A 71,580-nucleotide genomic window follows, 5' to 3' on the forward strand; every position below is an offset into this window, starting at 1 on the left:
CCATTTATCAAGCAAAACATCTAGTTCCCCATTCTGGTTTAGTTTTATTCTTAAAAGAGTTACTTTACTAACTTTTTGAGAAGTTTATTTCTTCAAATCAAACAAAAAACCAAAGAATGTTTATAAGAGTACACAACTTCACCCAATTAGAAAAATATTTTTTCTCGATAATTGGCAATATTTGAAATGACTTTTGTAAAAAAAGGAATAAAAAATATATTGATACAAAGAGTCATATCTGCTTTTATTCTTATAATTGCAGCAATGATTTGAAATTGTTTCTTTTAAATTTACAAATATTTGTCTCAAAAGAAACGGACCTCCGGGCTACAAATTAAAGCGCACGCATTATAACGCCACGAGACAAGACTCGGTTTAGAAACCAAACATAAATAGGCAATTCGAGGAATAAAATTTCAATTTTCTCATTAAATAAAGTTATTTCTGAATTTTATTGCCCCGTTTTCTTCTTTTATTATTATGGAGTCCTACTTGAAAAGCCTTGCCGTCCTAATACTGTAGTATTGAAACAACGACAAGCCAATATGTCTTCATTGTCATTTCAATTCGAGTTTTGCTGTACGATTTGCTCGATTCAGAAACATTGTAACTTCAGTATCAGGTGTTGTTTCTGGTAAAATATGTAGCTTTTACTTCTAGAAAATTCAATCCAGGAGCAGGACAAAATTCCTTTTATCTAAATTCGATATAAACCGAGATAAATAACCGTCTTTTAGTAATAAAACTCACGCAAAGATTAAGCAAGCAGTAAATTCTCAGAGTAATATTTTCCCCGCCTTCAAACTCCCATTCCAAAAATAACAAACTAAAGTAAATTGTTTGTTTGTTGCGCACGATGTTGTTGCGCGAGATTTTATTAGCAGCTTAACACACCTTTTCAAATAACCTTTTGAAAGGAATGATTTGAATTAAGGTTTCGGGAATTGCATGACCCAAAATTCTACGTATTAAGGGAACAAGTTGATACGTAACCGTTTTCTTCCCAACGTAGTGTATTGCCAGTGAGCAAAGGAATTTCTCGTGATATTTCGCTCGTAAACTTCTATTCCAAAAATAACAATAAACAGTATTCATTTAAGGATTGCGACCTTTCTGACTACTCTGCTTCTCCCTCGAAATATAACTTTTTTAGTTCTTGTTTTCGAAGTGGTCAGAAAAATTGACAAACGAAACAGTCCAGTTTTGGGACAACTGCTTTTTGCCTCTGACTTGTTAAAGTCGAGTCAAGATTTTGCGTCTAGGAATTTTTTCTATATCCTCGTCTGCTCTAAAAATAAAGTTTTAACAATAGCAATATGTTTGAACTGATCGGGCAATATAACTGAACAAAAGAGAGTTATTTTCAAAGGATATTTTGTCTACCCAGAAAGTTTCGCAAGATTTTTACTCGGCCCCACTAAAAGGACTAAGATAAAAAAGACGAGGCTATATTTATGGGAAATCGTAATTACAGGCTAAAGGTGTTCCTGTGGGTGAATATGTAGAATATCATATATTTGAACTTCCATTGAAAGATTTTTGAAAGACGTAGGAGACCTTCTGAGCTATGTACACAAATAGACCGGCCAAAAGAAAGCCAGAAAAAAGCTTTCTTTTCGCAACTGATGAAGTTACAACTGCGATAGCCTTCTACGTCTTCAAGAAAGTGTTTTTGCTGTCCAGATCATATCACTTCTAACCACTGATGAGGCTCAGTCGCACGGATATCTAGATGGCTTTGAAATTTGATTAATTAATTCACAACTTGAAAGGAAATTATTTTTCTGTTACACACAAAAAAGTACATTGGGGTTAGCTCTTCGCTTTCTTCTGGTTTGTCTATTTACCTAATATATACTTTATATAACCACCGCGGCCTGTGGTTTTATCTATTAAATATCAAGAAAAATTGTTATTTGCTATAACCATATCATTTTGCCGGCAAGTAAACCTATTTCTCTTGTTTTGTTGTCCAATACATTGCTCCCATTACAGAAGTAACAGCGTCCGAATTCTCCAAAGCATTCAAATTTCGGTTGCCGTCCGAAGACTTCAGCCCACAAACTCTGTGCATACTTTCTTAAACGCGTCACTTGACACATATCCTTTAACTAAAACTGATTGATATAACTCTAAGCATTTTCCAACAGGTTGAGTTTTAAGTTTTACTGACATTTCTTGCTCAAATGAAGCTGAGTGAGCTTTAACGTACGTATACGTACTTTTTATTTTATGTTATACAGGGCCCTCGTTGATACCAGTCCTGCGACTGAAGGGATCACCCCGTTTAAATATGAATTATTATTATTATCATCATTATTATTATTATTATTATTATTATTAACAGTACTTTAAAAAGCTGAACAAAATTACTTAAACTAAAGTTGGACAGTTTGGCAGACACTTTGTTTGGCGCAATGTTAGCCTTTTGTTGTTTTCATCTCACCTTCAGAGTGTTATGGGGTGATGGAGCGTTGACAGTTCAGACTAGGCTCTGAAACAGACTACCAGTGAAGGGTATCTACGATTGCTCCATTTGGCTTCAAAACCATGCCGAGATAGTTGTCCTTGGACATTAAGCTTATATTTACTAACCAGAACCAAACTAATACCTGCTTATAAAATAACAAATGATTGGCAGGAGTCCCAAGTAGCAAGCTTTTGTGAGCTTCCCTAGTTGAAACTTTCCAAGGTCACAGCTTTCATTGAGCTTCCATTTTACGCCAAGTGAAGATTTAATTATTTGCATGAGTGGTAATTTGAACTTCAAAAGTGTTGGGACTGAGCATTACGCTACTAATGGGGCAGCTAGGTTTTGTATTGCGGCCAAGAATAGTTAACATTTGCAGATGGTGTAGGGTGCAACCATATACATGAGGGCCAGCAGGTACTTGTTCAGAACTAATTAATTTATACATGTATTAGCTATGACAGCAAGGTCCAGAGCTAAAAAAGAAATCATGATTTTCCTAACATTCTACTTATGACAGTCAGATATTTCTGTACGGCAAAATTGATTATATTTCACTATCTTACAATCCAGGGCACGGTTGTTTGAGAGCCGGTTGATGTTGAAAAGCATTTTCTCAGAAAAAAAAAAGGTCACAGTTCGTTGTCGGCGAAATCAAAACGAATGACTTAAGAATATTCAGGAAACCATATATTACTGGCCCCGGTTGTTCAAAGAGCGGGTAAGTCTCTCCAGTGGATTTATAAATCGCCGGAACCAGTGGATAACATGTACTCCAACAAATACATTTTATCCGCTGGATAAAGTTATCCGCCCTTTGAACAGCCGGGCCGTGAGATATAAACCGGAAATTGAAAAAAAAAAACTGATAATAATTCTAGGTATGCATAAAGTTGCTTTGCATCAGAAAAACTACAGACAGCAAGAAGTACTGACTATACTAAGTGCGTAGTATGGCCAGTGCATTACGCATGTGCACAGCCATACTACAAGAGGGTGGCAGTTCGTTTGACCAGCCGATCCCAGGAGGAGCTTTACCAAATACTTTTTGCTGAGATGTAGATCCAGAGGTAGTTACGATTTTATGCAAAGTGGCGGATTTGAGGAAGGGGCCAGAAGGGAAGCCAGGCGAGTGTTCGAGAAGACCCACCTTCCCCCGCCCCACTTCTAGAGCCACCACTGGTACAGGGTGGCCCATCGGAGGCAATGGTCAACCGTCATGCATCTACCTACCTAGAAATTGATGTTTCTATTTATTAATTACTGTGACTTGAATTCATTTGGGCGAGTTGAAGGGGGAAGTTAGCTCAATATAAAGAAAATTAACGTAAAAGAGAAAGTAAATTTTCCTAATGAAGGAAATTAACGCAAGTGTGGAAGTCTTGTACTCCTTCAAAAAGGTGTTGATGATTCCAAAGCAGTTTTTTCATTCAGTCAACAATTTAGCAAATTTACTGATAAATACATCATTCTCAATTTAGCGAATGTAGGGAAAGCGATTTGTAATAGCAAGAATTATTGACTTCGTAATTTTGTATCAAACTGTAAAAATATTCTAGACGAGGAGAGCCGCTTAGCTTTTTTGAAGTGACCCCGCCTTATAAGGATAGGTGTCAAAATCTGGGGTGGCAGCGATAAAAATGAGCGTTTTCCACGTCCCAGTTTATTAGAATCGTGGAAATTAACATCTCACGAACAAAACACGAATAAAAATTAACGCGAGTTTTGGAAATTTGTTCTCGTTTTGTTTTGTGGAGCATAAATTTCCTACAATAAGATGTTACGAAAATAATCGAATATTCTAGAAGCGTAGTGTAGCATTTGTGGTACAGGCTTTCGTGCCCTCCTTAGTCTCTGTTCTCGTCTGCCCGTGAATTATAAGGCTCTTCGGACTGCTACTTTTTCATGCGATTCATTAGATCTGCACCAGGCTTCTCCGCAAGTTCCTTCCGGTGTCATTGTAGTAAGCACATCCAATTTTAATAGCCCATACTCGGACAAACACAGCGAATGGACGTTCAAAACATCGCACCACGAGGTATAAGAACTACTCAAAGTAGATCTATATTTTACTAGCCAAGTCAATAAAATATCCTTGTCTTTACTAGAAGTTTCTTTTAAGATTTTGTATGAGTGTCCTCCATGCACGGAACAAAAGCATGAACGGCCATCAAAGGGGATCAGTGACTATATATGCCACCATATAACATTTTTGCTGATACATTGGACGACCCAACGTTTAGATCCGTAGGGGGTGCTTAAAGCTCCGCATGTCCATAAATTATTTCTTGGCCCAAAAAGTTGATTAGTTTAAGTAAAAACTTCGTGTCCAGCTGTAAATACTGGACCAGTGGCAATGCCTGAAGAGGGCCGTGTGAAAGAATTAAAACTCTTTATCCCATGAGAGGGCAAAGTACAAGTTTGTTAAAATATCCACTTCGAAAAATTAAAAATCGAATATCGCAGCTGAAAAGAACTCCCCCTTGAATTTATTTTCTAAATGGGCACAATGTATAATTTTAACTTCAAGCTTAGAAATAGGAACCTGCGAACGAGCACATTGCTGGTTTAGAATTTTGGCTGTAGGAGGGGCTGGGTGCCACGTCGAATCGAGCTGTTTCACACTTATGGTGCATAACAGCAAAGGCTCATTTCGTGACTTCGGAGAAATTTCCTCTGTGAAAACTGCAACCCTGTTTTTTATGCCGCCCCTCGCTTTGAGGTGTTCTCAGCAAGCCCATGCACGGCTACTTCACTCGTGCTCCACTCACGCACTCACGGCCACCTGCAGGGTGTACACCCAACCTAATATAGCCGACCTTTCAAGGGGGGATTATGCAACGGTTTACAATATAGCACGGTAAACACCAATCCGATATATTAAGGTAAGCCAGGGCTGGATCGAAGTTTCCAGCTTTCGTGCACAAACACGCGAGCTCGATTTGGAAACTTCCTGCCTTTTAAATGTCCTTTAAAAATGTCGGATATGCTATATTGTCACCGAAGGGGTTTAATCCCTATTAAGGAAATGCCTGCATTGTAGTCAACTGATTGAAAAACCCTAGGTTCAAAGGTGTTATTGAGGTCGAATATTCCTAGGGAAGATTAAAATCGTCTCCAAACTCGCTATCGCGTTTATTTCTCCAAATGAGTAAGCTACGGTGTGTAAAAAGCCGGGTTTTTGTGCGTAAAACAAAATCTGATTGAGCTACCAGGGTGTTAAATTAATGTTGTTTGATCTTCTGATGTCCTCTAGAATTCGATCAATATTGTTCCGAGCTTTCATTGTTAATCAAACTTACACCAGTAAGTATACGAGTTGGTTTCACTGTGTGACTATCACATGAGAATCGTAACCGAGTAATTAAAATTTCTTCTCATCAAATATATTCTCGAATAGTTCTTCTTGAAACCCTTGGCCAGTGGCGCTCAAGGAAACAAGTTTTAAAATGTTGTTTCTTGTGTTACCATACAGTTCGTTTTTTAAAAGGCCAATTAAAGGAGTAATTGTTCTTGGAGCCTGTTTTTAAGGTGAAAATTTAAGCCCCATAAAATTGTAGGGAACGAACTTGTATTCAACGAATTTGGGAGATATTCATGGTTTTCAAAGACGCAAAGCAGACTTTAATTTCGCGTCTTTTAGAAGCAATAATTTCCTCCCTCAGAAAAGTTTGTCCTCTAATCCAACAAGAACTTTGTTGTCGAATTCTTATGACCAAAGCATACGTAGAGATGCGCACGATTACCAGGCTTTTGAGATGAAATTTGTACACCGCACCTTTTTTGTTTTTGTAGCGTCCATATCTATTCTTACCCTAGAGTGTCTGATCAATCTTGAAGAAAAAAAAGTCAATTATATATGAATAAAACCATTAGCGTGGTTTATAAAACAGCAGTTAAAAATTCAAACTGCAGGACACTTCATTCTCTTCACGTGATTACCAATGTACAGTGTTTGAAATTCGTCCTTTAGATGCATAGAGAGATTGATTATCGAGTTGGTCTGCTCAACTGAAGATTTGACTTGGCAAGTTGAATCTTCAGTTGATCAGACCAACTCGATTATTAACGCTCTAGTCCTTCTATTGAGCACTCTTGCCAACAGGCGTGCATATCAACTAGTATAGATAGATTGATAGATAGATTTGTTAATGTAGCATATAGGATTTTCATTATTTTGATAGTTATTTTGCTTCTGGTTTTGGTTCGTGAATATATTAGTTTTCAGCTACTCGACCTGTAATTCAGAGGTGAATAACGTTTATGCATGCATGTAAAAACCATTTTTGTTGACCACGCGATCAGTAGTATCGAAGGTTGAATTTTAACCGGTGTTCGCATTCGTCCAAGAGGAAGAAATCTCTTTTCGTGCCTTCTATGTGTCTGCAGCTTGCTAACAGGATGATTTGTGGTCCAAGAACAACCTTACCTGAGGACATAAAGGCAGTTCAGCTCAGTTTTCTGATTTTATGGTAGTAGCGTGATAAAAAGACGACACTTCCAGCAAGATTTCAAACGGCCATTTCGCCATTGGTTTTGCTTGTATCCTGTCACCTGCCCACTTCGCGCCACGTGGTACAAGTGACCTTAAGTTTTATTACTCGATGCAAAATTGTCTAACAGGCCAATTTTAACCGACATGTATCCCATCCTGTTGGTAATTTTTAATGTTTTAACACTTTTCCCGCTGTTGTGCCAGAACTGCAGTCTAAGATTTTGCTTAAGCGGTGGCCATTTTGAATTTTAATGTTGAATATTTATGCTCAGCCGGGCTCTGCATGATGCTTTTCTTTCTAATAAACACAGCTGCATTCTCTAGCTATAGTTGCCCATTGCAAAATTATCTCATGCGCAATATGTCAAAACGAAAGTCTCTTTATTCAAGAATGTTTAACAGTTAAAAATCTGCCCTACAAAAGCCAGTGTCTTTATTTAGTGAATTTAACGTTTAACGCTTTTCATCTACTGTATATCTATCTCTCCAATGAGACTTTGCCCGTTGCAGAATCATCTTATGCCAACTGTGAACCCAACAAGATCATAACTTTGCATTTTTAACGTTACAAAATCTCTTCGAGTAATATTTTCACTTACCATACATACGCGTCTTCTATTTTTAGTATCCTTTATAAACTTCCCAAGTAAAAATGTCAGAATGCTACACGATAAGTTTTAGATCGTTGCAAAATCGTATCAAGCGCTAAACTCGGAATTCTGTGAAAATCGTTACTTTGCAACTTTTTGTTTTTGAATATCTCAGACTAATGTTTATTTGACGTATGCGAGCACTATCTAATTGTTATTTATAGTTCTTACTCTTTCTCCGCATGTAATGTGTCAGTTGCAAAGTCAGATAGCCGTTGCAAAATCATACCTTGCCCAACTGATTTAACTATTACTATTATTGTTATCAAGTCTATCGACGGTTTGCATTTTTAAACTTCTTGAAAAAAAAATCTCTCTTACTGATAACGTAGACGTGCGTTATTTGAATAGTTATTTTAAGTGTTCCAATACTTTTCACTCAAAAGTGCCAAAGTTGCGTTGTATGTCAAACAACGCGCGCCATAGATAGAGCGTACTCCACCTTCTAAAAAAAAAAATTAGTATTAGTTTTAACTGAAAAACACAAGTCTGGAAAGTATAAACGATTTCGCACACAGCAGTCTATTTCAGTACATGGTATGGTAAGGGACAAAACCTTATTTTCAGCTGAAGTCGAATTTACTTGTCAATTATTGCTTATATTGAACTCACAAAACACAAACAAGATCTTATAGGAAGTATACTTTTATTTTGGTTTCCCCTAAATTTTCCAATATAGTTCACCCATTTTTGAACCGTGACATAACGTGATGCTTCATCCCTTTTTTCCTTTAATACAAATAATGATTTATAGCCGCAGACCGGAATAAAATACAATATGCACGATCGTTAACTTACATAAACAAATGCAATTTTGTGGTTATGGAGCTGTGTTCATGAATTAATATCATTCGTCCGCACGCAACCGAAAAATTGCGTTGTTTGATTACAACTTGCAAATGATAAAACGAATCTCGGTTTTTGTTAAAGGTCGGCTTTCTCATTCAGTAAGAATTAGGATGAAAGTCATCCGCGAGTATTCAGAGAGGACAATAACCAGATTATAGTTTTGAAAGATCTTGAATACATAAAATTAAATTATCATAATCTAGTTGTTATATAAATTATGTTCTAAGTCTCTAATTCAAGTCTTTGTTCTATCGTCTTTAGTCCATTAATGCTGCGATGAGAGCAAGTTCTGAACATCAAAGCTTCTTCTTCGTCCTGGATCGTGTTCGAGCGAAGACGGTTCGATCTTAACACAGTCAACATCTCTGATTCTAACTTCATCACGTTCGCGTTCTTCATATCTTGGTTGAGTCTTAACAGTTTCGGTTTGGGCAGGTACGGTGGTCTTCGCTTCGTCACTGAAGAAAGCGAAATAACGATGTGAATCGCTTAGAAGGCGCTCTGCTGGTTTCAAGTCCAATTTGATAACCTTTCCAGCTCTTCTTCGGCGATAGTCCCCGTGCAAGAAATCTTCGTAGTACATGGGACAGATCGTCCAGAAATGCCCCTTACCGTTTGGACTGCGACCTGCCTTGACGAAGCAATCATTGAGCGATAGATTGTGACGAATGCTGTTTCTCCATCCACTTCCTTTGGTCCTGAAGTACGGGTAGCGGGTCAGAATGTAGCTGTAAATGTCACTTAACACAAGCTTCTTCTCCGGAGAACTGAGGATCGCCTCCGCGATCAATCCTATGTACGACTGACTCGGTTTTTCGTACGACCTGGCCAAGGAGCTTCCTGACGGAAGGAAGAAGCCACAGCTTCCCAGGGAAGGAACAGTAGGCCAAAAGCTTGCATAGTCCAGTGGAGCGACAGCAGCAGGCGCTGGAGGGCCGTGACAGCTTAGCTTTGCCGAGTGTAGGCCCCATGAATACCATGGTGAAAGCTCGTACGCTGAAGGAACAGCGCTGGGCCAAGATACTGTGCTAACGGACGGAACAGATGGATAATAATCTGGCGCCTTCTCATAGCATGACACAGGACTGAATGCTGACATCTTCTTTGTGTACGTGAAACACTGATCAAGTCACGACTCAATCGTTCGTTATCTAAGACAAGTGTGTTCGTTAGCTGCTCTCAGCAAAACACTATAACGTTTGGCACCGTACACTGCTAGTTATAAACGCTCGGCCAAAAAGCCACGTGACCGAGCCAATACGGTCTTTTGTTCTAGAGTCGAGCTGAGTCGTGGGAAATGTAACATTACGACCACATGCGAAGAATATTTATAGCGTTTATATTTGAAGAGGGGAAAAGAATGCGATCCCTGGAGTTGCACGCATGGCTAACAATCGACGTTCCCCTTTATTACCCTCGGCAGTTTAGAGAAAACAGTTTCTCGACCTGATTTTGTGTCTCAGCTTTCGTTAAGAAGCAGATTAAGTTCAGAGAAGTTTTCTTTGAATTGTTTAGGCTGGCTTGCGTGTTTGTAGTCTTGGGCCGATTTTTCTTTTAATCCCCCTCGTTGGTGATCTATTTATCACCCGTAAGCAACATCAGTAAGCCGCATGCGATAAGTGCTTTAAAAAGTGTGTATATTTTGATCTTTTAGGGTTGGTTTTATCCTTTTAATTAGCCCATTGTCTAGAAAATTACAAGTCAGTCAATTAAATCCCTGAAAACAAAGCATGCATTTTCGCACGTTTTCACGGCTTTTCCACGGATCGTGAAATATATAATAAAGATAACCTTTTTATTCACTTCAAAATGTACGCAGTTGAACAATCGCTGAAAATTGCATAATCACTTTTCCGCATTTCGTGCCCAGCCTTACGGAGATAAGCTCTGTTTAATATCCAACATTAAAAATATATTTTTGGCGGGAGAAATTTCCTCATAAATAAGTTGTATATTATGAGATCATACTCAAAATAAAGAAATCCCATTCTATCTTTGCGAGATACGGCTAAAAGTTAATTTTCAGTTTTTATCATACATAACTTGCACACATTTTGTTCCCCCATGGCGGTCGTCAAAAAAAGATAAATAAATAAAAATGAGGAAAATTAACCTTTTAGTTATCGACTTCAAAATTTAGGCAGTTTTCTGATCATTGAAAATTGCTTAATCATGTTCCCTTGTGCAAGCCTCACAGGAATGAGTTCTGTTTAAAATTCAACGTCAAGAATATTTTGCTAGAAAAAAAGATTATCCACTGAACGAGAGGTTCATGATGAGACTGCAGTGAAATGAAAATATCCCATTCTAGCTAAGCGAGAACGTTAGAAGTACCTTCGCTTTACTGCGATATCGCCTCACGCTAAATGAACTGTTTCTAATGACAAAAAGTTGATTTAACGCAAAGAAAAAAAGCAAGCCAAGAAAGAAAAGGGAATGAATGTCTTCTGTTCTCTTCGAAGAAGTGAACAAAGGAGAAAAACGCGACTTAGGAGAAAAGAAAAGCAATGTTCGTGTGTGGAAAAAAAAAAACTCACGTATTTCGATAAAGCTTGATATTGGTTTATAATTTAAGCTAATACATAGTTGGTATCACAACACCATAAATTCAAAATATGTCACGGAAGTTTACACAAACTAAACAAATCGATAGCATTATCGCAAGTGTAATAGCAGACTTGACACTAAATAAACAGGTGGTGTAAGCGTGAAATTTTGAGCTAAAAAAGTGGAAACGAACGTTGGATGGAAGCAAACTGCGTTTGAAAGTTGGGTGCTTAGCTTAGTGCTGCGAACTTGTCCTGCTTTGAATATATTGGACGCGAGCGGACTATGGTTGAAAAGACGAGTATTTTAAATTCCGGAAACCTCTGGCAAATATTGCTCTCTTTCAAGTGCAAATGGAAGCATTTCTTGAAAGCTACCGGATATCATCAGAACTAATCCTGACTTATCGGAGTTAATTTGGCAGGAACTGAAATTCCATTGCAACAATACTTCGTACGTTGCTCGTCGTGTCTTTGAAGAAGGTAGATTATAGGCTTCCTTTCAAATCTTTCAAATCATTTGTTGTTTTTTAATCCCTAAGTGACCCATAGGCGATCATCATCTAATTTGCTCTCATAAGACCAATACATTACTAAAAAGCCAAGTCACGAGAAGTAAGCATATGATAAAAAACCCCAAGATGCATTGATACTAAACAAATTATTACAACCATTTCTGAATGAAATGCATCGCAACTACAAAGCGAAACCTTTGTTCATTGTTTAAGGGATAATCATAAAGTTGCAGTTCATAGATTATGGTGAATGTTCCTATACAAAGCCATGTTTTTTTGTCTGACACTACCCAAAACATGCGTGCACACATAGCCTCTAACTTACAAACGTGATTTTCTCAAGGACTTACCAAGGGGGCCATTGCTGGCAGTTATTCCTGCAATATCTTTAAAAAAATAACATGGAACTGAGTTCATACTTCAGATCTTCAATATCGATTTGTATTGAAGTTAAAGCGCGCTGATTTCTCTTACGAACGAGATGATATCACTTAAGCTGAGTTAAAAACAATGTTATAATACAACTAAACCTCGTTGATTCGATCCGTGTAGGGACTTTTGGGTTAGTTGCCTCTAGCTTGTGATCGGACTATAGCCCGGAAAACTGACACCTGTATCGCGAGAAAGACAAAGTTTTTATTTTAGCTAGTGTTGTTTTTAGTTACACGACGTAAAGCCTTAAATTCTCTCCTCTCAGAGAAAAAAAAACTGTTAATTGATCTGTATTATACAAGGGCACAATGGCCTGTACTGTAACTGAAGCAGGACATTATTGAAACATTTCAGATTAAAATGGAAGTGAAGCGTTTTAAATTGCGAAACTTTGACAGAGTCAAGCTGGATTCTTGAAACGTTTTGTGGGCGGAGTGAAGGTGAAAACGAGCTGACATACCGGTCATTTAGACGACCACCAAGGGTGCACTATTACTGAAAAATCTGTCTTCTGTGAGAGCTTGCAGTAACGTGCCGTTTTCTTATTTAAGGTTGACGGATAGCGCTCTAGCTTCGACTAGAAACTGTTTGACAGTGAAGGTATAGATAACGACCATTGCGTGTTTTTGCAGCAATGGATGATTGATCGTCAGTTTTTCATTAGAGATGGGAGCTTCACTGGAAGAGGCACACTTCGCCAAACATCAACGTTCAATAACCTTCGACAAGTTGAAGTTAACGAGTTCACAACAAAGCAAATAAAGTGGTTGCATTTCCTGTTCGTCAACCCATCATAACAATCTCTTTAGAAACTCACTTCCGATTTAAATTTGCAGCAAAATAGCATGATAAGTTCAAAGAAATGACTGTGTTTTTTGTGTAAAAGCAAAGTTTGAGTATAATTGTCGCCGAGAGAAGAAAACGGGCGTCAGAGCTGCAGAGGAAAATGATTCTTACTGACGACTTTCCAGCTCGTTTGCGTGAATCTAAAAATGTTACCGGAAGATACTGTTGACAACTGCAAGGTTAAGTATCCAGCCAGTTTCAGTTATAAGTCTATTCCCACAGAGGTCGAAGGTTTTCTCTTGGCCTTGTGTTGTCTCCCATTTCCTTACGGTATCGGCTAACGCTCAGTGGGAAATTCACGGGTTCACTTTAGCACCTTAACATACATTGCAGAGTCAATTCTGTGATCTATCATTTGTGTCATCAGTGCTGCGGTATACAATATTCATTGCATCTATCACATAGCTTAGGACATAATGTATCGAAATGCAGGGATCCACGTCTCATAAAGATTATCGCAATGCTTTAAGAAGCAACGAAAATTTCGTCGTTAACAGACTACGCGGAAAAAAGATATAGCGTCTTTGCACTTTTGCCGAATTTGGATATGCTATTTAAAAATGAAAGAAGAATTGTTTTGGAAACTGTTGCTATGTCACTTTTACAAAGTGAGTGTCACACTAAGCTAAAAGAGTGGATGACCTTTAATATCAAATAATTATCCTATGTTTGAGTGTTTAAGCCAGTTTAAGCACGTTAGCTTTTTAGAAGTTTGAAACACGCTACTTAATGACGTTGCTTTGAAATAAGCAAGCCGAAAAGCACGATAAGTACTAAGATATGGCCTTCAGTTTCGCAGAAAAGCGTGTAAACTAAAAGGGCTACTTAAAGAGTCACAATCGTACTTGTAATGCTTGAAAATTAAAAAAGAAATCAGTTGTTGACAAAGGAATAAATATGCGGCATACTTTGGTTGAAACATGGGTACAAATATCTCTTGCCGGCATATTGTGAAAGTGAAATGTGTTTGTACGAATATCGTTGAAACTCATGTTGATCGAGATGTAAAGTGCCACTCAAATGAGAAGTTTTAGGATTCGAAAAGGCGGAAATTCTTTGTTTAGAGTTGATTGTTTTGTAAAACGGTTCTTGGTGAACTAAAAGCATGAAATTCACGCGAAGGAAGGCGTTTGCTAAAATGGTTTTCTCAAGAAGGAAGTTGCATGCTAGGGGTTATGAAATCACTGTGAGCCAAAATATCTTCCACGGAGTATGTCATTGATATTTTATCTCCCAGTTGGAGGCGAGTGTGATACTGTAAAAGACTATTTCTCTATATTGAATTGAACAGATCGTATGGACCAATTTGCTGGAAATGTAAGTAAACTGCAGGATCAGTAGAAATATACTGCTCGCTTTTCCTTATTTTTAAATCTCTTTCTCATCAACACAGGATCAAAGTCTATTATTTACAGCTTTTTCATCTCTAATCATGCGCTATTGTGCTGTATACAAATTATATGCCATTGGTAGCATAGGACGCATAGTATAGGAAGTTTATATAATGTAATGTAACGTTCGAAATCCAATACAAAAACTATGATGCAATTTTCTTGGAAGGAAGAAAAGTTCCCGGAAATTCCACAATCACACATGCCTCATCTTAATGCTAAAAGATCTATTTACGTTTCCTTTGGTCGTTTTACTCTTCAACTTCGTTTTGTTGCTTGGCAATCGACGGAATAAAAATGATAATAGTTTCTTGCGGATTCATTTTGTTGAATAATTGTAATAGGCTCCATATAATATTTATTCCTTTACAAGATGGTGCATTTACGAGACGTTTTGATAAACGATTTAAAACTTACAGGTTTCGCGACGCGAACTGTTTACTTAGAAATTTACAGAATCCTGTAAAAATCATATAAACATCATATAAATTTAATCTGCAAAAAGGGCCACTGGTAAATATAATTTTCTACAACATAAAATTTTAGAATTTACAGGTTGTAAATTTAAATTTTCATGTACATGTAAATTTTCAACTGGTGAGTGTCAATTGCCACACACTAAAATTTAGAATTTACAGGTTGTACGTAAATTTCAATTTACGCGTACATGTAAATTTTCAACTCGTAAGTATCAATTGCTACAACATAATTTACATGTGAATGTAACTTTTTAACTTTGTCATTGGCATTTTAAATGTGTTAAGCACAATAAGCGCAGAACCAATCATGATTACAAAATGAAGATATTTCGTTAGGTACATAGAAATAAACGATTGTTAGGAAAAACTATTAACAACTATTCCAAGTGATAAGAATTTAAGTTAGGATTTATCATTTTTTATAAAAGATATATCTTTGATCACAAGACGAGAGTTTCAAATATTACTATTCTTGAATCAAGAATTAGAAACCTAAGTGAAAATAAATAATTTTTTTCCAAGCAAATTTGAAATTCGAGCAATTAAATGTCAAACGTTTTAACTAAAAAACTATTTTTATATATTGACTCAACCAGAAAGAATTTATTACTCAAACAAACATCGCTATGTTAAAGTTTATTTTTGGACCGGATATCAAAAATAAATCAAATATCATTGCAACAAAGAATTTTATGTTCTCATAAATTTAAATTTTATGAAGCCATACGTTTCGTGAAAACAATATATGATAATGAAGAAAAAAGAAATGTCAGGGCAGAAAGAAATTAATCGGAAAAAAGGTTTTTTTCTCTAAATAAACATACCGAAATATTTTTGGTTTTGAAACGAGCTTTTAAGGCAAATCTTTTGCCACAAAAATTCCAGCTGCTAACAAGGTTTCAAACATCCACATTTTTAGCCATCCGACCGTCCCTTACTGTGGAAATCAGGGTTTGTTCTACTCCTAGATTTACTTTTCTCTACTCTTGAGCGGTATTAGACTAACATTGCAATTTACGTAGCCAGGATGCGAGCAAACTGGTTGAAGTCAGTCCATGCTTCCATAATCAGAAAACTACGAACGAAAGGCAGAGAAGGTGCCTTCATTACAACAAAGCATTTTCGACAACATGTTTAATCTTTACAATAACTAACGACATCAGAGTTTAAAAGTACTCTCCGGACGACCTTTCAAATGAGAAATCAAAAACACAAAGAAGTGAAACATGATGAATTTGTTAATTAACTTTAATGATTTTTGGTTAAAAAATCCCGAAATCTTGATTGTCGTCTACCCCGCTCCATTTTGAATTCTATTTTAGATTAACAAATGTTATAATTTTAGCAAATACTTTAAAAATTGCTGAGAAGTGGGTTTCTGTCATGCAAACTTCTCAATAACAATACGGGTGTCCGTTTTGGTGATTAATTTTCTCTTCGAGTTCAAAGTACAAGTATCCATACGGCAGTTTAAAGAGGTGAGAGATCAAGGGTAACGTTTCTTAAGAGCGAACAGTTCGTTTAATGAAAAGCAGTCAGCTTTTAAATTGGGTACACGATTCACGACATAAAGTTCTTTTATTGCGTCATTTTAAATCATTTTAAATATTGCATTACAATTTTTAGACAGTTTTTGGCAAAAGGGTGGAGTTGTTGCTTCGTGTTTTGATTAACAGCAAATTTTCCTTAATCAGTTTATTTTTTAAACAATAACATTGATTTTCAATCAACAGGAAAAACGAGGAGATGACTGATCGCGTGATAAAATGAGGTCTTTCAATAGAAACTAATGGACTGAACCTCTACGGTCTTAAATCACGCACAACAAACGTAAGGCAAACTGCACAGTCACTGCATGTTTGAGTAAACTAATCGATTTGTTGTATTTATTGACACTACTCTCTTTATGCCAGCGTTAAAAAGAACAACTTTTAATTTTAGTTTTAAAATTGAATCTGCTGTGTCCGTGTTTCATCTTTTTCCTTTTTCACTGAGAGCTGATAAGTGTTTTAGACGATAGTGGCTTTCGAAAGAAAAAGAAGTAATGGTTTTTGTAAAATAATTAGTTCTTAATTATTTTATTTCCTTGGTTAGTATATTCGATAGTTAGGCAAGCATGACGTCGTTTCATTGTATTTCCATATTAGCTCTCCAGATAAAGCTTTTCTTTGCTGGATTAGTTCAAGGTTTTGGCAATCAACTCAGTGACATTCAATTTTTGTGGATCATTCAAAAGTTGATTTGGAAATCAAAAATTAATAATATAGATGAAACAGATGAAATATTGTTCTTTTACTTATTTATGACCTCAGAAAGCAGAAAGAGCAGTTGGTAATTATTCTCAAAAAGCTAAGCAAAATGTTCATAGTGAGATCCTTAATAAAGCCACACACTTTAAATCATACATTTTCAATCAAGAGTGATATCATTCAATAATTGGACTTCTTAACTGCTATTTGGTCTGCCGTGTTCCTGTCGCTCAGTTTACATTATTCAGTTCTAAGTTTTCAAGCTTATGACACGTTACTTTTACAAATTTGTAGAAAACATTCTTGTCGGTTTGATGATCGCAATACGTAGAGGAAAGCAAATATCCGACTTTAAGAATTTCTGTGAGTTTAAAGGCAGCAAAAACAACCACTGAAGAATCTAATAAATGTGTTTTGCCAGCACGTGATTTTAATTCTTTGTTCCGTCAATAAAAGGATATGTATGATCAGAATAATATCTTTAGAAACATGTTACTCAAATGTCCATGAAAAAGAACTGAAGCTAACATAGTTAAGCTAGAGATTTGTACACAGCTATTTCATTTCCAGCCATAAAAAGACAATATAAACGTATGTTATTTGGTGTGTTAGGACAATACTAAATTCACAGAATGGAATTTGTACTCACGTGAATGCTTGCAATGTGACGTCATTAGGAAACTATTTTAAAAGTTGAATGAACGGTGATCGTTGTTGTAGAGAAGAAACGCTTCGTTTGTTTCGTCGAAGACATGTCCGAGACTTCTATTTGATATCCTATTTTGTCCCTTTGTTCACCAAATAGCTTGTTTGTCGTTCAACCGATTTTCAACTGACTGCACAATGTTTGTGTCAAAGTAAGTAAAAGGATGACTGGATTTCGCTGTAAGACTCATGATTCCACAATGAGAATAACTAACATTAAACTGAACTGATAAGCCTTTCAAAGCATCATTTAATCATTTAATATTTAAAATTGTTCCCTCCAAACGAGCCCTAAGGCAAGTTGAATATATCAGCAGACGTTATGAACTCGACTTCAATGCCAAAGAACAAAATTTACAGTAACAGATGTTTTGTCTTAGAGACTCGAATCCAAAGAAAACAAGACCACAAATGAAAGTTTGTCCTTGGACTTGCTAAGAAGTTGATGATTCATCGAGCAAGCCTTGTTGTTCTATTCCATTTCCTCTCATTATTTTGCGTTGTTCGGTTATTTCTTAGGGATCATTATTGCATTGTTATATACTTGTCTTTACGATGATCTTTAGTGCTCATAGACTGAAAAAGGCCGCCCCCAATAATATCATTTTGCCTTGTCGTACAAACCAGAAAAACAATTCTGTTAAAAATGTAACATGGCAAATTTCAAAGTACGTCTTAAAAAAGGATGAAGCTCGAGGTCTTAGAAGCGGTTATTCCCTGGGATTAAGAGGAAATTAGTGACATCTTGAATTTTCCTTGGCGTAAGAGATGTGAAGACGCTAAAGCGAAGAGCAAGGTGCCGCTATATTTGTGTTCTGAAAAACAGAATTACTTAATTAAGTTAAAAGAAGAAAGAAGTCTGCGTCAAAATGCAAGAACTAAGGTTTTTAAAGGCACGAAAGGAGAGCTTTCAATTCAGCGGAAAGTACGATATGCATGACCTGAAGAATGCAAAACCTATTTCTTCTTTTATTATTGCTTCTTGTCAAATTAAGGGAAAATAAACCCTGGTATGAGATATATGTTATGTTTTCTCACCCTGAACCTGCCATTATTTATATCGCGAGAAAAAAGACTATTATTTCATCAAAGAAATTGAGTTTTGTTCCTTGATCTCCTCAAATGAAATCAGTGTCTATAAAACGGAGCAACATTCCAACGAAACGACAAAAGCGAAGACAGTGTTTTCAACTGAGACACGAAAATGAAAATTTGATCACTAAAAACTACGTTAGCGATAACTGATAAATGTTGCACAGGTAAAACAATAAGTGGAAGAGCGATAGACAACAAAGATAAAATTATATTGAACGAGAGATGATTCAGTGTGTTGAATTTGCATGGCTACTCAGTTGTAATAGAAAATACCAACCTTATCACGTGGATATTTTAAAATAACCGTGAAATCGTTACCTTGTACTCCGCTCCTTTCTAAGGCATTGTTTAAGCTCAAAATGAAATATCAAAGATTTAATTACTATTTCTATTAAACTGCTGAAAAAGCAATTCACTATTTGTCATGCAAACGTCTTATTGGCGTTATGATGTCTGCTCGCCTGAGGCTATTTCTTAATCAGCAATATTTTGTTTTTAATTATTAAGTAACAATTGTTTGAATCACTGGATGAAAGCAACCAAGAAGTCTTGAACAAAAGATAATTTTTATGTCGCCATTTAGTTGTTTTCAAAGTTAAGTCAAGAGTTACTTCCAAACGATTAAATCATGTTCGGCAAGTTTGTTTATATCTTGTAAAAACAGTTTAGTTTGGAAATATAAACTTCTCGAAGAGAAGACTAATTTTTAAAAATAAGGCAAAAAGTACAAGCACAGCGATTTGCCGATTAAATTATGATTAAAATTAACAAGATAGAATTCTTCCTTCCATTTCACAAGTAAAGACTGTAAAGAATAGAGTCATCGGTTTCGTTTGAGTTGCTGAAGTAAAAAGGAAGGTTCCTGCACTACATGTTTTCAAAAAATTAAGCATTGCTTGACAGAATATCTTTCAAGCCTTTCAAAGCATCACTTAATCATTTACTATTTAAAATCGTTTCCTCCAAACTAGCCCTAAGGCAAGTTGAATATATCAACAGACGTCATGAACTCGACTTGAATGCCAAAGAACAAAATTGTCATAATTCTTACAGTAACAGTTTCTTTGTCTTGGAGACTCGAATCTGAAAAAAGCAAGACCACAGATGGAAGTTTGTTCTTGGACTTGCTAAGAAGTTGCTGATTCGTCGATCAAACCTTGTTGTTCTACTCCATTTCCCCTCATTATTTTGCGTTGTTCTGTTATTTCTTAGGGATCATTGTTGCATTGTTGTATACTTGTCTTTACGGTAATCTTCAGTGCTCATAGCTGAAGAATGCAAAACCTATTTCTTCTTTCATTATTGCTTCTTATCAAATTTAAGGGAAAATAAACCCTGGTATGAGATATATGTTATGTTTTCTCAGCCTGAACCTGCCATTATTTATATCGCGAGAAAAAAGACTATTATTTCATCAAAGAAATTGAGTTTTGTTCCTTGATCTCCTCAAATGAAATCAGTGTCTATAAAACGGAGCAACATTCCAACGAAACGACAAAAGCGAAGACAGTGTTTTCAACTGAGACACGAAAATGAAAATTTGATCACTTAAAACTACGTTAGCGATAACTAATGAAGGTTGCACAGGTAAAACAATAAGTGGAAGAGCGATAAACAACAAAGATAAAATTATATTGAACGAGAGATGATTCAGTGTGCTGAATTTGCATGGCTTCTTAGTTGTAATAGAAAATACCAACCTTATCACGTGGATATTTTAAAAAACCGTGAAATCGTTACCTCGTACTCCGCCCCTTTCTAAGGCATTGTTTAAGCTCAAAATGAAATATCAAAGATTTAATTACTATTTCTATTGAACTGCTGAAAAAGCAACTCATGCACTATTTGTCATGCAAACGTCTTATTGGCGTTATGATGTCTGCTCGCCTGAGGCTATTTCTTAATTAGCAATATTTTGTTTTTAGTTAGTAAGTAACAATTGTTTGAATCACTGGACGAAAGCAACCAAGAAGTCTTTAACAAAAGTTTTTTTTGCTTTCGTCATTTAGTTGTTTACAAAGTACGTCAAGAATTACTTTCAAACGATTAAATCATGTTCGGCAAGTTCAAAAAAAAACTTGGAGTTTGGATTAATTACTTGCTTGTTAATATCTTCTAAAAACAGTTTAGTTTAGAAAACATAAACTTCTCGAAGAGAAGACTGATTTTTAAAAATAATGCAAAAAGTACAAGCACAGCGCTTTGCGGAAGAACAAGATAGAATTCTTCCTTCACTTTCACAAGTAAAGACTGTAAAGAATAGAATCATCGGTTTCGTTTGAGTTGTTGAAGTAGCAAAGAAGGTTCCTGCACTATATGTTTCCAAAAAATTAAGCATTTCTTGGCAGAATATTTTGTCTTTAGAAAAACTAACAATACTACATATTAGATTAATAAATTATTTTTTTTTAATGTTACTTTAAAAATTTCTAAGAAGAGGGTTTTGTCATGCGCACTTCTCCATAACAATATGGTGTCCGTTTTTGGCGGTTAATTAAACTTTTGAGTTCATAGGTAATGCAAAGAGGTAAGCTACGAGGCGCACCTCTTTTAAAAGAGCAAACAGTTGTGTAAATGAAAAACAGTCAGCCTTAAATTGGATCAAATTATTTGATTGCACAGCACATCTTTTCTACACGATTCACGAAAGTTCTGTAATTGTGTTCAAAGTCGTTTCAAATATTGCTTTACGATTACAGTTTTTGCAAAAAAGCTAAAACGTCGGGATCAACATTGCGTGATAAAATAAGTTCTTTCAATAGAACCTGATAGACTCAATGAACTTCTGTGGTCTTTAACCACGCACCAAACACGTAAAGCAAACTGCACAGTCACTGCATGTTTGAGTGAACTAATCGGTTTGTTGTATTCATTGACTCTACTCTACGAGCGCCAACCTTGTGAAACAGCAAATTATAAATTCAAAATTGAATCTGCTGTGGCCGTGTTTAATCTTTTTCCTTTTTCAGAGTTGACACGTGTTTCAGACGATAGTGGCTTTTGAAAGAAAAAGGAAAAAAAAACAACAACAATAAATAAATAAAAAAAAAAACGATGATAAATAAATGTGATTTTTTCAGCACGTGATTTTCTTTGTACTGTCAATATATGGTACAGTGAATGCTGAAAACAATATTCAGTAATGTTACTCAATTGCCCATGGAAAAGAATTGAAGCAGAAAAACTTTAGCTATGGCCGGATTTGTCAGAGCTTTTTCAATAAATGGTGATCAAACGAAGTCCATTCTTGATTGTAGACATCATAAACGTGTTTCTGCTCGGAAAATGCTTGGAATGTGACGTAATAAAGAAAATATTTCGAAATTTGATTGTTGCAGAGAAGCGTTTCGTTTCGCTCGTAGCCCAGTTACACTGATATTCGTCTTCCGTAGCTCAAAAGCACTATGTGCAAAGGTTGTAGTTTATGTCGTGTTTTGTTCCCTTTGTTCACCAAATAACCAGTTCGTAGTTCAAAAACTGATGCCAGATATTTGTGCCCTCTGTAAGTAGAGGAATGAATGAAATATTTTCTAACGACTCCTTAATGAGAATTACTGACATAAACAGGAATTTTTAAGCCGTTCTAACTATTGATTGATCCTTAGACATGCTAAATACATAAAATTCTATATTAAACAGACCTTAAGGTCAAAGAAAAAATTGTCATTCTACTTTAAAGTTTCGTTGTAACCCCGAATTCCTGAGAGAGACTGTATCATACAAACATTTTTACAGACGTTTCTCCTTGGAGTCAGTTAGACTTTCCTGATGCATGTATCGAACAACTTAATTGCTCTTGAACTAAAAAGGGTCGCTTGAAAGAATACCGCTTTGCTTTGTCATACTTAGTAGGACAACACTTTTGTAATAAATGCAATAAATTCAAAGTGAGTTGAAAAACTCTCATTTGGCGTGAAATTGTTGAAGGTTATTAGTTTGTTGAGTCATACCCCATCATGCGATCAGAACCACCTTTCATTTCTAAGATGCGTAGTAGAATTAGAAAAATGTGTGCGTTCAAATGCCAGATCTCATTTTTCAAACCATGCACTTTCAAGCTGGTCAACCAGCTACAGAGTCCATAAGGAATATAGCAGTAACTACCTAGCCTCTCACGCAGTCACTTTTAGGGGAATCGTTTTACTCCTTAAACCGCCTCCTGCGTGAGAAAATAAGCGGTACTGAGACGCACACTGATCTACTTAAAATCAACAACTGATAGACAGATACATAGCTTTATTGCTTGTCTTAAGTCAGGGTCTAAGTCGGGCTTCGTTCCAATGTGAAGAGATTTGACGTCATTTTAAAGTGACGATATTGTTGTCTGTTGAATTTAATGGTTTGTTTGCGTGTTTAAGATACTTTGTCATATATTAAAATACCATTCTGCTTTGTCATGATAAGTCGGAAAAAAAAAAAACGCTTTTATGGTAAATTACAAATGAAGGAAATTTCCGCCATCAAAAACTGTACAGTTTGACTTTACCATAAGGCGTGAGACTCATAGTTATCAATCTCACTAGAGCTTCACAACTTGTTCAATAATTGTTGTTACTTTAGACGAAAGTCACCAAAATAACACTGAGAATTTTTGTGACTCTCAGTGCTGTTCAACGATGCCCTCTAACGAGCAACATGGTAGCTACCCTTGTCCTCCAGTGGAGGAAGTTATTCGACAAAAGAAGGTCACGTCTTCTGCCGGATATGGTAATATTTATCTGCCTTAGCTTAAGTTCTAAACACACTTTCTATCGATATCACGGGTTTGGCTCGGTACTTCTTCATGGAAATTGTCTAAAGTTACATTCAGTTTGAGTTGGACCAAGGCCGGAACATTTTGTAGTTAAACTACGCGGAAAAATATATAGGGTCATTGCATTTTTGCCTAATTTTGATATGCTATGTAAAGGAAACAAGTAATGTTTTGGAGCCGACTGTTGCTATGCCACATTCACGAGGTGAATGCAATAAGTAACCTAAAAATAAGACAAGCTTTAATATCATATAAGTATCCTATTTTAAGGCGTTTCAGCACGTCCATACTTCTAGGAAGTATGAAACACGCTAATTAATGATGACCAGTCCGTTGGAATCAACTGTAGATAAGAAGGAAACTACTAACGAATGACCCTCACTGAGTTTTATTGACAATGTACAAGTTGTCATTAAGTCTACATGAAGATTTCAACCGTCAAAACGTACTGTAATGCTGCAAAAATTGAAATACCTGAATTGTTGCGTGCTTTAGTTGAGACATGGCTACGGATACTTCTTACCATATCGTAAAGATTAAGTGTGTTTTTACGAATATCATTAAAAACATGTTGATTAAGATGTAAAGTAACACCCGAGTGATAAGTTTTAGCATTCATAAGAAAAGGAATGTATTTGCTCGAAATTCAAGCGGCGAAAGGCGTTTTCTAATTTGTTTTTTCAAGAAGGAAGTTGAATGTTTATGGTTATGAAATCATCACCAATTTTGAGTTGCATAGATTCAATGTATTACTTTGTGGAAATATAAGAAACAAGCAAGATAAGATAAGATAAGATAAGATAAGATAAGATAAGATAAGATAAGATAAGATAAGATAAGATAAGATAAGATAAGATGAGATAAGATAAGATAACTTAACATAAGTAACCTGCAATATTATGAGTAGAACTCTAATGCTTTTCCTCATTTATTTAACATCAATATAGGATCAAGGTCTCTTGTTTACAGCTGTTTCATCTCCAGTCATGTGCGTTGCTCTAGATACAGAACATACATGTACGGATGTTAGCTTTACTGAGTCGAACGCTTTTAAGCATGCCATGGAGAATGTTAATTTTGTAATGATTTGTTAGTTATTGATTTTGTTTTGTCGCTGCTGAAGCCATGCACCTCAGGTTAAAACTTACTAGAGGGTATACAGCGAGTTACAAGAAAGGAAGGAAGGAAGGACATTATTTGAATTCTCTAGTTTGGTAATGAAACTTGGTGATTTCGTCTATGTTTTGTTGTAAGTTCAGGAAATAATTTGGGAATAAGTCATCGTACCAATCAAATGTAGTTTTGAGAACAATATGTGTGTTTTAAAAGAGCCGAGGCACCACTCATCACAATCCAAAAATAGCTCTTGCACGCGCTGCGTGCCTATATTATATTATTTTCGTTGCGTGAACTTTGTTTTAATTAACTTTAAATTTAAATGATATTGCCCTCAAGCATAAAGAATTTATTGCTCAAACAAACATGCTTTTAATTATTGAAATTTTTTTTGGAAGGATATCAAGCGTAAATCAAATATCACATTATGAGGAGTTCAATGTTCACTGCTTTGTTTCCGGCATACGTTCAAAGTAGTAATAAAAATGTTTCTTCCGTAAAACAAGAGAGAGAGAGAGCAACCAAACAGAAACAAGTTTGTTCTCATTTAACAAATGGCGTTTTTAGTTTTTCGAGAAACTATGATGCATGCAGATATGTTTCCATGATAACAAAACAGTTTGAAACAAAATGTCTTATCGTTGCGACAACAAACGATACTACAGTTTGAAATGGAAAACCTTAAACAAAACAACTGAAACACAAAACTGCCAATAAACATGAATCATATTTTGTTTAAACATCCCAAGTCATGATTGTGTCTACCCCGCCCCATTTTAAAATCTATTTTGGTTTAACAAAAGTGATAATTTTAGCTAATACTTTAAAAATTGCTTGAATGGCGGTTTTTGTCATGCAAACTTCCGTTTTTGGCGATTAATTAGCGTTTTGAGTTCAAAGTGTCTATAAGGTCATTCACCGGAGGTAAGCGATCAGGGGTACCCTTTTTAAGGACAAACATGTAGATTATTGTGAAACATTCAACTTTAAATTGAGTCAAATCAGTTGACTATAAAGTAGCCAACCTTTTAAATTCATTCAAATCATTTGATTACAAAGGACATATATTTTTGCACGATTCACGAAAATTCTTTGATTGGATTTCAAGTCGTTTCAAATATTGCATCACTACTTTTCAGACAGCTTGGCTAAAAGGGAGGAGTTGTTACTTGGTGTCTTGATTAACCGCAAATTTCCTTAATCAGTTTATTTTTTAAACATAAACATCTCGGAAATCAATGCATAGGTTTTTAAACAACAAGCCAAAACGTCGGGAACATCATTCCGTGATCAATTGAGTTCTTTTCATTGGAAACTGATGGACTGAACATGGGACTTTGGTCTTAAATCAAGCACAAAAAATCTGACGCAATTCAAACTGCACAGTCACTCCACGTTTGAGTGAACTTATCTGTTTGTTGCATTTATTGACACTACTCTCTTTATGCCAGCGCTAAAAGAACAACTAATTAATTAATGAATCTACTGCGGCCGGGGTTAATCTTTTTCAGTTCCTTTTTCAGAGATGACAAGTGCTTCAGACGATAATGGCTTTTGAAATTAAAACAAAAGAAGTCACGAGTTTTGTAAAACCATTAGTTCTTTATTGTTTTATTTCCTTGCTTAATATATGCGATAGTCAGTGTGCATTACGCAGCCTTGTTCATCGTATTTCAATATTGGCTCTTGCTTTCTTTGCTGGATTATTTTAGTCAGTGTCTTGGCAAATCAACTGGCATTCAATTTTTTGTCGATCATTCAAAAGTTGTTCTGCATTGAAAATCAAAAATGAATAAAAGGGACGAAATTAATCCATGTATTTTGTCTGGCATCAGAAAACAGTTATCATATGTTTTATTTAAAAATCCTGAATATTGCCGATTACTTCGCCCCTATTCCAAGAGCTCTTTTGTAGCACTAAATGCGATAATTTTGACTACTACTTTTCCAAATTGCCGAGAGGAAGTGAGAGAGGTTCTGTTTGTCACGAAGACTTCTCATTGACAATTTGCGATTTTAAAATTTAATCTTTTGAAGTCAAAGTGTGCATAAGGTTAGGAGAAGATGGAAAGAAACCAGGAGCAAATTTTGAGGAACAAATAACTAGATTTGGGAAAAAGGAGTACAGTCAACTCCCTCTATCGCGGACACCCTCGGGACCGCGATTTAGTGTCCTTAATAGCAAGAGTCCGTAATAGCGGGAATTCAGTCAAACGTCTGTAATTTATTTTTCCGGGGATCTAGCTGCTGTCCGTGTTCGTAATGGCGAGGTGTCTGCAAGGCGAGAGTTGAATGTAGTCTTGACCCAAATTAATTGATTGCACAGTACAGCTATTTCAAAACGAAACACGAAAGTTCTTTAATTGTGTTGAAAGTCATTTTAAATATTGCATTACGATTTCTCAGACAGTTTTCTTGTGGGATTGTTGCTTGATATTTTGATTAACGGTAAATTTTCCTTAATCAGTTTATATTTTAAACAAAAACCTCTTTGCAAAAGCATGCAATAGCTTATTAGTATATAAGCTTAAATGTTTCATCATAAAATAACTTCAAATTTGCAATGCAAAGATAGAGTCCTTATTGTCAAGTTCTAAAGTTACGCTTAAAGAATCTTTAGTCAAAGAAAATTGCACATTTGAGCGAGTTAGTTGTTTGTTATATTTATTTTCTATCCATTTCTATACGGCCAGTCTTAAAAGAAAAAATCTCGACTTATAGATGAAATGTTCAAGCTGCCCTGATCTTATATATATTTTCTGCTTTTTAATTGCTGACAAGTGAATGAAGGAATTAAGTGGCTTTTGGAGGAGAAAATGATGTCATTATTGTCATAAAATAATTCCTTCTTCATTGTTTTATTTCATCACTTAATATATTCAATTGTTTAGCGAGTGTCTGACGTCCATCTACCGTGTATATTAGCTCTCCTTTTGTTCTGCATTAATTCTGTGTTTTTTGCAATTGAGTGGCATTCAATTTTTGTTGATCATTCAAAAGTTGTTCTGAAAAATCAAAAAGACGAGAAAATAGGCCAGACCGGCGAAATAGACTTGCTGCGTCTGAAGTCAGAAAACAGAGAAGAACCATAGATATGATACCGAGCTTAACATTCCAAAACACGCATGACGTCATTCAATATGGCACTTGCTCCTGTCTCTGTTCATTTCTAAGTTTATAACTTAAGACACGATAGAGGCTGTATGTTTTTAGAAAAAGTCTTCTTCAGGGTCTTTTTGGGTCGAGGTACTTAAAGCTGAAGCAAATATTTCACTTCCAGGATTTCAGTCAATTTAGAAGCAATAAAGATACAACCAAGGTCAAATAAACGTCTTTCATCAGCACGTGATTTTCTTTGTCTCTCAATATTTCGTTTAGCTAGTAAAAGCTGAAGGACAATATATTCAGAAATGTTACTCAATTACCCATGAAAAAGAACTGAACTGGCTATAGCAAATGAGTCCAGCCATAACAGACGATGTAAACGTGCGTTTTTTGGCATGAATTGAAGAAAATTCCAACAACGAAATTGGAAGAAGGCTTGGAATAAGACGTAATGGAGAAACATAATTCACGATTTGTCTGCAAACATTTCATTGGAGTTATGATGTCTGTTCGCTGGAAGCTCGTTGTTAACCAGCAATATTTTATTGTTAATTAGCAAACGACTACTGTTTGAATCGAGTCACTAGTGTAAAGCAACTCAAACGTTTTGAACAAAATATTTTTTTCGTTATTTATTTGTTTAACAAGGCACGTTAAGTCTAATAGTTTTTCAAACGATTACATCATGTTCGGCAAGTTCTAAAAGAAAGTTGGAGTTATGGTTTACTGTTTGAAATAATTATTTGCTTGTAAAAGTCTTAAACAGTTTATTTTAGAAAACATAAACTTCTTCAAAAAGATTACCTACAAAGAATATAGCGGAATTTTGTGAAAGCACAACAGAACCCTCCCGTAATTTTAACATGTAAACATTGCAAAAGAAAAGTGAACGATAGGGACCCGACTATATGGTGAATTTCAGCCCGGGCTGAGGTTACAGCCTGCTTAAGGGGCCTGAGAATTCAACCCGGATTTGCTAACAAATAGAACAGGGTTTGTACTGATATGGAGAAAGTTCCAACCCGGGTCGAAACTCAGTCCAGGTGTAATATTTGGTCTTAAGCACACCAGGCAGCCTGGCGGTTCTTTGGTGGTTCTCCACAACAACTTTATTGTACAGCATTCTGTGTACTTAATATATTACACCCAGGCAGTGAAAGTCAAGTTATCTTTATCGTGGAGAAGAAGTGCTCCATTCTTACCCCAATTACGATGGTTACAACACCTTATTCATATTGCCTGGCTCGTTGAAAACGTGTTCAAGACTTGTATTTAATGCTGTGTTTTGTTCCCTTTGTTCAACTGATCCAAGATATATGTGTCGTAATAAGTAGAAGAATAACTGATATTCTCTCTAACGATTCCATAGAGAGAAAAGCCGACATAAAAGCGAACTGATAATCTGTTCAAAGTATTCTTCATTATTAATTTACTATTAAAGATGGTTTTTTCCAAATGAACCCTAAGCCACGTTATGCATATAAAAAATATAGTTACCGTGACCGGCTCAAGGCTATAGAATAAAATTAATCGTTTTCCGTTGCTGAAGGTTTCCCTGTTCCTAAACGTCAGTTGAAGACAAACGTTTGTCCTCATAGTCAGTTAGAATTTGTTGATTCATCCGGAAAAAACCCTATTGTTTGAATCCATTTGCGCTAATAATTTGGGTCGTCAACTGTTTTTTCTAATAGATCGTAATTTCATTGCTATGTGCTGGAATTTATGAAATGTCATTATCCATGAACTGAAAAGAAATACTACTTTGCCTCGTTCATTCCTAGTCAAAAAACAGTTCTGTTGTACATGCACCGTCATTGAGTTCAAAGTCTTCAAAAAGCATTAAGAAATGCAAATAAAGCGTTAACTGCAATATATCGAACTTACAAATTAATTAGAAATACAACTGATGTAGATTCAACTAAATTTCGTGCATCAATTACAAAAATCGAGTCTATTTCGGGCTTTGGTTTCTAACAGTTTTTTTGTTTCGCTAGAGAATACGTACAAAATGGTACCGTCATCGAGAAACAGGAAGACTATTAAAATGGCTAACAACTTGATCTTGGCATCGTGTGTTAGCGATTAGTGGCCATTACTTTCCAGCTACATGTCATCGACAATCATAAGTTCCGGTTGTGTCTTTACATCTCGAGTTGCAAATAGTTTGGCCAGTCAGATCAGAGTTGTGTATAAACGTCCAAATAAACTCAGTTGAACGATAAAATACAAAAAGCAGAAAAATGTGACGATACAACTCCTCATTCTAACATGCTAACGATCGCAAAGCAATGGCAAACTGCAGACTCACCGGTTCAGTTTGACTGCCGTAAATAGAGTCTTCATTAGTTCACTCTGCTAGCTGGGTACATAAATAAAGGGCTTTGAGTTGTATCTATAGTCAATAATAAACAAGAATGTTCTCTAACAGGAAAAAATTTGGTCAATTTCCTCGGCCGGATTCTCTACTGAAACTAACTGACAAGTGATAGTGGCTTTTCAGGCAATAACTAATCGCCTGTTAAGTTTCATTCCGTTTTCACATACTTAGCCTCATACGCAACTTCCTTCTGGCTTCCCTCCTACTGATGACTGGCGATCCTGAATTTTCCATTTTAAATCGTGGACAGCCATTGAAAGAAAGCTGTCTTCATTCTTTTAGCCTACTACATTTGATTCTCGGAATAAAATAGCAACTTATAAAACAATAACTGTACCCACTCAGTTGTGCGGACTTTTTGTTAGAAATATTTACACGTATGCTTAGGTAATATTTTTTGCTAGAAAAAGGAATTAAAGATCGTTAAAAAGATTCTGGGGACCGGTTATTAAAACGAGGTCAATCCAGTTTATCTTAGTAGTTCGAATAGTCAAACATTTTACTGTAAATATTGCCAAGAAGGCAAAACGCAGTGACTAGAGTGTTTTTACTTGACCCGTGAAACAGAGAATAACAACTAGTACCAAATAACTACAAGTAAACAAAAGAAGACAATGGAATAAGCAGGGGCACCCAACGGATCGTTTCGGTAAATTATCTGCTCGGAAGGCCCTTAATCCCCTACAATTTTCTAAAAATAATTTTCGCCTCGAACTTTCGTGATATGGGAAATTTAAGGCCTGGTGTTTTCGGATTGATAAAAATGTCGTTTCGGTTTCCGAAAAAAGGTCAGCTAAGATTTTCGGAAAGGGAATAAGACCCAAGTTTAGCAATTTCGAAAAGACTCAAGTTCCCCTAGAATGACCGAACAGATAAAAATATTATAGCGCTGCTTTAAATGAATCTACAGAGCTTTAAAGCCACTCCAGATAGCCTAAAATAGCGTCTCAAAGGATCTGAGAGAAAACTGCCATTGGGTGCCCCTGAATAAGGGCTTGATAGCGGGTAGTATCCTACTACTTATTTCATGGGTTAAGTAAAATCACTCTATACACACATTGATCTACTTTAATAAGGCGAACAACTAATAACCAGATGCATTTATAGTTCTTAAGCCATGGTCTACCACAGACCTCATTCTAAATGAAAGAGATTGGACTTCGTTTCCAAATAACGATATTGTTATTTTTGAATTCAATGGTTTATTTGTTTGCTGCCGTTAATTGAAGATTTAAAATGGTTTTTCATTGAATATCATCCTGCTTTGTCATGCTGAACCGGAAACGGAGGACATTACTCGACGGAAACTGTACGGATATCATTGCATTGCAAAAAAAGCAGTGACTAATCACTGATTGAGCAACTAATAACCAGATACATTTATAGATCCCATTCTAAATGAAAGAGATTGAACTACGCTTTAAAATAACGATATCGTTATGTTGAATTTAATGGTTTGTTTGCATGTTGCCATTAATTAAAATTTTAAAATGCTTTTATATTCCTTAGAATATCATCCTGCTTTGTCATGCTCAACCGGAAACGGAAGACATTACTTGAAAACTAGCTTAACAAGTTGAAAACTGGTTCAACAGGTTGCAAAAGGTGATAACGGAGTGTTTCAACAGCACGTGATTTTTTTTGTTACGTCAATATGAAGGTTATGGATGCTGAGAACAATTTTATTCTTGATAAAACAATAACTGACTCAGAAAGTCAGAACAAATAGATTGTGGGAACGAAATACTGTATTCAACGTTGTCTCAACGTCCTCTTTTAACAGTCATTTAATTTTGTTAATCTGTTTTGACCATTGTATAGCTGCTTTTTCCAGCGTTTCGATGCCGCCAAGATGATAAGATGACGTGATAAGTAAAAAAACTGCTGCACGACTGAAATTAGTCGGTTCAAGAAGTTGCTGCTTGAGTAATGGCGGAAGTATTTAACGTAGTTCGGACAGCCTTTATACTGGAACTGCTTGTCGGGTTGGCCTAAATTTAATCTCTTCTTGATTTTTAAGGTCTAAACTTTAACTCGAGGCCCAAAAAATCTCGTTAAAAAATTTTCGATTTTCGTCCCAGTTCCTCTTTACAAATAATTGTAGCTTGTGGGGACCGTGAGTAATAAGTTGTAAGTGTAATCCTTGCCCGAGGCTAGAGTCATTCAAAAAAAAAAAAAAAAAAAAAAAAAAAAAAAAAAAAAAAAAAGAAGCGATATTGATCCCTGTGGAATTTTAATGGTTTATTTGCGTGATGATATAACTTGCAATTATCAATTGTGTTATTATATTTCTTTAAAGAGGAAGTGTCATGGGGTTTTTACCTATTTTGTTAAAAATGGTGAAACAAGACCTTCACTTCAGCTACAAATAATTCTAGAACAACAAGAGGAAAGAAGTCAACGCAATTCTTGTAAAGAACAACTCATAATCTGTACTAGCGCATTTTGGACACAAATTTCAAATCCATTCCGACCTTTTATTGCAATGGGGTGATAATTTGTAACATAACTAGACAATTATTTTTCTTGTTCCTGTTGACAAAAGAACATTTTTTGGGTCTTGTAATGGCACCAAATTCGCGTGATACTTTCCTTTAATAGAGAGCACAAGTTCTTTCGTGGGTCAACTATTTTTATTACTTTACTTAACTTAATGGCATTTCCATTACATTAGCGACAATTACGACATCAGTAATGGCAAGGCCATGCAAAGACCCACAAAGAAAAGACTTTACTACGACTTTATGTCACCAGTATGGAACAAACAAACAAGAACAATAATAACAACGAAACACACTGTTCTTTAATGTCTGTTAGTTTGTGTCCATGCCGTTATGTTATCATTTTGCTTTGTCATGCTCAACGGAAACAAAAATGCCAGCTAAGCAAGTTATAAATAAAGAAATTTCATCCGTTAATTACCCGGTTGTAAAATATGACTAAGTATAAGGTATGAAACTCACAAAGAACCAGTTTATCAAGTTCAGAAAACGTTTCTCCCTTATTTGTCTTTTATAGTTAAACTCCGTCCGTTCGTAAATCTATTTTCAAAATGTTTTTGTAAGTTTCTTTTCAGCAAAATTTTAACCTGATCATGTTTTTTTTTGTTCACCATGCACATGCAGTGTCATTAGTTAAAATATAGATCTTGTCTGATGAAATAATATATCACGTGCAAAATTCCTTTCTCTCAGAACAACAAAGTGGAAAAGATAACTTGAACAGCAAACAATAGAGTTGTCCGATCCAATCCGAAAACTAGGGGGTGGGGGGGGGGGGGTACTGGCCCCCTGATTTTCGTTCCTCTCGCTCCTTTGCGTTTCCCGGGGTACACCGAGAGCCTGGAACAGGCCAGATCCCTTATGGAGTTAATCTTGAAGGCCCTTCTATAGATGATATCTATACCCTAAAAGTAGACTTTATTTATGCTTCACGAAAGTTCCTCAATCTCATCACTTTATTACTTTTGGTGGGCTCTATTAGCTTGGACATAAAACTAAATTGTCAATTGAGCTTTTAAGAAAATTTTGAGATCAATGTATCTAGAAATGGTAATAAATTCGCCATAAAAAAGAAATGGGGGTGTTTGTAAGCGAAATGAACACCGTAAAGATGCCACAGTTTATGTTCTAGGAAGGTAAAGATTTAAAGACTTATTTCCAAAAGTTGTCATGATCAGTGAATGAAGAGCGATCGTCATTGTGAAAAAGGGTCATTTCATCCGATTGTATTAACATCCACTGAATTTTAGGGTCACTGCAACAACAGTTAGTCACTATTGTACTAGTTTACTGACGAATGTTCAAATGGCTCGGAAACTATTTGCGCCCTAATAGATAGTGTTTCTGTTATTCGTTAGAGAGCATACTGTTTTAGCTGTAACGTACTTGAATTTATGTCTTTTTCATTGTTCACGAACTGAAAAGGACTCCTAGTACAAAGAAGTACTGTTTTGCTTTGTGAAACCTAGCATAACAAATTTCAAAGTTACAGTTAAAGTCAAATTAAACATCGTTCTAATTCTGTTGCTTTTAAATTGTATGCATAAGTCTTGTCCATGACATTTATTCTGAGAGCCCTCTTAATACTGACGGACACCCGGATAATATGGACACTTTTGTGTGTCCCTTTGGCGCTCATATAATAACCGGGTTCCAACTGTATTCATTTCTACTCCCCACCTATGCAGCTACACAGTTCCTTTGGAAACTAACCTCCTTATATATTTGATGATAAGACGAGTCATAAGAGCACAAAGTTATTTCCCTGAATGAATGTAAATATATGAAACATATATTTTGAACGGCGAATGAAAGACCAAATAGAAGGTTGCGAGGATCTTTCTTCTATTTGTTATTTCCCTGAGTTGGTTTGCTCATTCCTTTCAAATATCAGTTATCGTGACTGATTAATAAGGCTGTGTACAGCCGCTAGCCGCGCCCATGCTGCGCAGCCTACTTATTAACCAATCAACTATTTTACACAGTCTTCTCTTCAAAATGCTCATGAAAAGAGGGCACGACTGGCTTAGAACGTGCTACAAGTAGTGCTTCGGAAACTCGTATGTAGATGTTTCCAACCGACAAAAAATATTATTTAAAATCGAATGTCATTGAGAGAAGAGTTGCATCTGACCGAAGCTCGGAAACTTGGCTAGAATCACTCAGGAGCCCATGCAGACGAGAGAAAGTGATCTCGTTGTTGTAGGCTCTACCGTTTTGTTAAAGCAAAAACCTATCAGGCTATTAACTAATTAAAATAACGACTGCAGCAAACCTTCCAATATGAATGTGACGCCACCTTAAGAAATCATCTAGTTTTATCGCTGTGTTATCACTCGCGACTGTTAAAATGTCAATCATCCCTTCCAGCTTAATTACCTGTAAGAGAGAGAGAATATATTAAGAACACGAAAGATTTTGGGAGAACAGTTTCTGTATGATAGAAATCTTATGATAAACGGTAAAGAAGGTGTGAGATTTCAATATGAGTGTTAAGAGCGCGAAAATGTTTATTATCTATATTAATTGCTGAGAATAAATAGGGCGGATCAAAACAAACTTTGTTTTTAGCAAAAAAGTGTCAATATTGGAGTGCAATCAATATAGATACTTTTTAGGTTTGTGGGTTGCACACCTCGTTACTATGTAATATTTCTGTTGCTCCAGGGCGTTGCTTGAACCGGACAAACACTAACGCCACGCCTCACACAGGCTATTTGTGTGACACAACAGAAATTTCCTTTGGAAAACTTTCACCAGTGGTGACAAAACCGTGTAAATGATGTGCAAGTTTCTGTTTTCTCAACTGTGTACACTGAGACATTAGACTTGCTTGAGGAAAGTGGGTCACGTTGCGACTAAATTTTTGTATTAGTCGATCCATAGTTTCACACCGAATGTTTTTTCGCTTGTAATATGCATGTGCATAGCGTCCACTACGTGTCCACTACGTGCAAGGTGACTTGCATGGAACAAACGCCATAACCTGGATTAGCTGAGGTCACCGGAATGTGAAGTAATACCGGAGGGAAGTTTTAAAAACAGACTGATTTCTCCGAAATTCAGGTATCCATATTGGACGTGACATATATGTGATAGTTACTATCACTGATAGTCCGGGGGGGGGGGGGGGGGGGGAGGGGCGTGCTCTCCGTATAGCTCACTAAATGGAGAGCCCCAGCCCCGCACGAAAGAGGACAGGGCCCTTTTCGTCCTCGTAGTTTGCGAAAGGGTTGCAAAATTTGAATATTTCTTTTTTTAGTATTTTAATGAGTAGCAAAATTAGACCGTGAACCGAAAGGGCAGCAATCTGAAAGCCAAGTAATTGAATTAAATCTAAGCGTTTGAAAGTGTCACACAGAAAATAAGTAGACTTGTAGGGCTGGAGTTACCTCACAAAGATTCAGTCCTTAGCGCTGGCAGTAAAAAAGACGAGGCCTTGGTTTATCTTTGAAATATTAGAAAAGAGTATAATTTTTCGTTTTATGCATGTTAAAGTTGGGTATCGATTCGGCCAAAAAATGGTTTGTGAAAGAGGTAAGGGGTAGACCTTCCGGGCGGTGCCTCCCCATATGAACATAATTAAGTACCGGCTACCCCTCCCCCCGCCCGCCCCCTCCGCCCCCCACTCGACTCCCGGGCCAATAGTCAGTTAGCTATATTGCACGTGAAAGTTTTCTGGGAAAGGGCAAAAATTCGATAGTACATGAAAAGGCAATTCATAGAAAACGCAACCAAACGTGCTGTGGTGCATGCTGTCATTGGCTATAAAAAGCACGGTATTGTCTTTCGGAGGTCAGTATTCGTGGATTTCGTAACGGACAGCAGAGATTTCATTGAGCAAAATGGGAAGTTTTGCAGCGTTAGTTTTCAGTTCCTGCATTGTTGTAAGCTTCTGCTCGGTTCCTTTGGCGGTCGACGAAAACGACTTTATCAAGAAAAGGGAAAAATGTGGGGAGGTGAGTAAATTCAAGTTGAAACGTGAGAGGGCTCTACCGTACTGCTTTGAGAGCTGCATGAACTGAATAATTTGCATAAAACTTATCGAGGCACCGAGAGAAAGAAATTACACATAGATATGTTACTAATGGTTAAAAATCAAGACTAATCAGATACGACAAAGCTAACATTTATCAGAGGTAACGAAGGCTAAGTGAAAAGGGAAGCAGGTACTCTTTGCTCGATTCTGTTGTCAAATATATATCCCAGTTGTATCCTCTCAAGGCACGCTTTTCACTTTTCGGACAATCTTTCTGTCTCCGGTATTATTATCCTTCACAGTACACCGCCGCCTGAAGGGATATGTTTGCTAAATAAACACCTACTGGACATTATACCTTCCGAAATAACCGCCACGAGAAACGTGTCTACATCGAAGATCATCGAAGGTTTTACATTCGCCTGTACATGTTTGTTTTTCAGTACCTGACCTACGAGGACTGTCTGAAGGAAGCGTACGCGGCGGCCGAAGAATGCAGGAATTTAAATGACTCACAGCTCACGGTGAACATTTACGAGATCTGCAGTGACTATCAAGACAAGTTAAAAAGGCTCTGTTTAGCTCACTGTGCCAAAGGTTTGTTGTCATTACTTCGTGACATTGCGTGACAGTTCGTGACGTTTGCGCTTCTCCCGTGCGCTTGGAAAGGAATTGAAACGACTGCTACGTAGGCTACTTCTAATTCCAATCGTAATTTAAAAAAATAAATTTGTAACGGCGTGTGCTCTCTTGATTAGAATCTGATAATCTTACAGTAAACGCCATGTCCTTACGTGACTTTGATTCATGACCGTGGTACCACGTGACACTTTAATAAGGCTAATCTTTTTCTATTTGTCTGTTACCATCTTCAGCATCCTGCGTGGATTGTTTTCACAAAATGGAAAAGATTGAGGAAAGCTGCGATATGTTTACCGAAAAGATAAACTGTGGCCTCAATGCTACAGCGAAGGAATGCAAAGAAACGAAGGTGGCCCTCGTCAAGTACTGCAGCCACAGTGAATGTGCAGGTGATTACAGTGGTTTGTTGTTCTATTCACTGTGAACTACTAATTGATTTTACCAATCACAGCAATGCAAATTACGCAATGAACCAATCAGACCTTGAAGAAAAACATTTTCGGATTGGGCTGTACATGTGCAACACGGTTCTCCAAACCCTGACACTATTTCAGACCAAAATATCTATTTTGCCGGTACCCTTTTCAGACCTGGTCTCTACAATCCATACCCGTTTCCGTAAAATTCTTATCCGTTTTCATACTTTCTGATCAAAATAGTTAAAATCTATACCCTAGCCAAAACGGCTCAAACACCAATACCCTTTAGCACCACAAGTATCTATATGTAACTTATATAGGGGAGTACCACCCCTCCCCGGAAAAACACAATGGGCGTCAAGCGCGGGAAAAACATAGACGGGCGGGCGCAAAAGCGCGCGAAAACATGTAATCCTTCACCGATCACCATAATCAAACACCTCTTGTAATACAGTAACACCCGCATAAAGATTAAGAACCTCCAGGTTGAAATTCGTCATTTTAGAAACCTGTTATATAAGAACCTTACAATAAATAAATGGGACTTATTCAGGCTGATCTTAAAATGTAGGTTCTTAAACGTGGGTTTTAACTGTACTACCAAAATGTGCTACATGGTAACCGACTAATTGTAACATGACAAGCGCCATCATTTGATGCGCACGCAGTACTCAACAATTTCTTTGTTAATGCACATTAATTTTCAAATCCCAGCCGATTTAATTAAAGCCGTGCCATGTGATTTCCACCTAATTGTACATGCAATCCTGTATTTTTCAGTGTGCAAAGAACTTTACTGTCGCAACGGTGGGAAATGTGCCGGACCAACTGCCTCTTGGTGCGCATGCCCAGCAGGATATGGCGGCGCCTTCTGCCAAAAAAGTGAGAATGGCCTTGCCGGCTTTAGAATCACGGTTTTATCGCTTTTAAATAGAACTCTAACTTTTAAGTCTAGGGGTGGAAGTTTAAAGGTATATATCAAATACATAATATATTATATTCTATCGTGGTGTTGTTTCAGCCGTTTTCGATATTTTGAAAATGAATTTTGATTCTTGTTTTTATTTTTAAACTTGGTTAACGGTTATACTGCTATGATAAAAGTGCTTTTGATTGACATCAGCAATCATAGCAGATTTTCCTAGATTCATCAAATTGAACTAAACAGAGACTGTAACTCTTAGCCAATGATGCGGTAAGTTGCTTTGAAAAAAGATGAACCTCCTCACTTGAATTTGTCAGTAGTGCCAAGAATGGTAACATTTAAAGAGATTTGGAATCGCCTTCAAGTCAATGCAGACGACAAACGTTATAATCAGAGATTCGCATTTATGTTTTCTTGATGAGCACATAGATGAGAATAGGGCAAAATAATTCTGACCTTTGATGCTAACTCAAAACCTCTCAATTTTACTGAGAAACTGAAAACAGCGAGCGCAAAATAAATGTACGATAAACACGTTGTCATTTCTGCCGTTTTCAGTAAAAGTTATTCTAAATCTCTTTAATCGTAGCCGGCGGCCAGTAAGGTGTAAATTTTCTTCTAATTTTTCTTTTCCAGGCAAATGTGCAGGAAACCCGTGCAAAAACGGTGGCTCGTGTATCGGCGAAAACCTCTGTAAATGTCCATCTCTTTATTCTGGTGCTCAGTGCCAGAAAAAGAGACTGGGAACCAAAGAGAACCCCGCAGCAAACTCTCAGGCGATTCTCGACGCCGGCGATAGCCTGGGCAGCGGTATGTACTGGATCCAGCCCCCTGGAGAAACAGTCCCGGCCGAGACGTACTGTGACATGAGCTTTGCTGGCGGAGCATGGATGCTAGCAAGTTATGGCTACGTTCACACAACCTCACTCAATGCTAACACCAAGGATATACCCAACATGAACAATCCGTTTGGCTACGCATGGCTTCCCACCCAACGGAGTTCTTTAAATGGTGTTATTAATCTCCCACACGGCGCAGTTAACATGGCCAATAATGCCCGTTTCATGATCATGGCAGCGGGCAACAATCCAGCTAGCGGGGGCATTGATACATATGCATATGTGTACCGTATTTATCTAAAAAATAACCCCTACAAAATTACCTTTGCAAATCATAACCGCTATAATGGCGGCCAACCGGGTCGTATGCATGTTCAAGAGTTTGTTATTGAGGCCCTAAAGGGAGAGAGTGGGACATATATAAGACATGCGCTGGCGGAGTCTCTGGGGGTGACATGGGGCGACTCTTACCCTACTGGTTACGGGTTTAACGACAAAACCACTCCATTTGCGGCCTTTGACAAGGGACCCTTTTTCCCAAGTGTTCATGCAGGGTCTGGACGTAGTCCCTGCAGTGGCTGCACCCCAACAAATTTTGACCCCGATGTGCCGGGTGGGTCTCCTCACTATACTCACCGTGGATGGTACACTGCTAACGGCTATGGAAAAACAGGTCAAACCTCCATTTGGTTTAAATAAAGACACATTTCTGAGCAACTAAATGTTAGCAATAAGTCGCTTCTACTTAAAGCATATATCTTTTTTGTTGAATTGGAAGAAGCTACATTGTAAACGGTTCTAGGTAAGGAGGTTGCCCAATCCTCCAAGTCAAGGGCTCATGTTTCAAATGTACTGGCGTGATCAGGTCTTTTCAGGTCAAACCTCCATTTCATAGAGGGGAATTTTGATTACAGTAATTGGTCACTAAGACTGGTCTGCAAGTAAAGAATGTATTGGTAACTGAAAAAACGTTATAATACAAGCATATACTCATTTCATTGTTTTACCCTTTTTCTTGACTCCACTGATTAGTTTTCCTTTACGCCCAGATCCGCAAAAACTTACAATTGAAAATAATAAAAAGCAAGGATCTCTTTTTGTATGACAGAGAAACGTAATATTTACCTGTTGCACGAGAAATGACGTTTCAATGGCCACTGGTATTTCTTTTTAAGCCTAGTGAACAAATGAGAATGATGTATCATTCAGTAATGACACTCGGTGCAGCACTCGGAATTTCTTTTTCCGAGTGCTCCCATCAGGAGTTGAACCTAAGACCTTCCGATTACTAGTTCGGATGCTCTACCACTGAGCTACAGGAGACTCTTGGAAGCTAAGGCCATTAAACCAGCTTCGATTCATGGGCGAAAATCCTGCATACTGCAACGATTGGAATGTCAATGAGTGGCATATGCGCAATGAAAGGAAATGTGATGTAATATTTTTTAACCCTGGTGAACAAATGAGAATAATTTATTACTCAGTAATAACACAGGCAAACTCAGAAAAAGAAATTCCGAGTGCTCCGATCAGGAGTCGAATCTAAGACCTTCCGATTACTAGTTCGGATGCAATTGAAAAAGAAAATTTCGTTAAGAACGATCTGATAAAGAGTGATGCATACAGTCATTGACCCGGTAGCAATGAGCAGGATTCAGCAATCCGACAGCAACGGTATGAACATTTTTCCCGTCGTTCACCCTCCAATGTTAATGTTTCTTTCTCAAATTTCTTATTGCTACGTTTTTGTGTTCGTTTTCTATGTTGTAAAGTTAGCTATTTTACTCATACCTATTGCCAAGTCGCATTTTCAAATTGTAGCGGTTTTTTTTTTGTTAATTTAGCCTAAATTTTTATGGTATCTCATTTGCACCCCCCCGCCCCCTCCCTCTGTTTTGAACTGTGTGACGATAGGGTCAGTTTCTAAAATATCCTGAAGAAGAAAGGTCGTGCCTTTCGAAATATTGGAAGGGAAAAATATATTTCCCTGACCGTTAAATCAGCCTTGCCCTTTTTTGCAATATTAAATCAATAGACTATTCTTTCTCTTCTATTGCATTTTTTGGACTATCCCAGAAGGAAAGTTTAAGATTTGACACCCTTTTTTGACAGTGTTCTCTCTACCTTTGTAACTTAGCTGTAAAATCAAACACGTTTTGACACACCACTGATATTATTTCTAAGCCTGGTAAACAGCTCCAGCCTAAATTCTCAAGCCGGAGGATTGAAAATGAAGAGAACTTTCAAGATCGAGGAAAAACCAGCAATTGCAGTGTCAACAAGCAAAACATTTTGTATAGATTTCCAGCTGAGAACCTGGCTACGAGGAAACACTTCTCGCCGCGGCAAACTTCCGAAATTCTCTTTATCCGGGACCTAAGCTAAACACTCAATCTGACTTGATTCGCACGAAAATACTTACTCATGATAAAAAACAAAAGATTCTAAAAATAGTTAATGCACACTTAAACTGTTTTTCTCTACACTTAACTACCGCTCGCTAAACTACCTTTTTGTATTTTTAGAACTTGAAAATGATATCATGAGAACTTCGCCGAAAACGTTCAATGTCTACAAAGAAAGTGATAAATATCTCTTAGCTTTTTCATCTGAAATTTGCTTGTGTGGATTAGGCTTGAAGTTCTGAACGTGATGGAAGGACAGGTCCAGATGCTTCTAACCACTCAGGAATATTGACCCAAGGCGAAAGAGTGTATTAAATGGCATAGAACAGCTGGATTTGGCATGAGTAAACTGCAAATTCGACTCTTGTCATTATTGTTCTTTCTGGACTTAGAATGCGAAACACCCTGTTAGGTGGTTAGTTTTCTCTACTAGCCTTTGGAGTGTTGCTGGTACATGCAGGTGCCGAACAGTCAACTCACAATGCACAGTTTTGCAGTCCTTGTTCTCAGCTCCTGTCTCGCTCTAAGCTTCTGCTCTTCATCTAACTCGTCGAGCCATCATACAGACGTTGCACAAGGAAACAAAACTTGTCAAGAGGTGAGTGCATGATTCAAGCAATAGTTTGCGGTTCACCTAACCACGTACCACCGCCTAGAAGAAGAAAATCTTTGTCCACGATTATACGTTAACTCTTGATATAATGTGAGGAAAAAATCGGATCAGTATAATATGCACTTTCTTTGGGTAAAATAGGTTATTAACTTATTGGAGAAAGACAGTCATACTTACTGATACAGGCATACCGATATTCATTATGTTTGGCAGCCCTTTTCTGAATGATCTGGGAGACAGTTTTCTGAATGTTTCTTTTTGGGAGAATGTATCAGTTTTCTGAACGTATCTTTTGGGAGACAGTTCTCTGGATGTATGTTTTAGGCGGCAGTTCTCTGAATTTATCTTTTAAGAGACAGTTTTCTGAAAGTATCTTTTGGGAGACAGTTTTCTGAATGTATCTTCTGAGAGACAGTTTTCTGAATGCATCTTTTGGGAGACAGTTTTTTGGATGTATCTTTTGGGAGACAGTTTTCTGAAAGAATGTTTTAGGCGACAGTTTTCTTAACGTATCTTTTACGACACAGTTTTCTGGGTGTATGTTTTGGGCGGCAGTTTTCTAAATGTATTATTTGGGAGACAGTTTAATGGATGTATCTTTTGGGAGACAGTTTTTTTGAATCTATCTTTTGGGAGACAGTTTTCTGGATGTATCGTTTGGGAGATAGTTTTCTGGATGTATTATTTGGAAGACGGTTTTCTGGATGTGTCTTTTGGGAGACAGGTTTTTGCAGTTTTCTGGGTGTATCATTCGGGAGAAATTTTTCTGAATGTATGTTTTGGGAGAGAGTTTTCTGAATGTATTTTTTAGGAGACAGTTTTATGGATGTATGTTTTAGGCGGCAGTTTTTTGAATGTATCTTTTGGGAGACAGTTTTATGGATGTATGTTTTAGGGGACAGTGTTTTGAATGTATGTTTTGGGAGACAGTTTTATGGATGTATGTTTTAGGCGGTAGTTTTTTGAATGTATGTTTTGGGAGACAGTTTTATGGATGTATGTTTTAGGCGGTAGTTTTTTGAATGTATCTTTTGGGAGACAGTTTTATGGATGTATGTTTTAGGCGGCAGTTTTTGAATGTATGTTTTGGGATACAGTTTTATGGATGTATGTTTTAGGCGGCAGTTTTATGGATGTATGTTTTAGGCGGCAGTTTTTGAATGTATCTTTTGGGAGACAATTTTCTGGATGTATGTTTTAGGCGGCAGTTTTTGAATGCATCTTTTGGGAGACAGTTTTCTGGATGTATGTTTTAGGTGGCAGTTTACTGAATGTATGTTTTAAGTGGCAGTTTTTGAATGTATGTTTTAGGCGGCAGTTTTATGGATATATGTTTTAAGCGGCAGTTTTCTGGATGTATGTTTTAGGCGGCAGTTTTTCAATGTATGTTTTGGGAGACAGTTTTCTGGATGTGTCTTTGAGGCGGCAGTTTTGAATGTATGTTTTGGGAGACAGTTTTCTGGATGTATGTTTTAGGCGGCAGTTTTTGAATGTATGTTTTGGGAGACAGTTTTCTAGATATATGTTTTAGGCGGCAGTTTTTGAATGTATGTTTTGGGAGACAGTTTTCTGGATGTATGTTTTATGCGGCAGTTTTTGAATGTATGTTTTGGGAGACAGTTTTCTGGATATATGTTTTAGGCGGCAATTTTCTGGATGACTTATCTGTTTTAGGCGGTAGTTTCCTGGGTGTATGTTTTAGGCGGCAGTCTTATGGATGTTTGTTTTAGGCGGCAGTTTTCTGAATGTGTGTTTTAGGCGGCAGTTTTCTGGATGTATGTTTTGGGCGGCAGTTTTATGGATGTTTCTTTTGGGAGACAGTTTTCTGAATGTATCTTTTGGGAGGCAGTTTTCTGGATGTGACTTTTGGGAGACAGTTTTGTGAGTGTGTATTTTGAGAGAAAGTTTTCTGGATGTATGTTTTGGGAGACAGTTTTCTGAATGTATCTTTTGGTAGACAGTTTTTTGAATGTATCTTTTGGGAGACAGTTTTCTGGATGTATCTTGTAGGAGACAGTTTTGTGAATGTATCTTTTGGGAGACAGTTTTCTGGATGTATGTTTTAGGCGGCAGTTTTATGGATGTTTCTTTTGGGAGACAGTTTTCTGAATGTATCTTTTGGGAGGCAGTCTTCTGGATGTGACTTTTGGGAGACAGTTTTGTGAGTGTGTATTTTGAGAGAAAGTTTTCTGGATGTATGTTTTGGAAGACAGTTTTCTGGATGTATGTTTTGGGAGACAGTTTTGTGAATGTATCTTTTGGGAGACAGTTTTCTGGATGCATGTTTTGGGCAGCCGTTTTTTGAAGATTTGTCTTTTGGGGCAGTTTTCTGGATGTATCCTTTAGGAGGCAGTGTTTTGAATGTATGTTATAGGTAGCAGTTTTCTATATTGATGTTTTTGGCGGCAGTTTTCTGAATGTATCTTTTGGAAGACAGTTCTCTGCATGTATCTTTTGGGAGACAGTTTTCTGGATGTATGTTTTGGGCAGCCGTTTTTTGAATATATGTCTTTTGGGGAAGTTTTTTGGATGTATCCTTTAGGGGGCAATGTTTTGAATGTATGTTAAAGGTAGCAGTTTTCTATATTGATGTTTTTGGCGGCTTTTTTTCTGAATGTATCTTTTGGGAGTCTGATTTTTGGATGTGTCTTTTGGGAGGCAGTTTTCTGAATGTATCTTTTGGTAGATAGTTTTCTGAATGTATCTTTCGGGAGACAGTTTTCCAAATTTATCTTTTGGGAGACAGTTTTCTGGATGTCTCGTTCGGAAGACAGTTTTCTGTATGTATATTTTGGGAGACAGTTCTGGAGGTATCTTTTGAGAGTTAGGTTTCTGAATGTATCTTTTGGGAGACAGTTGGGAGACGCTTTTCTGAATGTATCTTTCGGGAAACAGTTTTCTGAATGTATCTTTTGGGAGACAGTTTTTTGGATGTATCTTTTGGGAGACGGTTTTCTGGATGTATCTTTTGGGAGACAGTTTTGTGAATGTATCTTTTTGGAGACAGTTTTCTGGATGTATCGTTTGGGAGACGGTTTTCTGGATGTGTCTTTTGGGAGACAGTTTTTTTGCAGTTTTCTGGGTGTATCCTTCGTGAGACATTTTTCTGAATGTATGTTTTGGAAAGGTGTTCATTATTTATGGGGAGGGGGGGGCTGGCAAATGGGGAAACGGAACGCTTGGAACTTTTTGCACCCCCCTCAATGATGAAGGATAACTTTTGTTGCCCCCCCCCCCCAGCTAGAAAATGTAAACGTTTTTGACCCCCCCCCCCCCCCCCAATGATGCATTTATTATCAGACCATACTCTCATCCTCCACTTCTTGCTTTAATCACCTGCTTTTTGCTTGCTTCACTAGCAGTAGAAGAAACTATTACGTATGTTAATGTACAGGTTCAAGTGATACAGAGTGTAATCACTAGTCTGGAAAATACCACAAGGCAGCTAAAGAGGGTGTTTGTGCAACTGGCAAACACTAAAAAAAAGTGGAGTGAGTAGGAGGCGGAAAGAGGCAAAGAGAAAGGCAAAACAGAGGAAAGAAAAGAGAAAAAGACTGTGCCAAGCTGCAGTTGTGGAGCCCTTGACTGGGCAAAGTGCAGAAGAAGTTATATTGCCACTGTCAGATGACATGATCTGCCTGCTAAACACTCACAGCCTTCACCCAACCGTTCTAGTGAAAGGCCTAGATCAACTTATTTCTGAGGGTGGCCTATCTGTTGATGCATCCAGTGAAATCGAAACATATCTAACTAGCAAATCCATTGAATGGAAACCATTTGCTGTGTAAACTATTGGTGTGACATTATGGTTTGATTTACTGTGGTATAAGTACATTAAATGTCATGCGGTTCTGGAGGAATTTAAAAAAACCCAAAACTAATGATATCAACCTTCAAACTTTTTTGTCCCCCCCCCCCTCTTCCCCAGATCCAGAGCAAAACCTTTCTGACCCCCCCTAAATAGGGGAGTAAACTTTGCTTGCCCCCCCCTCCCATTTGCCAGCCCCCCCCCCCCCCCCTCCCAATAAATAATGAACACTCCCTTAGTGCGGCCGTTTTTTTAACGTATCTTTTTAAAGGCAATTTTCTGAATGTATCCTTTGGGAGGAATTTTTCTGAATGTATGATTCGGGAAGCAATTTTCTGAATGTATCTTGCTGGAGGTAGGTTTCTCAATGAATCTTTTGGAAGGCATTTTTCAGATTGTATGGTTTGGGAGGCAGTTTCTCAATGTATCTTCCAGGAGGCGTTTGGTAAAGTAACAAATTGGCACGATATTGCCAGAGAGGAATTCCACGGAGACTTTCCTTATACCTTATTATGTTTTGTTGTTTATTCTAGTACTTGACGTATGAAGAATGTGAGCGGCAAGCAGCTGCTCTGAGCGGACAATGTCGCAAGTCTAACAGCTCAAGTCCAACCGCTGACAAGATTTGTGCCGAATTCGAAAGAAATTTGAACAAAATCTGTGTCGCTTACTATGCAAACGGTACGTGGTCAGGAAATCTGTATAAATTTGCAAGACAGTGTTAGGTCTAAGAAGTCGTAAAGGGTAATACTTTTGTACTTGGACTGGTGCAAGGATTCCGGATCATGACTTTTGTGAACCAAAATATGTCAATTCACGTACCTGTCAGTCAGAACAGGGGACGGTCCGATAAGTATTTTTATTTTTTAAGTCCGTTCTCTATCGCGATTTGAGATAATTTTAAGTATAATTTCTGTTATTTGTTCATATCAGTAACGAAAAAGATTTTAATATGAAGCTTTCAGAATCGTGGAATTTTGAAAAGCTATGGCCTAGTTAAAATCCATAACCGTATTACACCTAATGAATGTATGTTTCTGTGCGTTAAATTGAGCCGATTAAAAAAACAAAAACAACAACAAAGCACATACACACACAAAACCCAGGATAGTGGATAGGATTTGGGCCAAGATGTGTCTGCAAGAATACTGAGCTCTCATGAAATGAATATTCTGTCTTCTGTGCCGGGGTCTGCAAATTCTGTTACGAGATTAATATAGCTCGCTGTCTGCATAGTACAAACTTAATGTCTCATGTTACTTTTGTTCATGATCTCCTTTTTAGCATCTTGTCTGGAGTGTTTCGACAGAATGGAAAATGTCGTGGAAAGCTGTAAAAACTTTGCTAAGTTAGTCAACTGTGAACTCAATACCACGGTGAAGGAATGCGAGGAAACAAAAAATGCACTTACCAAGTACTGTAGCAGTAACCAGTGCCAAGGTGATTATAAACCTCTAGTACCCTTAATAGTTACACTGAAAGTTTCAGCTTACAGTTGTGTGACTGTATTTGGCTGGGGGAATATATACCTTCCCAATTTTTCCCATTGGGCTTCCGCGTCAGATGGCGCACACGGCTAGTTTAGCCTGAATGACTTTTTTAAGGATTCTTTCCATGCATAGTATTGTTTAGTTACCATATTGAATGATGTAACGATATTTGGACGGCACTAAACACTCAGGTTCATAGTTCGAGCTGCACAACGATTCCCTTCTAGATGTCGTGAATATAAATTGGAAATATGCTTGTATTTTCCAGTGTGTAAAGATCTTTACTGCCGAAACGGAGGGAAGTGTGCCGGAGCCTCTTCTGGTTGGTGTAACTGCCCACCAGGGTACGGTGGAGCCTTCTGTCAAAGACGTGAGTAAACTATAATTTCTTGAGTCATCTCAAGATGGCCCCCTAAAATAGTATATATCTACACTTGCAAACTAGTTACACTAAAGTGACCTTCCTGGGGACGCCTTATTTTCTTGTCTCGCGGTTTTTTGTTACGAAATTTCACAAGTGAGATACTTCCAATTGACCATCCGTTGTTTTTTGTATCGCAGGTATTTCCAATATCAGGCGCTTTGTTCCTTTTACTTTTAGGATTATCATACTAGGCCATTGTCATGAAAAAAAGTGTAAATTGTTTTGGCAATATTTCTGATTCATGCTTTGTTATCTCAAGCTTTCATCTGGGACTTTTTAAACCTCCATACCTTGTGAAAATAGCTTAGAGTATTGTGGGGTTGCTTAGTAGGTATTTCTAATATAACGTGATCTGTTCCTTTTACCTGTATACTGGGTTGCTCAGACAGTTTTTATCCCAAATTGGTTGTCTAATGTGTTATTTACAACACAAATTGAAAACAAGATGAAACGCGAGAAACACGCTGTTAATTTAAGTGTTTTAGTTCCATGTATTGGCGCCACACAAAATTGAAATAGAGTGACATCATTCTCGACTCTCGAGAGCCTTTCGACTTGAATCCATCAGTCAGGCACAAAGGAAAGAGCTCTGAAAGAACTTTAGTCCAGAATGGCCCATGATTTCCTTTGAGCGTGCGCAGACTGCTAAGGAGTTTGTGATCAACGCCCGTGTGATTATACAAGTCATGATAAGAAGCCACCTTACAAAAAGTGAAGACTAAATTTCAAGCCATTAAGCCAAGTTTTGGCAATGAAGCAAGTAAGCACACTTTGTTTCGTAGCTCTCGAGGTTATAAAGGGTGACTAATTTCTGCGCGTCTGTCCTGATTAAATTTTCACGTCACATTGAAATATTTTGTTTTTTATTTGTTTAAAGATAAATGCACAAAAACTTCCTGTAAAAATGGAGGCACCTGTATTGGCGAAAACAGATGCAAGTGTCCACCCCGTTATTCTGGCCCCAACTGCTCTGTCATAAAAAGCAAACTGGGAACCAAAGACAACCCGGCTACAAATGCACAGGCGATCCTCAACGCCGGGGATAGTCAGGGCAGCGGCATGTATTGGATCCAGCCCCCTGGAGAAGCAGCACCGGCTAAAACGTACTGTGACATGAGCTTTGCTGGCGGAGCATGGATGCTAGCTAGTTATGGCTACGTTTACGCATCGGACTTTAATGCTAATAACAAGGCGATACCTAATATGAATAATCCTCTCGGTTACAACTGGTCCCCCACCAATCGCAACTCCGCCAATGGTCTCATTAACCTCCCGCATGGCGCAGTTAAAATGGCCAACAATGCCCATTATATGATCATGGCTGCAGGCAACAACCCCGCCACAGGGGGAATTGATAAATATGCTTATGTGTATCGTATTTCCCTAAAAAACAAACCTTACAACATCACCTTTACAAATCATAACCGCCTTAATGGCGGACAGCCGGGTCGTATGCACGTCGTTAACTTCATTGTCGAAGCATTAAAAGGAGAGAGTGGGACATTTTCAAGGTATACCTTGGGAGAGTCCCTGGGGGTGACATGGTCCGACACTTTCCCTACTGGTTACGGGTTTAATGAACGGAATGCTCATTATACGGGCTTTGACAAGGGTCCTTTTTTCCCAAGTGTCCATTCGGGGTCTGGTGGAGGATATCCTGGCTGCACCGCTACAAATTATGTGCCCGATGTGCCAGGTGGGTGCCCTAACTACACTCACCGCGGATGGTACACTGCCAACAGCTATGGGAAAACTGGGCAAACCTCCATTTGGTTCAAATAAGGGGGCATTTTTCCAGAGGTGCAACTAAGTGTTTGAAAAAAGGGTTTGTAGCAGAAGCATATATATCTTCTAGTCAGTGTTTATCGTTTAATTGGACGAGACTGCATTGTATAACTTTTAGGTAAGGTGAGTGGTTTGCTTTCAGTAATGCACCGACGTTATCGGGTCAAACATTGAGGGATTTCTAATAATTAAGACAGGGATAAATTACTAAGTATAAGCACAAAGCAGTTGCTTTTTTGTCAGAAGCCATGAATTGTAATCTGCGATTAAAGAGAATAAATGTGCTGTTTTAATGTACCGCCGATATAATCGAATGCCGAATGAATTTTAAAAAAACAAACTTGATTTATCTCGAAAAGGAAACGAGAAAGATGTAATAGGACATTTTCGAGTTGCTTTGCGGAACCTCACTATTCATCATTCATATGCAAATAAAACTAATTTGCTCTTTCATAATGAGGTTCACAGCAACTCAGAAATGGTCTATTTTCATCGCGCCAAGTCGTCCTGTTGGGACAGATTTTTTCTTTGCCACGCTCTCAACAAATCATTTGTGTCACCATTTTTCTATATTCCTCACGCCGTTGGACACTTTCGACATTGCTGATTCTAGGAGTACACAGGACTCATGGCCATTTCAGTACTGGGTAACGGACATGATATAACTAGTAATAATCGTAGATTAGAGAGTGCGTTCGATGTCATCAGGCTCTTAAGCCCAGGCCAATCTCGATCCCAGGTTCTCTCTCTCTCTTTGTGATGTCAGACGCCCCTGCAAAATAATCTGCGAGGGATGTCAGATGTGCGTCCCAAGATCCATCGACCCATCCATGACAAGTCCTATAAAATCTCGACTCAAATCCGTATTAGGAAGCGTTCTTCCGTACGTCGAACGCAACGAGAGCCCAGTAACCAAGTGGTAGAGCATTCGGCAGTTGTCAGTATAGACCATAAGTACGATTCCCGTTAGCCAATCACATTTCTTCTTTGCCCTTGCTCCGTTACTCGTAACAAGATGAAAATTAGAAAAAAAAAAAAAAAAAAAAGATGAAAATTAGACAAATCTTTTATTATTTAAATTATCGATTTGGTGAAAAAGTCGTTAACTTATTAATTGAATCGATCAATTAAGTTTAAAGTTGTTTTAAACGGGACAAACAGCGTTCGTAACAGTTAAAAAGCTTAAGAAATCGGTAAGCGCAATTGCCGCCCGATTCTACTAAATTAACTAGTGATACAAGTTGTCGCTAAAAGAGTGAGAGTAAGTGGATTCCAAATAGAAGACAAAAGAGAATAGAGAATAGCCTGTAGACTGCCTGTCATTAGACAGAGTAATGCTCACGATAAGAAATCTTCCAAAAAAGGAAAAAGGAAGAAAAATGCTGGAGATGCTGACATTGAGAAAACCAAAAACAAAGAAAGAAACATAACAGTGGGATCGGGGATAAAATCTTCGGCTCGGCAGCTGCGCATATTTTAATTTATTTTATTTTAACAGTCGATGGGCCTTGTTGGCTGACTCGTTTTAAAGATTTTAGATGCAGCGCACAAGGCCCATGGACTGTTAGCGGCGATATCCAAATGGATCTTTTGCACAAGATGGAGGCCATCTTGAATTGCGATGTATCAGTAGAATCACATTAATCTCTGTGGGGCGCCCATGAAGCAAAGCCTGTATCAGACAGAGAGTTTTTGGGTGGGATTCTGTGAATTTCTTGTTGAGAGTCCAAAAATATGGCACTTTTTGTAAAATTAGTAGATGAAACAAAAGCCACTCTCCATTGAGCATGTCCTTTCCGTGGTCAACTCTCATTTTGGTTACTCTGGTTTCTGCAAGAAAATTGGAGAGTTTTTTGGTCAAAAAGTAAGTAATTTAGTCTGCACTGCGGAATTCTGTGTGCTAAACCCAAGATGGCTTTGCCAATAAACATTCTGTCCCTAACAGATCTGGGCCCAGTTGCTGGAAGCATGGTTAGCGCTAACCCGGGTAAAATACCATGACAACCTATAGGTTTTAATACCTCTCAACCAATGGTTAGCACTAACCATGCTTCGAGCAGCTCAGCCCTGATGAATAGGGATATTGTAAGGTAGTAGCAGGGTAACTCATTCACGGAGCTAAATTCTCAAAAAAGCACAGCCTACACTCAGTTAAATTTGAAACTCGTGTAGCAGCCGATTCATCATTAATCTAGACTTGAAGAATGTTTAATACACGATTTGTAACCTTTGTGATTTAGGACCTTTTGCAGCGATTTCTAATAATTTCTAATTATAAATGAGTTTGGCTATTTTGAACTTCAAGGAGCACTGTCATGGAGATTTTGCTGCATTTTGACCAAAACTACTCAAATATTTATCGTAGAACTTTTTTTCTAACATGAAATTGTTCATAGAGCACCGGGAGGAAAATATCAACTGATTTCTTCGATGACGAACAAACTATAAACCTATTTTCAGCAATTTCTCCAAAATACACAGGAAGAACGTGAAAAAACTGGCCAATTTTTTCAAGTTGTAATCCATTTCCATCCAAGCCATCCTCAGCAAGAGATAACAAATACTAGCTTATCTTTACTTGTAGGGCAATTGTTAACAATACTGAACCACTATTTTAACATTTCTTATCGATACAAATATGTTTTTACGCTATTCAAAGGCACGCTAAAAGTTGGTGACACTGCCCCTTTAATAAAGTGTAAAATACAGAAGCACCAGGGGCAAAAAATACCGCAATTCTCATCCCTTGAGCCCGCACGTATTTTAAAATTGTTCCAACCGAAGACCAAAAGATCGTAGGCTCTGGGAACGAGGATGAAAATTACCCCGTACTCTAATAACGCCGTGCGCATGTTCGTTATGGTACTATACGAACTCGTCAATAAAATCTTATTCTCTAAATAATTAGAAAATGTTAAAGAAATTTTTAGCAATTACTTGGAGTTTAATCATAAGCTGTAGACCAAGAAATTAGAAATGTGCTATACTCGTTTCCTTTGTATATGACAGTGTATTTGCCAAAGAGGCTTTTCTTTCCAGAAAAGACATGCGTTTAAAAAGTTTGTCATATCTCCTTATTAACTTAGCTGTAAAATCAAACACGTTTTGACACACCATTGATGTTATTTTTAAGCCTGGTAACAGCTCCAGCCTAAATTCACAAGCCGGAGGATTGAAAATGAAGAGAACATTCACGGATCGAGGCCAAGGAGAAATCATCAATTGCAGTGTCAACCAGCAAAACGTTTTGTATAGATTTTCCCAGCTGACAACCTGGCTACGCGGAAACACTTCTCGTCGCCGTAAACTTTCGAAATTCTCTTTATCCGAGACCAAAGCTAAACACTCATTCTGACTCGATTCGCACGAAACTACTTACTCATGATGAAAAACGACAGATTCTAAAAATGGTTTATGCCCCACTTACATATTTCGCTATACTTAACTACCGCTCGCTAAACTACCTCTTTGCAAGTTTAGAACTTGAAAATAATATCATGAGAACTTCGCCGAAAACGTTCAACGTCTACAAGGAAAGTAATGAATATCTCTTGAAATCTGTAATTTGCTTGTGTGGATTTGGCTTGAGGTTCTGAACGTGATGAAAATACAGGTCCAGATGCTTCTAACCGCTCAGGAATATTGACACAATGCGAGAAAGAGTATATTAAAATTAATGGAATAGAACAGCTGGGTTTGGCTTCAGCATGAGTAAATTTAAACTGCAAATTCGACTCTTGTCATTATTTTTTAAATTCAAATGACAACTGCAAATTGGAAAAGGTAAAAAACGACAGAACATAGAATCCAAAGTTGCTAAATTCTCACGCTGCCGTATTTGCTCACGGTGATGACCTAAGTGATTCTGTTGTTCTTTCTGGACTTATAATGCAAAACACTCTGTTAGGTGGTTAGTTTTCTTTACTTGCCTTTGGAGTATTGCTGGTACATGCAGGCACCGAACAGTCAACTCACAATGCGTAGTTTTGCAGCCCTTGTTCTCAGCTCTTGTATTGCTCTAAGCCTCTGCTCTTCACCTAAGTCATCGAGCAATTTTACAGACGTTGCGCAAGGAAACGAAACTTGTCAAGAGGTGAGTGTATGATTCAAGCAATAGTTTGCGGTGAATTGTCCATGACAAGTTGCGTTTTCCGTTTTCCAGCATGTTTGTAATTTACTGTAATTTTTTTTTGTCTTGTCCCGCCTCGACTAGCTTTGTGGCTATTTGCGGGACAAGCCCTTTATGTACTCTGAATCTGTAAATAAATTGTTGTTGTTGTTGTTGTTGTTGTTGTTGATTACTTACTCTTGATATAATGTGAGGATCAGTATAATATGCACTTTGTTTGGGTTAATTTGGTTATTAACTTATTGGAGAAAGACAGTCATACTTGCTGATAAGACTTACTGATATTCATTATGTTGTCAGTTTTCTGAATGATCTGCAAGACAATTTTCTGAATGTATCTTTTGGGAGAAAGTTTTCTGGATGTATGTTTTTGGAGAAGTTTTCTGGATGTATATTTTGGGCGGCAGTTTTTGAATGTATACTTTGGGAGGTAGTTTTCTGAATGTATCCGTCGGGAGGCATTTTTTCTGAATGTATGATTTGGGCGGCAGTTTTCTCAATGTATCTTCCAGTAGGCGTTTGATGAGGGAGAACAAAGGTGGCACGATATTGCCAGTGAGTAATTCCACGATGACGTTTCCATATACCTTATTATGTTTTGTTGCTTATTCTAGTACTTGACGTATGAAGAATGTGTGAGGCAAGCAGTTGTTCTGAGCAGGAAATGTCGCAGGTCTAACAGCTCACGTCCAACCGCTGACAAGATTTGTGCCGAATTCGAACGCAAGTTGAAAAAAATCTGTGTCGCTCACTGTGCAAAGGGTTAGTGGTCAGGAAATCTGTATTAATTTGCAAGACAGTCTTAAGTTTGTTGTGTTAGGTCTAAGAAGTCGTAAGGGGTAATACTTGGACTGGTGCCGGGATTTTGGGTCATGACTTTCTGGAACCAAAATATGTCAACTCACGTACCTGTTTTCAGATCATGGGTGGCCAGATAATTTTTTTCAGTTTCAAGTCCGCTCTCTATCGATTGGAGGTAATTTTTAGTATAATTGCTGTAATGTGTTTATATCATTAATGATAAAGATTATAAAATCAAGATTTCAAAATCATGGAATTTTGAATAGCTATGGCCCGGTAATTTATCGGAAGTTAAAATCCATAACTGTTTTCTACCTAATGTATCTATGTTTTTATGCGTTAGATTGATTCGATTAAAAAAATCAACAACAAAAACAACAAAGCACATACACACACAAAACGTAGGAAATTGGATAGGATTTGGGCCAAGATATGTCTCCAAGAATACTGAGCTCTCAAGAAATGAATATTCTGTCTTCTGTTCCGGCGTCTGCAAATTCTGTTACGAGATTAATATAGCTCGCAGCCGCTGTCCGCATATTACAAACTCAATGTCTCATGTTACTTTTGTTCATGATCTCCTTTTTAGCATCTTGTCTGAAGTGTTTCGACAGGATGGAAAATGTCGTGGAAAGCTGTAAAAACTTTGCTAAGTTAGTCAACTGTGAACTCAATACTACGGTGAAGGAATGCGAAGAAATAAAAAATGCACTCAGCAAGTACTGTAGCAGTAAGCAGTGCCAAGGTGACTATAAACCTCTAGTACTCTAAATAGTTACACTGACACTTTCAGCTTATAGTTGTGTGACTGCATATGTTTGGGGTAATACCTTCCCAATTTTTCCATTGAGTTTTCGCGTCAGACGGCACACACGGCTAGTTTAGCCTGAGTGACTTTGTTCAAGATTATTTCCATGCATTATTTAGTTACCATAATTTATAATTAATTTATAACTTATTTGGACAGCAATAAACATTCAGGCCCATAGTTCGAGCTGCACAACCATTCCCTTCTAGATGTCGTGAATATAAATTGGAAATATGCTTGTATTTTCCAGTGTGTAAAGATCTTTACTGCCGAAACGGACGGAAGTGTGCCGGAGCCTCTTCTGGTTGGTGTAACTGTCCACCAGGATACGGTGGAGCCTTCTGTCAAAGAAGTGAGTGAACTATAATTTCTCGAGTCCCCTCAAGATGGCCTCCTAAAATAGTATATATCTACACTTGCAAACTAGTATCACTAAAGTAAACTCCTGGGGACACCTTATTTTCTTGTCTCGCGGTTTTTGGTTACGAAATTTCATGACAAGTTAGATACTTCCAATTGACCATCCGTTGTTTTTTGTCTCGCAGAGGCCCGTGCCACGACAAAAAAGCGTAGAATTGTTTTGGCAATATTTCTGATTCATACTTTATTATCTCAAGCTTGCATCTGTGACTTTTAAAACCTTCATGCCTTGTGAAAATAGCTTTGACCTCACATCTTTAAAGAAACAAGATGCCTGCTATACTGGCATTACGCGTGATGCTGGGGCTGATTCATTTATTCAACTGTATGCTTCGCCGATTGATAAAACTATCCTTGCTAATGGAATAGTTTGAGTCACGACGATCGCGTTACGTTGTTTCCCTTGTGTTACGCTACTCAGGGTTTCAAGGGAAATTGCGGGAATTCCATTGCGATAACGTAAGCTTCTCAATGACCTCTTTTCAGTCTCGCGTCGTGATCTAAGACTGTCAAACAAAGCACGATTCCTTCGCCAGGAATTTACCAATTTCCACCGTTTTAAATGTCGGGTGCTTCTTAGAAGTTATTCTTTCGATTTGCCGCTTCAAAATGGTGAAATTTCCGTTTGAAAACGGCACACTTGAGTCCAGAACATGTTAACAATATGGCGCCAAATTTAATCTGTTTTTAATAAATAGATCAAATGATGCGTTGACGTCACACAGGTGGGGTGAGTGGGTCCCCTCCCTCGCGATGTAAGCGACAAGAATGGAGTTTGATTCGCCTGCTTCTGCTGAAGACAATCAGAACAATACACCCCGAGTAGGAGAGGGGTTAGTTTAATGAATAAACAAGATGCCTGCTATACTGGCATTACGCGTGATGCTGGGGCTGATTCATTTATTCCAACTGTATGCTTCGCCGATTGATAAAACTATCCTTGCTAATGGAATAGTTTGAGTCACGACGATCGCGTTACGTTGTTTCCCTTGTGTTACGCGACTCAGACTATCAGCAGAAATTTGTGAAATTCCACTGCGATAACGTAAGCTTCTCAATGACCTCTTTTCAGTCTCGCGTCGTGGTCTAAGACTGTCAAACAAAGCACGATTCCTTCGCCATGAACTAACCAATTTCCACCGTTTTAAATGTCGAGTGCTTCTTAGAAGTTATTCTTTCGATTTGCCGCTTCAAAATGGTGAAATTTCTGTTTGAAAACGGCACACTTGAGTCCAGAACATGTTATAAACAATATGGCGCCACAATTTAATGCAGTTGTAATTAAGAAATCAAATGATGCGTTGACGTCACACAGGTAAGGGTGAGTGGGTTTCCTCCCTCGCGATATGAGCAACAAGAATGGATTTTGATTCGCCTGCTTTTGTTGAAGACGATCAGAACAATACATCCCGACTAGGAGAGGGGAGAGTTTAATGAATAAACAAGATGCCTGCTACACTGGCATTACGCGTGATGCTGGGGCTGATTCATTTATTCCAACTGTATGCTTCGCCGATTGATAAAACTATCCTTGCTAATGGAATAGTTTGAGTCACGACGATCGCGTTACGTTGTTTACCTTGTGTTACGCAACTCAGACTATTACCGGAAATCAGTGAAATTCCATTACGATAACGTAAGCTTCTCAATGACCTCTTTTCAGTCTCGCGTCGTGGTCTAAGACTGTCAAACAAAGCACGATTCCTTCGCCATGAACTCACCAATTTCCACCGTTTTAAATGTCGAGTGCTTCTTAGAAGTTATTCTTTCGATTTGCCGCTTCAAAATGGTGAAATTGCTGTTTGAAAACGGCACACTTGAGTCCAGAATATGTTATAAACAATATGGCGCCACAATTTAATGCAGTTTTAATGAAGAAATCAAATGATGCGTTGACGTCACACAGGTAAGGGTGAGTGGGTCCCCTCCCTAGCGATATAAGCGACTAAAATGGATTGTGATTGGCCTGCTGTTGTTAAAGACAATCAGAACAATACGTCCCGAGTAGGAGAGGGGAGAATTTAATGAATAAATTAATGTACCGATTTGTAGCTACGAGGAAGAAAAAAAAAACAAGATGCCTGCTATACTGGCATTACGCGAGATGCTGGGGCTGATTCATTTATTCCAACTGTATGCTTCGCCGATTGATAAAACTATCCTTGCTAATGGAATAGTTTGAGTCACGACGATCGCGTTACGTTGTTTCCCTTGTGTAACGCTACTCAGGATTTCAAGGAAAATTGCGGGAATTCCATTGCGATAACGTAAGCTTCTCAATGACCTCTTTTCAGTCTCGCGTCGTGGTCTAAGACTGTCAAACAAAGCACGATTCCTTCGCCAGGAACTCACCAATTTCCACCGTTTTAAATGTCGGGTGCTTCTTAGAAGTTATTCTTTCGATTTGCCGCTTCAAAATGGTGAAATTTCCGTTTGAAAATGGCACACTTGAGTCCACAACATGTTAACAATATGGAGCCAAATTTAATCTGTTTTTAATAAATAAATCAAATGATGCGTTGACGTCACACAGGTAGGGGTGAGTGGGTCCCCTCCCTCGCGATGTAAGCGACAAGAATGGATTCTGATTGGCCTGCTTCTGTTGAAGACAATCAGAACAATACACCCCGAGTAGGAGAGGGGTGAGTTTAATGAATAAATTAATGTACCGATTTGTAGCTACGAGGAAGAAAAAAAACAAGATGCCTATACTGGCATATACGCGAGATGCTGCGGCTGATTCATTTATTCCAACTGTATGCTTCGCCGATTGATAAAACTATCATTGCTAATGGAATATTTTGAGTCACGAAGATCGCGTTATGTTGTTTCCTTTGTGTTACGCTAAAGAGGATCTCACCGGAAATCTCGAAAATTCCATTAGGATAACGTAAGCTTCTCAATGACCTCTTTTCTGTCTCCCATCGTGGCTCGAGACTGTCAAACAAAGCACGATTCCTTCGCCAGGAACTCTCCAATTTCCACCGTTTTAGATGTCGAGTGCTTCTTGGAAGTTATTCTTTCGATTTACCGATTCAAAATGGTGAAATATCCGTTTGAAAACGGCACATTTGAGTCCACAACATGTCCACAACATATGGCGCCACAAATTTAATCCGTTTTTAATAAATATATCAAATGATGCGTTGACGTCACACAGGTAGGGGTGAGTGGGTCCCCTCCCTCGATATATAAGCGACAAGAATGGATTTTGATTGGCCTGCTTTTGTTGAAGACAATCAGAACAATACATCCCGAGTAGGAGAGGGGAGAGTTTAATGAACAAGATGCCTGCTATACTGGCATTACGCGAGATGCTGGGGCTGATTCATTTATTCCAACTGTATGCTTCGCCGATTGATAAGACTATCCTTGCTAATGGAATAGTTTGAGTCACGACGATCGCGTTACGTTGTTTCCCTTGTGTAACGCTACTCAGGGTTTCAAGGGAAATTGCGGGAATTCCATTGCGATAACGTAAGCTTCTCAATGACCTCTTTTCAGTCTCGCGTCGTGGTCTAAGACTGTCAAACAAAGCACGATTCCTTCGCCAGGAACTCACCAATTTCCACCGTTTTAAATGTCGGGTGCTTCTTAGAAGTTATTCGTTCGATTTGCCGCTTCAAAATGGTGAAATTTCCGTTTGAAAACGGCACACTTGAGTCCACAACATGTTAACAATATGGAGCCAAATTTAATCTGTTTTTAATAAATAGATCAAATGATGCGTTGACGTCACACAGGTAGGGGTGAGTGGGTCCCCTCCCTCGCGATGTAAGCGACAAGAATGGATTTTGATTGGCCTGCTTCTGTTGAAGACAATCAGAACAATACACCCCGAGTAGGAGAGGGGTGAGTTTAATGAACAAGATGCCTGCTATACTGGCATTACGCGAGATGCTGGGGCTGATTCATTTATTCCAACTGTATGCTTCGCCGATTGATAAAACTATCCTTGCTAATGGAATAGTTTGAGTCACGACGATCGCGTTACGTTGTTTTCCGTGTGTTACGCGACTCAGACTATCAGCGGAAATTTGTCAAATTCCATTACGATAACGTAAGCTTCTCAATGACCTCTTTTCAGTCTCGCGTCGTGGTCTAAGACTGTCAAACAAAGCACGATTCCTTCACTAAGAACTCACCAATTTCCACCGTTTTACGTGTCGGGTGCTTCTTAGAAGTTATTCTTTCGATTTGCCGCTTCAAAATGGTGAAATTTCCCTTTGAAAACGGCACACTTGAGTCCAGAACATGTTAAAACAATATGGCGCGACTTAATCCGTCTTTAATAAATATATCAAATGATGCATTGACGTCACACAGGTAGGGGTGAGTGGGTCCCCTCCCTCGCAATATAAGCGACAAGAATGGATTTTGATTGGCCTGCTTTTGTTGAAGACAATCAAAACAATACATCCCGAGTAGGAGAGCGGAGAGTTTAATGAATAAATTAATGTACCGATTTGTGTATACGACGAAGAAAAAACAAGATGCCTGCTACACTGGCATTACGCGTGATGCTGGGGCTCATTCATTTATTCCAACTGTATGCTTCGCCGATTGATAAATCTATCCTTGCTAATGGAATAGTTTGAGTCACGACGATCGCGTTACGTTGTTTTCCTTGCGTTACGCGACTCAGACTTTCACCGGAAATGTGTGGAATTCCATTACGATAACGTAAGCTTCTCAATGACCTCTTTTTAGTCTCGCGTCGTTGTCAAGGACTGTCAAACAAAGCACGATTCCTTCGCCATGAACTCACCAATTTCTACCGTTTTAAATGTCGAGTGCTTCTTAGAAGTTATTCTTTTGATTTGCCGCTTCAAAATGGTGAAATTTCCGTTTGAAAACGGCACACTTGAGTCCAGAACATGTTATAAACAATATGGTGCCAAATTTAATCCGTTTTTAATAAATAGATCAAATGATGCGTTGACGTCACACAGGTAGGGGTGAGTGGGTCCCCTCCCTCGCGATGTAGGCGACAAGAATGGATTTTGATTGGCCTGCTTCTGTTGAAGACAATCAGAACAATACACCCCGAGTAGGAGAGGGGTGAGTTTAATGAATAAATTAATGTACCGATTTGAAGCTACGACGAAGAAAAAGAAATCGTCCCGTTTTTAGACACGGTATGCCCCCTCAGGGCATCCCGCGTAAAAAAAGAAATCGACCCGTTTTAAGACACGGTATGCCCCTTCAGGGCATCCCGCGTAATAAATTAATGTACCGATTTGTAGCTACTACGAAGAAAAAAAAAAAGGAATCGACCCGTTTTAAGACACGGTATGCCCCCTCAGGGCATCCCGCGTAACAAGATGCCTGCTATACTGGCATTACGCGTGATGCCCGGACTGATTCATTTATTCCAACTGTATGCTTCGCCGATTGATAAAACTATCCTTGCTAATGGAATAGTTTGAGTCACGACGATCGCGTTACGTTGTTCCCCTTGTGTTACGTTACTCAGGTTTTCAAGGGAAATTGCGGGAATTCCATTGCGATAACGTAAGCTTCTCAATGACCTCTTCTCTGTCTGCAGTCGTGGACTAAGACTGTCAAAGAAAGCACGATTCCTTCGCCAGGAACTCTCCAATTTCCACCGTTTTAGATGTCGAGTGCTTCTTAGAAGTTATTCTTTCGATTTACTGCTTCAAAATGGTGAAATTTCCGTTTGAAAACGGCACACTTGAGTCCAGAACATGTTAACAATATGGCTCCACAATTTAATGCAGTTTTAATGAAGAAATCAAATGATGCGTTGACGTAACACAGGTAAGGGTGAGTGGGTCCCCTCCCTAGCGATAAGAATGGATTTTGATTGGCCTGCCTTTGTTAAAGACAATCAGAACAATACATCCCGAGTAGGAGAGGGGTGAGTTTAATGAATAAATTAATGTACCGATTTGTACCGATCGCGTTACGTTGTTCCCCTTGTGTTACGTTACTCAGGTTTTCAAGGGAAATTGCGGGAATTCCATTGCGATAACGTAAGCTTCTCAATGACCTCTTCTCTGTCTGCAGTCGTGGACTAAGACTGTCAAAGAAAGCACGATTCCTTCGCCAGGAACTCTCCAATTTCCACCGTTTTAGATGTCGAGTGCTTCTTAGAAGTTATTCTTTCGATTTGCCGCCTCAAAATGGTGAAATTTCCGTTTGAAAACGGCACACTTGAGTCCAGAACATGTTAACAATATGGCTCCACAATTTAATGCAGTTTTAATGAAGAAATCAAATGATGCGTTGACGTCACACAGGTAAGGGTGAGTGGGTCCCCTCCCTAGCGATAAGAATGGATTTTAATTGGCCTGCCTTTGTTAAAGACAATCAGAACAATACATCCCGAGTAGGAGAGGGGTGAGTTTAATGAATAAATTAATGTACCGATTTGTAGCTACGAGGAAGAAAAAAAAAAAAAAAAAAAGAAAGAAATCGACCCGTTTTTAGACACGGTATGCCCCTTCAGGGCATCCCGCGTAAAAAGAAATCGACCCGTTTTTAGACACGGTATGCCCCTTCAGGGCATCCCGCGTAATTAATGTACCGATTTGTGACTACGAGGAAGAAAAAAAAAAAAAAAAGAAATCGACCCGTTTTTAGACACGGTATGCCCCCTCAGGGCATCCCGCGTAATTAATGTACCGATTTGTAGCTACGAGGAAGAAAAAAAAAAAAAGAAATCGATCCGTTTTTAGACACGGTATGCCCCTTCAGGGCATCCCGCGTAAAAATATTATAGGGCTGCTCAGCAGGTATTTCCAATATCGGGCGCTTTGTTCCTTTTACTTGTATACTGAATTGTTCAGACAGTCTTTGTCCCAAATTGGTTATGTCTAATGTGTTATTTACAACACAAATTGAAACAAGATGAAACGCGAGACAACCGCTGTTAATTTTAGTGTTTTTGTTCCATGTATTGGCGCCACAGAAAATTGAAATAGCCTGACATCATTCTCGACTCCAGAGTCTTCCGACTTGAATGCGTCAATCAAGCACAAAGGGAAGAGCTCTGGGGTCCAGAACGGCCTAAGATTTCCTTTGAGCGTGCGCAGATTTCTTAAGCTTTATTGATCAGCGCGCGCGTGCGATTATACAAGTCATGATAGGAAGCCACCTTAAAAATGGTGAAGGCAAAATTTCAGGCCAGAAAGCTAAGTTTGGGCAATGAAGCAAGTAAGCACACTTTGTTTCGTAGCTCTCGAGGTTATGAAGGGCGACTAATTTCTGCGCGTCTGTCCTGTTTATATTTAAACGTCACATTTTGGTTTTTTGTTTGTTTAAAGATAAATGCGCAAAAACTCCCTGTAAAAATGGAGGAACCTGTATTGGCGAAAACAATTGCAAGTGCCCACTCCGTTATTCTGGCCCCGACTGCTCTGTCATAAAAAACAAACTGGGAACCAAAGAGAACCCGTCTACAAATGCTCAGGCGATCCTCGACGCCGGGGATAGTAAGGGCAGCGGCATGTATTGGATCCAGTCCCCTGGAGAAGCAGCACCGGCTAAAACGTACTGTGACATGAGCTTTGCTGACGGAGCATGGATGCTAGCTAGTTATGGCTACGTTTACGCATCGGGATTTAATGCTAATAACAAGGGGATACCCAACATGAATAATCCTCTCGGTTACAACTGGTCCCCCACCAATCGCAGCTACACCAATGGTCTCATTAATCTCCCGCATGGCGCAGTTAAAATGGCCAACAATGCCCGTTATATGATCATGGCTGCAGGCAACAACCCCGCCACAGGGGGAATTGATAAATATGCTTATGTGTATCGTATTTCCCTAAAAAACAAACCTTACAACATCACCTTTGCAAATCACAACCGCCTTAATGGCGGACAGCCGGGTCGTATGCACATCGCTAACTTCATTGTCGAAGCATTAAAAGGCGAGAATGGGACATTTTCCAGATATACCTTGGGAGAGTCCCTGGGGGTGACATGGTCCGACACTTTCCCTACTGGTTACGGTTTTAATGAACGGAATGCTCATTATTCAAGCTTTGCCAAGGGTCCTTTTTTCCCAAGTGTCCATTCAGGGTCTGGTCGAGGACATGCTGGCTGCACCGCTACAAATTATGTGCCCGATGTGCCAGGTGGGTGCCCTAACTACACTCACCGCGGGTGGTACACTGCCAACAGCTATGGGAAAACGGGGCAAACCTCCATTTGGTTTAAATAAGGGGGCATTTTTCCAGAGGTGCAACTAAGTGTTTGAAAAAAGAGTTTGTAGCAGAAGCATATATATCTTCTAGTCAGTGTTTATCGTTTAATCGGACGAGACTGCATTGTATAACTTTTAGGTAAGGTGAGCGGTTTGCTTTCAGTAATGCACCGACGTTATTGGGTCAAACATTAAGGGATTTCAGTCAATTAAGACAAGGATAAATTACTAAGTTTAAGTTCTAAGTTGATGTTTTTTTTTTGTCAGAAGCCAGGAATTGTAATCTGCTTTGGTAGATTAGTGAGAATAAATATGCTGTTTTAATGTACCGCCGACATGATTGAATGCCGAACGACCCTTAAGTCCTGGTCAAACGGCGCATGATAGTCGATGATAGTCAAAACTATCATCCACTATTATCAACTATCAAACGGGTGGTCAAACGGCTCAAAGAATCTCGTGATAGCTGACGATAGTTTACCGTGAACCTCTAGTGTCAGGTACCTGCCGAGTGTCAGCATCGCAAACAAAACTTCATAGAGATGAATTTTTTCGCGGGGAAAGAAAGCAGCCGCCTACTTCGTTTTCCTTCAGTTGTTGGAAGAAGCAACTGAAAATTAATCTTGAGAGCGCTGGTGGAGAAAACATCTGACCGAAGAACTATCATCAACTATCATGCGCGTGGTCAAACGGGAAAAACTATCATCAACTATCATGAAGAATTTGAACACGCTCAGAGTGAATGATAGTTGATGATAGCGCATGATAGCTGGTGGTCAAACGAGCGCGCGCGCTTTAACTATCATCGACTATCATCAACTACCATTGACTATCATGCGCCGTTTGACCAGGGCTTTAAATGAACCATTTTACTTGATTTATCCCGAAAAGTAAACGAGAAAGATGTAACGGGACATATTTTCGAGTTGCTTTGAACCTCATTATTCATCACTCATCATTCATATGCAAACAAAACTAATTCTCATATGAAAGGCTTTGCACTTAGCCTCGCGTTCATAATCAGGTTCACAGGAACTCAGAAATGATCTATTTTCATCGCGCCAGGTCGTCCCGTTGGGACAGGTTTTTTCTTTGCCACGCCAGTCATTTGTGTCACCATTTTTCTATATTCCTCACGCCGTTGGACACTGTTGACATTGCTGATTCTAGGAGGACACAGGTGACTCATGGCCATTTCAGTACTGGGTAACGGACATACTATAACAAGCTCGCAACAAGAGCCCAGTAGCCAAGTGGTAGAGAATTCAGCAGGTGTCAGTATAGACCATAAGTGCGATTCCCGTTAGCAAATCACACTTCTTCTTTGCCCTTGCTCCGTTACTCGTAACTACTGAGTACTGAAAGTCACACCTTTCATTATTTAAATTATCGATTTGGTGAAAGAGTCATTAACTTATTAACTCGATCAATCAAGTTTAAAGTTGTTTTTAACGGGACAAAAAACGTTAGCAACAGTTAAAAAACCTAATAAATCGCTACTAAATTAACTATTAATACAAGTTGCGCTAAACTGAGAGTGAACATTTATGTCTGTTTGGTGCTAAAAACTTAAGTGGATTCCAGATTAAAGACAGGGAATAGAGAATAGCCTGCCCGTAGGGTAATGCTCACGATAAGAAATCTTCCAAAAAAAAAAAAATGCTCGAGATGCTGACATTGAGAAAGCCAAAAACAGAAAAAAAAAAAACAACGTAACACTGGGATTGGGAATAAAATCTCCGGCTCGGCAGCTGCACTTATTTTAATTTATTGTAACAGGCGATGGGCCTTGTTCGCTGACTCGTTTTAAAGATTTTAGATGCAGCGCACAAGGCCCATGGACTGTTACCGGCGATACCCGAATGGATGTTTTGCACAAACTGGAGGCCATCTTGAATCGCAATGCTTCAGTAAAATCTCTGCGGGGCGCCCATGGAGCAAAGCCTGTATCAGACAGAGATTTTTTGGGTGGGAATCTGTGAATTTCTTGGTGAGAGTCCAAAAATATGGCACTTTTGTAAAATTAGTAGATAAAACAAAAGCCACTCTCCACTGAGCACGTCCTTTCAGTCCGTGATAAACTCTCATTTCGGTTACTCTACTAAAATATTGGATCATGACATTCAAGACTTGTGATCAAATCCTTCGAAATTCAGCCTTTTGGCAATACGGAGCCACCGAATCGGTCGTGTATATATTTAAACTGGACAAGTTTGGAGCGTTTTTCTGACTTTTTGTCCAACAAAACCCTCACTTAGGTTCTTGTTTATTAAATTTTCCGCTTAAGTGACGTTAAAAATATCTCAGACGTTGTCACACCTATAAGACTTAAGAAAAAAATCTGATAGATTTTCCTCTTCAACCCAGGAATTGTTTTATTGTGGATACCTTTACACCAGTGGAATGACACTTCATCTAAAATAACAAGATTTGTTTCAGTTTGCTGTCCCAAACAGCTCTAATGAATAGGGATATTGTAAGGTAGTAGCAGGGTGACTCATTCACGGAGCTAAATTCTCAAGAAAGCACAGGCTACACTCAGTTTAATTTGAAACTCGTGTAGCAGCCGATTCATCATTAATCTAGACTTGAAGAATGTTAAATGAACGATTTTTAATCTACGTGATTTACTGAGGACCTTTTGCAGCGATTTCTAATGTTTTTAAAATGAGTTTTGCCATTTTGAACTTAATAAAGTGTAAAATACAGTAGAACCAGGGGCAAAAAATACCGCAATTCTCGTCCCTTAAACCCCCACAGATTTTAAATTGTTCCAACCGCTGACCAAATGATCGTAGGCTCTGGGAACGAGGATGAAAATTACCCCGAACTCTAATAACGCCGCGCGCATGTTCGTTATGGTACTATACAAACTCGTCAATAGAATCTTATTCTCTAAAGAATTAGAGAATATTAAAGAAACTCCTAAGCATGTAACGCGGAGTTTAATCATAAGCTTTGTTTTTTATAATAGATCAACCCTTACAAATGATAGCAGTTTTGAAAGGACTACGTGTGGGCACCGCTAATCTGTCTTCCTCGCTCTCTCCAGTCCCTTTTCTTCAAGCCAGACTCAATGACCTTTTCTCTACTCTACACTTCTTCCTCTTTGCACAGTTTAATCATTTTAAACCCTTCTCCCATTTCCAGCTCGATTCCTTCCCATTCGAGTTCCAGAGCAGCACTACAACGTTTGCTGCTGACGAAACTGTCGCAAGGAGACGGAAGTGGATCGTTGGAACAACACACCGCCTCACACGTGACCTTGTTGGCCAGTCGTGCAGCCTGCAGCTGGCCAGTTTTCTGAACTCCGTTACGTTTGATATAATTTGGAGTCCATCTTGGGTGGGAAGTCACAATGTCCTTATCAACTTTCTGGAAAGAAGTACAAGAACTTCAACAGGGGCAGTTTCTAATATCCTAAGAAACTACTTTGAGGTTAAATGCAAACTGGACGTTTCTTTTATAACCTCCTTGTAAATAGGCCATTCCGAGTTGCTTTGGACTCGTTATGAAAGCGAGGCTAGGTACAAAGTTTTAATTATGAAACTTAAATCTTCATATGAAAAGCTTGGCAATTAGACTTAGTTCGCTTGAGTTTAATGCACGCTTTCTTTGAATCAATAGCTTAATTCAGGAATCATCGGACAGCCTCTATAGTGCGGCAATTATTTCTCACTGACCCTAGTCACCTAGGCCATCAACTCTTCGCGCACTCCCTTCACTGGATTCCCCCTAATGCCATGTAGAGATAATTAAACCTGTAGAGCTTATGCGGCATAGAGAGGGTCGTGAATTGGTTGTGTTGTGTCTGCTGGAGCAGAAAATATAAACGTAAAGGGGTGTTTTGTCCCGACCGGAGCAATCAACCACAAGAAAACCCTGAAATAACGCAAAATTGAAATATTATTTGGTTGATTGGCAGCGTTTAAAATTTTCTTTTTACAAGATAACTTACAAGAATAGCAGATTCCTCGTTACCATTGGAAGTCTCTTCCATTAAAACTGCATCTTCGATCAGATCAATTTTCTTTACCATTCCCACACCGTGTTTCTGCTTGACTCTCTCCAGGGCCCTGATAAACACGGCCGTTAGAATAATCAAGAAGAATACAGGCACAGCAATAAGAAAAGCCAGCGGCAACCGTTGGGTGTGTCCAAACAGTGTGGCGTACCTGGCCTCTATTTCGTAAGCTGAGGGAGTGGGTCCTTCAAAAAAGAGCGACACCAGAATTTTAATCATGTGGGGAAGCATTAAACTGAACCATCGAGGGTACCGTTTTTCTTGGGTTTCAAACTCGTATATCAGTTTCCAGTTTTAATTTTAGACAAGTTGTTGTTGTTGTTGGCACGACACTATTCCTGCATTCAATGCCTTCAAGTACATTGTCAGGGAAAGTCTGTTGCTTATCCGCACGTTTTGCTGTCTTAATAGTGAATACGACATTTATTACGTGGTGCTTCTTGACACTTGTTATTAATACATGTATACCGTGAAATTTGTTCTGTTAGTACAAACGGCTCATTTGGGTAGGAGACGAACAGTGTACTGATCATCTAAAAAGGCATCAAAGGCAGCCTTAAGATTACAGAGGAAACCTGGGGGTGCTTACTGTTAACGCAAACCACCCGAATGGAAATTTTCGGCATAAATACGAAATGATTTAACTTGTCAACAGAAGATGGATAACATGCAAAATGTATGAACATCAGCTGTAAATCCCAAAAGGAGTAATAAAAATCCATCACTTTGACCAGAAGCCCATAATTTCATCATTGAATGATGCGTACCATTTGATTTCCGGAATTTCTGGGTTTTCCATGTAAATGGTAAGCACCCTTGGGTGCAAGCTTGGACTTAATTAGCTCCACCGGTCCCTAGCATGCATAATTTGCAACGACATTCCACTGAAATAGAACAAGAAACGTGGACCTGAATTTTACTGGTATAAAACGTAGATGAAAATCCAATCTATCAGTACCCCTTTGATCCATGCAAATTTTGTAGTGAAACGGTTGGGATCTGTAATAAAACTTGCACAGTAACAGCATGCATTTTTTTGTAAAATCTAGCGACATGTTCACAGTGTACCGGGTTTGGTTTTGGAAATGGTAAGGATCCAAAAAAACTATACGGGCTTCAGGAGCAGGCTCAAAACTTTTATGGAGAGACAGTCCGTATACCAGATACAATTTAAACAGAAGGTCCATTCGTGCAAATTTTGCTGCAGATCCAAAAGGGTTCCGGTACATTATGAAGTGTACATACTGAGTTTTACACTGACTGGCTGGAAGAACAACTTGAAACAAAACAGTGACGAGGAGAAATCACCTTTGACAACAACCAAGAATGCGCCATGTCTCACTTTGCTGTGTTGGTTGAATGCTTCACAAATGTATTCACCTTCATCCTTGAAAGAAGTATTTTGAATAAGATACACAGCTTCACCTTTGAAAAGGTGAGTGTTTGAGCTACTGGCCTCAAAACTTGAAACTTTCACTGGCAAAATGCTTGTGATCTCTGCCAATTCTCCCTGGGTTGAATTGATTGAGGCATTCACCTGAACAGGATACCTCTTGAAGTACCATCTGATGTAGGTGACAGAGTCGCTTGTCACCAGACAATGTAAACTAGCCACACCTCCAAGGGTGGCTGTTGAGTTTGTTAGTAGCACTTTGAGGATGGGATGCTTTTTAGACGATTCTAGAAAGAAGATAATTACATGTACCAATAATGTTCTTTAGTTTTAGCAGCCTTTTGTTACATTAACCCTCGGCTCTAGATGTAATATATCAAACATAAGGATAAAGGAAGAGTGTTTCATCTGATTTCCAAACACCTAAAAGCCCTCTTCAGGGTGTGTCATTAAAGTTTGTATTGTATTGTATCGTATAATTTGTATTGTATTGTACCTCTCACACTCTTTCAAGTGTTTGATATAGCTTCTCAAACCACTGTTTGAGAAATTCAAAGCAAAAGTTCACCAAACTTTATGAAAATTAAGATCACATTTCCAAACTTCCTTCATGATAGCGATTTACTTTGTTCGGCCCTTCATGGATTATTAATGAGTTGGAGAAATTATGCTATTACAAGACTTATAGAAAGTGGGGGAGGGGGGAGGGGGCGGTCACACCCACAAAGCACGATTTTGGTTTCTTAAAGGAATTCCATCACTTTTTAAACGTGATTGCTCCCTCTGTCAAAAGGGCGCCCCCGCAGGGTGGGGGGAGTACTCTCCTATATAAGGTACATGTATATAGGTATGTGTGAGCCCAAAGGGTATAGTTTTTGAGCTGTTTCAGTCGGTTTTGGTCTGAAATAGGGTATGGATTTTACAGAAATGAGTATGGATTCTAGAAACCAGGTCTGACAATGGATATGAATTTTAGAGGCCAGGTCTGAAAAAGGGTACTGGGAAATTAAATATTTTGACCTAAAACAGGGTCAGGGTTTGGAGTCACACAACCACCGAAAATCCCCCAGGGGGCACACCCCCTGACTTTTTTGGCAGGTGGGTTAAGTAGCACTCAAAGTAATGAGTTAATTGAAAATTAACGTCTGTGATGTAATCATGTCTACTCACAGTCATGGCTGCAGCTTAATCTGGTCTCTGTAACATGAAGCAACCAGGAAATATTGCTTCTCATAACCCCAGGAGTGCTCAACACAGGATACCCAGCATGTACATTACTTTTTACCTTGAAGTGACTTAAGGAGTGCTGTCTTCTGCCCCACTGGATGCGTCAGTGGAGTAGTTAGATGTTTGAGGGTATCAACTCACTTTTCAAAAAATGATAAAAAATCCCATACGAAACCTTATAAATCCAATATTTCTCCTAACTCCTGCAACGGAGACGCCATAAACCACACATTATCTCACCCCAATAACTACATAAAATACTATATCAGCCTTTGAATTCAACACCTAAACTCAAAAACCTAAAAACCTAAAAACCTAAATTTAGGTTTTTCAAAACCGGTTTAAACCGGTTATTCAATTTTATGTAACCTTATTTATATTCGAAAAATGAGTAACACCTTTGATCACAATGATAAAACATATTTTATTCATCCAACATTTGAAAATTACGGAGCCTCATATGATGGTTACATAATCAACCGAAAAAGATTGGAACCAAGAAAAGGATATTTGTCTGAGAACGGCTATTATATAATTTCTCCGGGACGTAACAATACATGCCCCGCTCATCGATTCGTCTATGAGGCCGTAAATCAGACACATATTCCGTCTAAAATACAGGTAAATCACATTGATTCCAATCGCCAGAACAATTCAATTGAAAATTTGCAATTGGTACCAGCCTCTGAAAATATGAAA

The 71,580-nt window shown here is 38.3% G+C and overlaps 5 protein-coding genes across 8 annotated transcripts in view; 3 read left to right on the top strand and 2 right to left on the bottom strand.

The window, feature by feature from the left end:
- Nucleotides 1–7,329: 7,329 nt before the first annotated feature.
- LOC146465807 (forkhead box protein I3-like) lies at nt 7,330–9,683 on the bottom strand. Its single transcript, XM_085127998.1, has one exon. The coding sequence runs from the start codon at nt 9,561–9,563 to the stop codon at nt 8,730–8,732; it is 834 nt and encodes a 277-aa protein (XP_084984124.1). The 5' UTR covers nt 9,564–9,683; the 3' UTR covers nt 7,330–8,729.
- A 26,672-nt stretch (nt 9,684–36,355) lies between these two features.
- On the top strand, nt 36,356–40,376 carry LOC146465808 (uncharacterized). 2 transcript variants are annotated; one of them, XR_014868176.1, is made up of 6 exons: nt 36,356–36,533; nt 36,997–37,150; nt 37,429–37,584; nt 38,395–38,496; nt 39,176–40,180; nt 40,244–40,376. XR_014868176.1 is itself a non-coding variant. In XM_085128076.1 (5 exons), the coding sequence occupies exons 1-5, from the start codon at nt 36,420–36,422 to the stop codon at nt 40,075–40,077; spliced, it is 1,428 nt and encodes a 475-aa protein (XP_084984202.1). In that variant the 5' UTR covers nt 36,356–36,419; the 3' UTR covers nt 40,078–40,376. The 2 variants fall into 2 exon arrangements, 1 of the variants encoding a protein (XP_084984202.1); XM_085128076.1 differs by having other exon boundaries at nt 39,176–40,376.
- A 1,502-nt stretch (nt 40,377–41,878) lies between these two features.
- LOC146465809 (uncharacterized) lies at nt 41,879–50,169 on the top strand. The gene is made up of 5 exons (XM_085128075.1): nt 41,879–42,381; nt 46,738–46,885; nt 47,489–47,644; nt 47,963–48,064; nt 48,996–50,169. Exons 1-5 carry the CDS (start codon nt 42,238–42,240, stop codon nt 49,898–49,900), a joined length of 1,455 nt encoding a protein of 484 aa, XP_084984201.1. The 5' UTR covers nt 41,879–42,237; the 3' UTR covers nt 49,901–50,169.
- A 3,130-nt stretch (nt 50,170–53,299) lies between these two features.
- On the top strand, nt 53,300–64,565 carry LOC146465810 (uncharacterized). Its single transcript, XM_085128098.1, has 5 exons — nt 53,300–53,996; nt 54,647–54,794; nt 55,423–55,578; nt 55,892–55,993; nt 63,351–64,565. The coding sequence occupies exons 1-5, from the start codon at nt 53,853–53,855 to the stop codon at nt 64,253–64,255; spliced, it is 1,455 nt and encodes a 484-aa protein (XP_084984224.1). The 5' UTR covers nt 53,300–53,852; the 3' UTR covers nt 64,256–64,565.
- Nucleotides 64,566–67,166: 2,601 nt separating this feature from the next.
- Nucleotides 67,167–71,580, bottom strand: part of LOC146465811 (fibroblast growth factor receptor 4-like) — a 40,958-nt gene continuing 36,544 nt past the window's right edge. For all 3 annotated transcript variants that reach the window (XM_085127997.1, XM_085127995.1, XM_085127996.1), the window contains 3 exons: nt 69,570–69,941; nt 68,196–68,446; nt 67,167–67,612 (listed from right to left, as the gene is read on the bottom strand). In XM_085127997.1, coding sequence (XP_084984123.1) covers nt 67,331–67,612; nt 68,196–68,446; nt 69,570–69,941 — 905 coding nt within the window. In that variant the 3' untranslated portion in view covers nt 67,167–67,330. The remainder of the gene's footprint in view (nt 67,613–68,195; nt 68,447–69,569; nt 69,942–71,580) is intronic.

Source organism: Pavona decussata, unplaced genomic scaffold (genome assembly GCF_977016875.1).
Source record: "Pavona decussata unplaced genomic scaffold, jaPavDecu1.1 SCAFFOLD_155, whole genome shotgun sequence".
In the NCBI taxonomy this organism is placed as follows: domain Eukaryota; kingdom Metazoa; phylum Cnidaria; class Anthozoa; order Scleractinia; family Agariciidae; genus Pavona; species Pavona decussata.

Bases quoted from the DNA above. Each gene is read 5' to 3' on its own strand.
- LOC146465808 (XM_085128076.1), top strand. From the start codon at position 36,420: ATGGGAAGTTTTGCAGCGTTAGTTTTCAGTTCCTGCATTGTTGTAAGC. The intron at 37,151-37,428 runs GTTTGTTGTCAT...TACCATCTTCAG, and splicing joins TTTAGCTCACTGTGCCAAAG to CATCCTGCGTGGATTGTTTT. The intron at 38,497-39,175 runs GTGAGAATGGCC...TTTCTTTTCCAG, and splicing joins CGGCGCCTTCTGCCAAAAAA to GCAAATGTGCAGGAAACCCG.
- LOC146465810 (XM_085128098.1), top strand. From the start codon at position 53,853: ATGCAGGCACCGAACAGTCAACTCACAATGCGTAGTTTTGCAGCCCTT. The intron at 54,795-55,422 runs GTTAGTGGTCAG...TCTCCTTTTTAG, and splicing joins TGTCGCTCACTGTGCAAAGG to CATCTTGTCTGAAGTGTTTC. The intron at 55,579-55,891 runs GTGACTATAAAC...TGTATTTTCCAG, and splicing joins TAGCAGTAAGCAGTGCCAAG to TGTGTAAAGATCTTTACTGC.
- LOC146465809 (XM_085128075.1), top strand. From the start codon at position 42,238: ATGCAGGTGCCGAACAGTCAACTCACAATGCACAGTTTTGCAGTCCTT. The intron at 46,886-47,488 runs GTACGTGGTCAG...TCTCCTTTTTAG, and splicing joins TGTCGCTTACTATGCAAACG to CATCTTGTCTGGAGTGTTTC. The intron at 47,645-47,962 runs GTGATTATAAAC...TGTATTTTCCAG, and splicing joins TAGCAGTAACCAGTGCCAAG to TGTGTAAAGATCTTTACTGC.
- LOC146465807 (XM_085127998.1), bottom strand. From the start codon at position 9,563: ATGTCAGCATTCAGTCCTGTGTCATGCTATGAGAAGGCGCCAGATTAT.